The 72,089-nt window shown below is 36.3% G+C and overlaps 2 protein-coding genes across 2 annotated transcripts; both read left to right on the top strand.

Moving 5' to 3' along the window:
* Positions 1-39,242: 39,242 nt before the first annotated feature.
* Positions 39,243-43,287, top strand: LOC111877530 (uncharacterized). The gene is made up of 7 exons (XM_023874050.1): positions 39,243-39,717; positions 39,928-40,104; positions 40,890-41,396; positions 41,507-41,617; positions 41,720-41,791; positions 42,146-42,576; positions 42,676-43,287. The coding sequence occupies exons 1-7, from the start codon at positions 39,243-39,245 to the stop codon at positions 43,285-43,287; spliced, it is 2,385 nt and encodes a 794-aa protein (XP_023729818.1).
* Positions 43,288-55,829: 12,542 nt separating this feature from the next.
* LOC111877524 (uncharacterized) lies at positions 55,830-59,153 on the top strand. Its single transcript, XM_023874043.3, has 7 exons — positions 55,830-56,102; positions 56,179-56,311; positions 56,469-56,572; positions 56,669-56,840; positions 56,931-57,071; positions 57,141-57,327; positions 57,426-59,153. The coding sequence occupies exons 1-7, from the start codon at positions 56,071-56,073 to the stop codon at positions 58,973-58,975; spliced, it is 2,319 nt and encodes a 772-aa protein (XP_023729811.1). The 5' UTR covers positions 55,830-56,070; the 3' UTR covers positions 58,976-59,153.
* The last annotated feature ends 12,936 nt before the right edge of the window (positions 59,154-72,089 follow it).

Here is a 72,089-nt window from a genome sequence, read left to right on the forward strand (position 1 = left end):
CCTTAACAACACTTATTCAAGGGGATATGAGAGTTTACGGCCATAGACCCCATGCCTAGGCCGTAAACTCCTTTAAGTGTTGCAATTGGTGAATTTAATCCATCCCAAGCCTTAGGTAAAATTAATCCAAGCATTTCCAATTGGTATTGACCTTATGTTACCCATTAAACACCATAAACCACACCCACCATGAGTTTACGGCCGTAAACTCATGGGGAATGGGTGTTTAGGCCATAAACTCAATTAGGAAGTTTACTCTTGGGGAGTAAACTCAAATCCCAAGTCCCTCGCTTCAATTCCCGTCCGTAGATGTCACCCGGGTCACTCCAAACACCCGTTTTGAGGTGTTTTCGTTCGTTGGAGTGTAACTTCATATCTAATTAGAGTTTGTAATCTAATTAGATATATTTGTATGCCATTTCATTTTACATAGGAACCTCGCATATTATCAGGCCTCGGTTCGACGTTTAGCATCCGAAATCGACACACTTCCGCGTCCGGTGAGTTCATACCCCTATCCTTTTTCAATGGTTTTTCAATGTTTTCAGGGGGGGGGGGGGGGAATACAAGCAAAAGTACAAGAATAGCTTGTACTTAAATTTATGATTTCAATCAAATGGTTTCGTAATTGTACATTTTATGAATTGAAAACCTTTTAACAAACTGTTTTAACTTGCAGGGTTGTTTGTTTTAATCCGATTGTCAATTCTTAATATATATTGATAAGTTGTATTCTTTAGATTGATTGTTCTCGTTTAAATCGATAAAGCACATAAACCATCGTAATGTCTATAATAAAACACTAAGGTTCGAGTGTAAAAGTCAGACACCATTATAAAACATAAAACATCTGTATATCCTTAACAATACACCTAGGTTCGAGTGTGAGAGATAAATACCATCACAGCACACAAATCAATTGTAACGTCCTTAATAATACACCTAGGATCGAGTGTAAAGGACAGTCATCATTAAATAACACCTAGGCTTGAGTGTAATGTCTTTAATAAAACACTTAGGATCAAGTGTAAAGGACAGGTACGTTAGAACCTAGTTAGTCATAGATACCACTTCCCTAGGCGAGAAGTGATGAGTAATCTTAAAGATTGGAGACACGTCCTTGGTAACACGTCCCTTGGCACGAGATAGTGGAGGACTAACCCTGTAACCAGAATCTCCGTTCGCAGGAGAGCATGGCTTGAGTGTATAGATCTATACGGGACTGACAATCCCGCACCTGGCTGCTAGCTACAGCCGAACCGAAAGGTTCAAGGGTGACGAAAGTCATAAAAAGGATACTGGCCCCGACGCGAGTCATATCTAGTCTAAGTATGGTTAAGGACTCACAATCTAGATTATTAACACTTTAGACTCTTTTACTAGCTTTATGTACATAGTAGATATCAGGTACACACACATTCAGGAAAACATGGGGTTTTCCTATGGATAATAATGAACATAACCAGAATCGGTAAAGGTACACACACACACACACAGTCAGGAAAACATGGGGTTTTCCTGGGTAGAATACCGAACAAAACCAGAACCAGTAAAGACACACACACATAGTCAGGGAAACATGGGGTTTTCCTGGGAAGGACACCGAACATAATCAGAACTGGTAACAGTTCACACACACACAGTCAGGAGAACATGGGGTTCTTTCTGAGTAATAGTAGTACTTAATTAGAAAAGTGTAATAAATTAAACAATTGAACTACATTTCTCAAGAACAATCATGTTTTTATTTTACATTGTTTACATTACTTTCGGATTTGGAAACTAATTTTACATAAGAAAATATGGGATTTTCTTGGATAACCACTTTTTCAGGAAAACAAAGGAACTCGTACATTTTCAGAAAAACTAACCGCTTATGAACTCACCAGCTTTATGCTGATTTTCAAACCGCTTGTATTCTCAGGTCCGTGTTAGACAGGTACCCGAAGATCCTTTTGTGCGAAGATGGAGTTTTCAGAAGACTCGTTTCGTGTTGTTCATATATACTATGTATCACTTGTATAACTTATGCTTTTGAAACAAATGTAAAACTTTTCTATATGTAATGTAATGGTTGTTTACTTTACTTACTATGCACATTGGATTTGATACTCAACGTGGAGTCAACCCCGAAAATGTTTCCGCCTTCGGTTTTCGGGGTGTGACACCTAGAGGTGTCTAGATCTGAAAACCACATCCTTTGGACAAGCTCAAATCTGAGAATGACTCCTTTTTCACCAAAACTGACCATATATTTTCATAAGAGAAGATCTATGCAATAAGAGGTCAAGGTAAATAATTTTTACCTCCAAATGGATGCCAAAACCAAGTAGATGTCGTATCTACTGCTTCTCCCTTTAATCCAACCTTCTTCAACTTCAAAACCCTTCCAAAAAGCATACAAAATGACTTTCTAAGCTCACACACACAAGGAAGTAGTAAAGCATGGCTAGGGTTTCCTTCTTTGGACAATGAGGTGATAGAGGAGGCCAAAGAATGTAGGTTATGTCCTTTAAATATGATGCAAACCCTAAAAATTAGAGTTTTCCCATTCAGCTCCAACTTGTCGAGTAGGTTCCACAATCCATGCGACATACTTAGCTTCTACACGATGAGTTGCGGCCTCCAACTCGTTGAGTAGGTCTTGTGAAATATACAAAATCCTTAAAATTTCATACTTGAGAATCGGGATGTTACAATATATATATATATATATATATATATATATATATATATATATATATGACGTTCCCTCGACATGAGTTAGGAGTCACACTCAGACGCGCCAGAGAACTCCCCAAGGCAGATCACGCCTAACAGAGCAAGCCCAACAAAACCTCGCGCCCGCGGACGCCCCTAAGCGCAGGGGGCCCGCGGAGAAGACCCGACCCCGCCAGGGGCGCCTTCTACTCTGCGACAAAGTATAACGACTCCAGACGACAAGGAGGATGCTCAACACATTATCAACCGAATGAGTCATTAACTTTGACAGAATAGGGAGCATGATTACCCAATCAGCGCGCCCGATCCTGTCAGGTATGACACCCTTGTCCCATACAAACTAGCAAAAGGCCTCAGTATAAATGGCCTCCTCCAGTACCTAGGAAAGTTATCCGCTCTCTCCCAGTTCACTCAAAAAGATATCCAAGTCTATCGACTGACTTGACCATCAGAGCGTTTTCTCGAGAGCCTCCTCCCAGAGAACGGTTGACGATTCCACCATGTTGTGACTTTGTAGGTTCATCGGAACAGCCATAAGAAGCAGACATCAATTCCCGGTGACCAGGTCGCATCATTTGGTGCCATCCGTAGTGTGACGAAAAAAACCAAAAGCATACCTCTCAACACCTGAAGATGGCATCTGGCAACACCGGTGAAGCTGGTGGGACACCGACGAGCCCCATCAGGCATAAGATGTCGTTGGAACCAATTACTGCTCCCATCTTCACACCAGTTACTGGTGAAACACAACAAGAAGACAGCTCATCAATAACCACTGCTCCAATGAGCGAATTATGGAGACCAATCGTTGGAGGACCAACGTCCTCCCCCGCCGTGTTCACACAAAACGCCTTCGTGCAAACCCAACAACCAAAGACAATGTCAAGTAGTATGACACCACCAACGGTGGACAACGTCAGCGGCGTGCCGATTGTCTCGCTAGCACCACCACTAAACCATATGACGAGAGAACAAACGATGTTCTTCCAAACATCCCCGTTTACAACAAACATACCCTTCAACACAACAATCCCACAACATCCGTCGTTCATGCCAAACAACTCGTTCACACCTATGCCACCCCTCCGAACAACCCAACCACTGACCTTCCAATTTCAACAACAACGCTTTTACAGCCCAACTCCAGGGCACCTTTCAGCGTACAACAACATGCTAGTGCAACCATACCTCACCGCTCAGCAGTTCAACCCCCAGGTGCTTTATCTATCCCAAACCAAGATTGTCTATTGTGAAGCGTGACATCTCCGTTCGCTAAGGAACTCCTAGACTACAAAATCTCAAATACAGCAAAACTAGCACACCTTAAGACCTACAATGGAACCACAAACCCAGATAGTCACATCGATACTTATGAATGGACAATGACCTCGTTAAAATTGGATGAGCGATTTTGGTGTACGTATTTTCCGACAACCTTAAAAGGTAATGCAAGAACGTGGTTCAAGACGTTACATCCTGGGAGAATTTACAGTTTTGGCCAGTTAAAGTACCTTTTCCTGACGAATTTCATGCAACTGCATAAATACAAAGGAAATTCACACTCAATCATTGGTTGCAAGCAGAAGGAAGTGGAGATGGTGTGAGAGTACTTTACCAGGTTCACTAATGCCACATTAGACGTTCTAGGGCACGATGAAGGATTAATAGCGGGCGCCTTAAATTGGGGCCTTCTCTCGGGACCGTTGTCCCAGAAGCTCATAGGGATGAAACCCCAGACACAGGCTGAGATAAAGTAAAAGGTGGAGCGTTACCTCAAACAAGAAGAAGGGGGGGGGGGAATCAAGCAAGCGTACTTGAACGCCATGACCGCCTCAGCCACAAAGCATCATATGCCACCGTCGCACTACCCAGAAACCCTCGGCGGAAGCAAGAAATTCGGACGCAGGAAACACCCGCAAGGACATTTTAGGCCGTTCCAAAGGGATGATACGAGAGAAAAACGACCAAATGTTTATGTAGTCTCCAACAGCCAACCGGTGAAGAGCGCAAAAGGACGATATTGCGAGTACCACAAAGGTAATACACACGACACTATCAACTGTTCAGTATTAAAAAGGGAATTAGAGGAGAAACAGCTAAAGGGGAACCTAGTCTCTGTGTCAAGTTCGATGCTGAAAATGCTAAGGACACGACAAAAGAGCGTGACCAACCCCATGAGATCCTGATGACCAGATCCAAAATAGGAAGGCAGGAAGAGTATAGTGGGGTAGACAGCCTCACAAAATCCATGCAAGGCTTAACGTTCTCAGCAAAAGACCCCCGACCTACAGGATGCCGAGGAGATGACCTGTTCATAATCTAGGTGTCTATCAAAGACATCACCACCCATCGGGTATACATCGATACCAGACGTTCAACAGATATTATCTACAAACATTGTTTCCGTCTCCTCCCAGACTAGTGTAAGGAGAGCCTCAAACCTGCAACGGGGCGACTGACAGGCTTTACAGGACACAGCCTGTGGCTCTTAGGCACTATCCACATGCCATTCACGCTGACCAGTCACGCCAAGGCAAAAAGAAAGACAACCCTCATAGATATTGTTGTAATCCGGCACCCAGTGTAGCATAACATCATCCTCGGGCGAACGACCCTACTCAAATTCAAATAAATTCCATCAACAATGTATCGAATAGTAAAATTCAGTACAACAAAAGGACCGAGGTTGGTCCTGGCAACGCCACCAAAAGAACTATGATTCTACGAGGTCATACAATTGAGAGAGATCACACAAGAAAGTAAAAGATCATAGGCGAAGCCAATAAGTGGAAGTGAGATCATCAACAGAGAACACCCGGATCAACCGGTCAGCATAGGAGGCAACCTTCCCCAGGCGACAAGACAAGCGTTGATCAATCTCTTCGAGAAATATATATATATATATATATATATATATATATATATATATATATACACACACACACACACACACATATATATATATATATATATATATATATATATATATATATATATATATATATATATGGCTAGGTTCAAAGGTAACTCACATCTTCTGTGTAACTGTGTAACTCAATCTTGACCATTGGATCAATGAAAAATACAATCATTCTTAGAAACATACTATTATATTTATTATTATTATTATTTTTAAGAATTCAAAATGCAAAAAATAAAAATCTTAAGGGTAATATAGAAATTTTGTGTATCCTTATTTTAGGCAACAAAATAATCAAATTTTAACGTCTCAAAAGAAATAAGACCAAATATTTCAATTTTTAAAATAATAAAACCATCATTCAGAACAAGTTCATAGTACCATGATAAAATCAGAGTATGATAAAAACATCAAAATACACTAGAGTCAAATAACATGCAAAGAGATATGATGTGTGTGATGCGATCACCCCGAGCTCTTTCCCTTGGATCCAAAGTACCTAAAACATAAACTGAAAACCATAAGCATGAAGCTTAGTGAGTTCCTCAAGACACCACATACCATACATATCAAACATATAATGGGCCCCACCCAGCATTGAGCCCCGCTCGGAACAGACCCGTAAGTAATATGAGATGGGCCCTAAGACATTACATTCGTCAGGCCCTGCTCGGTATACATATAGACACATAAACACATGCAAGAATCACAATGAGAAATAGCATACAATATAGTCATTAGGTCCCGCCTGGCATCGGGCCCTGCTTGGTATACATATCAGATATCATACATGCAAGAGTCATGAAGACAACTAGCATCCTAATCATAATAAACCATGGCCGACATTGGTGCCTTTGACCCGACAAGCACAGTGAAGAAACTCACCTCAAGTTGTTGAATATCTCAGATAAGACTCGGACCGCCGATCCGAAAAATCCCCTCGCTAGCATCATCAAATATTACCCATTTAAAAATTGGTCCACATCCCATAGCTGGAATTCTAGTTCGATTGTCCAACATTCAGGGTGAAAGTCCATTTACCCTTTCCTCACTTGGCTCAAAATCCTAGGCCTAATCCAATAGAACCAACAAGGCGAATATGGCCTAACTTCCTAAAAGGGCCAAAAATCCATCATAAGCCTAAATCCAAGAAGGCCTAAAACCTAGCAATGGCCCAAACTTAGAATACTAATGGCCCAATAAGGCCCAAAATCTGAGAAAGTCAACTGAGGTCAAGGTTGTTTAGTACACCCGATGTACTCAGGCTTACACTTTGTGTTCTACCTTTGTGGTCAGTACGTGCAGAATACGAGTCGGGTTTGCCCCGCGTATGACACAGCTAATCACCTTCACCATTAAATGCTTAAACAATTAAGCCATCACGTCCAAGTCTTAGATCTGGTCGCTAATGATGTCCTAACTCGTATAGTTGGTAACTTTACTCCTATACATGAGTTAATGTGACCCAATTAAAACTCAAAGAGAGCCATAATAAGGATTCTAACACATGCATGAACCAATATAACTCATATAGATTTCATTTTTATGGACAAGAGACCTCAAAGGTACTAAGATCTGCCATCAATGGCTTCTGGAGTAGACCATACTCTCAAATATGGCTTAAAGGACCCAAAAATACACAACTAAAGCCCTAAATTGGATCTAACATAAAGAACCATCAAGTTGAGAGCTTTATACCTACAATAGCTTGCAAAGTTGATGATGAATCTGGATCTACAAGCTCAATCCACGCCAAATCAACCTCTAAGAGTTCTTATTCCTTCAAATTACCAAAACACCACCAAAACTCACTTCCAAGCTAAAATCTCACAAATGACAATTAGGGTTTCGTTCTTAGGGTTTAGAGAGGTGGAGGATGGTCATAAGGAAGTCCAAAGGTGTCATAAGTTGCTTAAATAGGGCACAAAGCCTAACAATTAGGGTTTGTCCCTGCATAACTTATGTCCTGCGTACTCCCACATACACCCAACGTACGTGGGTGCTTCCGCGTTCCAACTCTCAAGCCAATACGCTCAACGTACTCATAGAGTACGCCCTACGTACTCAGCTATGAACTAAAATGAAAAGATTTCACAATAAGGGTTAAAAGGACATACCACTAAATCTCGAATGTTACACAAATCTAGATTTTTTGGAAATAAAATTTCTTTTGCAAAAAACACTTATTCTAGGAAATTTTCATTCTTAACAGAATTAAACATCAAATTGAAATAAAAACCCAAGAATGAAGAATTAAACATTCAATAGTCAAGAATAAAATATTAAAACCCACGAAGTAAGAATCCCAAATTGATTCCAAAACATAATTCTCATAGTATTTACATCAAAAATAATAAAAAAAATCTAATGAACTCTTAAAAGAATACATTTTCATTCTTCAATATTTTATTAAAGAAATGCTAACATTTTTGTAATAAATGTAACGGGACGTATTATCTAGATAAAAAACAATAAAAAACCTATTAAATTTTAACCATTCTTATAAAATATACTTCATTTTTCAAAAGAATGCACTCCATTCTTGAAAAATAGGTTGTCGTTCGTGATTTTTTGCATTGGAAGTAATCCTTGAGACGCATCACAAATCATCTTCATTATTAACTACATAGAGAGTACTCGCTTTGGAAAAGATAAGCATCTATGGAACTCAAATTTTTTCTTTTTTGTTGATCGTGCTTCAATTCCGAACAAACAGACTTTGAAAAAACTGCCACCAAATTGGTTTAATCAGAAAATAATCTCCAAAGTAAATTTGGGAAAGAATATAATATATGAACCCTAAATAATCAAATAAAAAGATCTAATAATGTAACTTGCATTAATTTTTTGTTTATTCTAATGAGGAAATGCACAATTGTGGTAAACGAAGATAGTCAAGAAACAAATCAATTAAAACCAATTGTCAAATAAATTCATTCTTACATAGTATATTTTTGTAGCAGAATAAACAATTGTCAAATATATTCTTAAAAGAATAAAGGAAATAAGATTCAATTCCATTCGGTTGGATACATGAAGTATATAGAAAAGTAATTTACATTTCAATGTTTAATTCGAGTTTCATATATAAAAAATCTACGGTGTAATTACTAAAACATTCATACTCTCTGTAGCTCCATCATGACAAAAATTCAATTCCAAAAACAAGTTAAAAAAACTTGGGCTTTTGATGTTAAAAGATGCATCTTATATCCAAATCTTGATAATTACTTAGCCAATTATAACATATGCAGAGGAGAACGGAGATAACCTGACACTTTGATTTTTTATCAAGTTTACTGTAACAACGGAAATTTTAAAACAAAATTTTCATTTTTAAAAATGTATTTTCATCCAAAACAAGGCATAAATATCCAACGTATAATGTCATAATACAAATCCCAAAATCATAAATCATCCATCAGTGTGTACAGATCACGCCGGCGCCTTCCCACGGTCCTCGCTAGTACCTGAAACACATACACAACAACTGTAAGCATAAATGCTTAGTGAGTTCTCCAAAATACAACTTACGCACATACGCCTTTCCAGGCCCTGACCTTCCGGTCCATGTGTCTCAGGGGACTTTCGTCCCTGCTGGGTAAACCTTCCGGTCCTACCCACGCCAACCTTACGGTCCACCTTACAACGCCTTCCGGCCCATAACATATTCGCCTTCCGGCCCATAACATAATGCCTTCCGGCCCATATCAAGCATATCATTCATAGCACATATAAGAATTAACTTATCACATATAGCACATATGTCTCATATCATATCCGACCTTCCGGTCACACAGTCAAAACCCTTCCGGGTACAGTATAGTGAGAAGACTCACCTCGCGTATCTCGGTATCTCACGAATCCTGGAAATCCCTCGTGCTCGATCCTCCGAGCTCTAATCCTCCTATAACACCATATGTCTCTAATTAACACTTTTATCTCTAAGGTTGACTATCCCTAAGAAGTCAACACAGGTCAACTCTGGTCAACGGTCAACGGTCAACGGTCAACTTTGACTGGAGTCGGCGAGTGCACTAGGGCGACTCGGCGAGTCTAGACGTTTTCACCAACTCTCTAGGATTCCCTTTTGACGCATCGAGTACTCCCTGACTCGACGAGTTCCACCTGGAAGAATCGCGGGGCCACCCCGACTCAACTCGCTGAGTCTCAAGAACAACTCGGCGAGTCCCAGTTCGACTCAGACCACCTGTCAACCCTCTCTAACTCGCCCTGACTCACTGAGTCAACCTATGACTCGACTGGACCACTCACTGGGCGATCTAAGGGCAATCTTCAAGCTACTCGCCGAGTCTGTTCGTCGGACTCTGCGAGTCCATGCCATGCAATCACTCAAACTTGCTTCTAAGGTCAGATCTGCTCCAACAATTCATAGATCTGGCCTTGCTAGACTGATTCATCACGTAAAGTCCTTATCTTGGTGTTCATAACACACCCCATGGCTCATAAATGGCATTTTGACCTAAGGCATAAGGATTCCATTCCAAAACCTCCATTGATTCACAAAAAGCTTGGGCAAAGGGACACTCTGGACCTCCAAGGGTCCAGATCTATGGTCTAAATCGCTTAAGGGACCAAGGGAGCACTAGATCTAGCCACAAAAGGGTTCAATAAACCCTAAATCAATGTAAACATCAACATAGTAGAGGATAGCTCGAAGATATTACCACAATAGTGATGTTCTGGACTCCAAACTCTCAGAAAGTGACTCCTCTTGCTTTCCCTTAGCTGATCCTCCCTTTCCCTTGCAAGATGACACCTCCAAGAACAATAATGGCCTCCTTCTTTGCTCCAAATGCTCCCACTCGATTAGGGTTTCACTCAAGGGACTGGTGAGTACAAATGACGGCCATAAGGCCCTTTAAATAGGCCCCAAACCCGAGAAATTAGGGTTTCATTAAACAGCGCGGACTCGCCGAGTCCATACTTTGGACTCGCCGAGTCCAGGCGCGAACCCGCGTCCAGAATCGCGATCCTACTCGGCAAGTCTAAGCTCCAACTCGCCGAGTCCACTCACAAAACATCAAAATTGGAAACATAAAAGTTACCTGGAAATCCAGGTTGTTACATTTACAACTTTCATATACCAATTGTTAAACCACTTTTACATTCAAAATTTACCACCAATAAGATTTCATTACCTTTGTATATCAATTGATTACCTTACCTGCACAAACAAGAGACCACAACCAGTTTGCAATCCTCATTCTCTCTTTAATCTCTCGAAACATACTCTGCTATCAAATGTAATTGCACAAGATTCAAAAAAAAGGGTCAACGAGAGTATATTTCCAACAGAATTTAGCCGACCCCATGATCAATTATATCTTTACCAACGTTGTATTCACCGATTTCATTAAAAAATTCGTCCAATAAGAGCTTATCTAACTAGTGAAGTAATAAAACTAAATTTCGTCAAAAACTATTCCATCCTTCCAAGACAACTTGCAATTGAATTAAATGTGTATGAGTCATCGAAATTTTGTTGGTGATTTTAGTGTCACCATATCATTTTATGTAATTAGAAGTAACATGTGAGCTAATGGCTTCGTAATTTGGACTTTAATATATGTACGGGTTTGTGCGGAGTGCACGCATGTATAAGATCGAATTAGAAGTTGGTTCGACGACAAATTGGGGGTCCGGAGGCAGCGCCCCTTTGGTGAGGTCTAGGGGCAGTGCCCCTAGCGGGATCCAAGGGGCAGATCCCCTGGCTAGGTCCCGCTGACCTGGGACAGCGCCCCCATGGGGTTTAGGGCAGCGACCCAAAAGGTCTCAGAATTTCATAATGGGAAATTCAAATTCTTGAGAGTAATGATGGTAAAACTAACAAAATTAATTAGTTTTGGAAACCTTAAATCCTCATTAAATTTCTAATTTCCTGGCTTGCTTCCAAAGCAACTCATGACGGCCAACCCAAAGAGAAACCCTAATATCATTTATTATATAAATGGCTATTCTCTTTGAGAAGAGAGACACAAAAATTATTATCTATTGTTTTCTTCAAACAATCACATAATCCTTCTAGCAATTTGGCTTATGATTTATGTGCCTAGAATCGTAAGTGTCCTCTTGGATTATCCTAGGCTGAATTTCTTGCAACCCAGACATATGGTAGAAATATTAATTCGGAAAGTGTTCACACGATCCAAGGGGTATCCAGATCTCCATCTTAAACCCTATTTCCTCCAACAAATTCTTTAATTTTCCCCTCATTTCATTTTTTTCATTCACTCTTACGATCAATTCACTACGAATTGCAAAAAATTAAACCTAATTTTGGATTATAATTGTATATAGCACGTTCACAGTTAATGAACTCTATAGAAGACTAGTCACTGGTTGTTTCTTACAATGCTTAACAAGAGATTAAAGATCGCTAAAGGGTAAGATTATTATTTTAGTTACGAAAATTTGTGTATGTTTGTAACTGGGTGAGCGTCGATTTTGAGTTGACTGCTTGGTGCAACACGACATCGTTTACAACTAGCGACATTGCATATTATGTTGATGAAGTATATGAAGATAATTCGGAACAACCATATGAAGATGGAATTAACTCCACTAAATCGACCCTTGACTAGACTGCTAGAATTTGAGTATGTATTCGGATCATCTGACTTTATGAGAAGTATAATACCGATTCTTATTATTGATTTGTACAAAGCATTACAAGCTATAAATACACAAACAAATGATTTACAAAACGATGCAAATCAACATAAATAAATAAAAGATAATCTATCCTTTATCGTTAACACCCCCCCTCAAGCGAACCGGTGGAGATGACACATGCAACATGCCTCGAAAATCTTCAAAGAGTGGTCTGGGCAATGGTTTAGGGAAGATGTCAACCACCTGGAGATTGGTAGGAACAAATTTCGTATGAAGTTTCTTTGAAGAAACTAATTCTCGAACAAAATGATAATCAATATCAATATGTTTCGCACGCTTGTGGGAAACATGATTTTGACTTAGAAAAATACCACTAAGATTATCACACAATAATGTAGGGCGTACCAGAGGTAAAGCATGTAGGTTGCGAAGAAGACGAGTAATCCAAATGAGTTCAGCAGCAGTATTGGCCATGATATGATATTCTGATTCACAATTGGATCTTGAAACTGTTGGTTGTTTCTTAGCACCCTAAGAGACAAGGTTACCACCCAAGAAAATAGAATATCCATATATGGCGCGTCTGGTCTCAATACAACGCGACCAATCCGCATCGGAGTAGCCAGTTAAAGAGGTCGTAGATTTGTTGGAAAATTTAAGACCATACGCCAGTGTACCCTTTACATAACACAAAATGCGTTTAACCATTTGAAAGTGATCAACAGTTGGAGCATGTGAAAACTGGCTTGTCGTATTGACAGCATAAGAAAGATCAGGACGAGTAATAGTTAAGTATTGTAGCTTACCTACTAATGAACGATACTGAGTTGGATCGGAATACGAAGTGCCAGTGGAAACAAAGGTATCGTTCGTGCTTAAGGGAGTAGCCACAGGTTTAGAATCTAATAAAGAAGCAAATGTCATGATATCATGAACATACTTGGACTGATTCAAAAGTAATCCATCAGGGGTATAGGAAACCTCAAGGCACATGAAATAAGTAAGGGTACCCATGTACTTAATAGAGAACTCAGTATGCAAGCGTGTGATAAAGTTTTCCACGTAAACAAGCAAATATAAAATGCATGAGTTATTGTGAAAAACAAAAAGTGATGAATCTGATTGACTGCATCTAAATCTTTGTTGTAAAAGAAACGTGCTTAACCGTTGAAACCATGCGTGATGAGCTTGTTTTAATCCATACATCGCCTTTTTAAGACGACAGACATGGTCCGGAAATTATTGGTTAGAAAAACCAGGGGGTTGCTCCATAAAGATAGTCTCATTGAGAAAGCCATTTAAAAATGCATTTTTAACATCAAGTTGATGAAGATGCCATTTGCGTGTAACAACAAGAGATAAAACGATGTGAACAGTAAAGGCCTTAATCACCGGACTAATAGTATCACACCCCCAAACCGGAACGGCGGAAACGTTCGGGGGGCGGAGGACATCATGTACAACATCACAAGAATTGTATAATAGGAATCGAAGCAAACACAACCATTACATTGATAAGGTAAAGTATTTACATCGGTTCAATATATAGTTTGTATGACATCAAAATGTATAGAAAAAATATTAAAAGACGTGACTCTAGAAGTTCCGTCTTCTCAAAATCTTGCGGGTGTACCTGTCTTAACGATTCCTTGAGAATACAAGTGATTTTGAAAGTGTGTCAACATTTAAGTTGGTGAGTTCATAAGTGTGTTTGTAATTGAAAACCATCAATTTGTTCCTTGAAAATGTAAGTGTGTTTTCACAGATATTCCTATATTTTTTTGTTGTAATTTGTTGAACTCGAAACGTGTAAATGTTTTAGTACTCTATTATAGTAAAAAAAATAGTTTTAATTCACATAAAACTATGAATATATGCTTTCTCTGTACTGGAATAATCTTCTGTATTCGTACTTATGTTAAAAACCCTCTGGATTCACTAGTGATACTTGTAAAATAATGTTTTATAGCCTTATCATTTAAATAAAACTATGTGAAGTAGTTACTTATTCATACACTAATCGTGTTGTTCAATACCAAATTGTGAGTTCTCATAACCATATATACTAATACGATGGATGGCCTGACACGACGTTCTTCAGGCGTCAGATTCGTTCATGACATTTGTCATCCCAGGCCTGCCGGCCTGACTGTAGCTAACAATCGAGGTGCGGGATTGTCAGTCCCATATAGATACACAAACTCACGCTTTCCCTCCAGGAGACTCTGGTTATTAAGGTCAGGACTTTTGTTGGCACTTAAATAAGTACTTGAAGACGTTATCTCACGAAGCTTTATCGACGGTTAAATGTAGAATAATTGAAAATCCTTTGAAATGAATAACTGTTTATATGTTCAATAAATTATACCTAATACAGTTTATATGTTCGTTACAGTGATAAAAATTGTATTCAGTAAGATAGTACTTATGTTCCATAAACTATAACAATTATAGTTTATATATTCATTTGTTTTGTATCTCGGTATCTTGTAAGCATGATATCGGTGTTCAATAAACTATACCTATTATAGTTTATATGTCCGTTTCATTGGAATTATGATTATCCTGAAAATTTATCTTTGCTCAGCATGTTACAAAGGATTAAAGATCTGTACTCGTATATATATATATATATATATATATATATATATATATATATATATATATATATATATATATATATATATATGATTAGGTTCTATGGAAAACAAATAACTAGGGCAACATCTACCGGAACCAATAATCAAATGACACGTGTCCATTTCTTTCTTCACAAGTAATGTATTGTGGAAATTATTGTGAAAGTGATGTGTTGTCATGTTTTCATTGGTTCAAATATGTGTTGCCCTAATCATTCATTTTCCATATAACTCTTCCCTATATATATATATATATATATATATATATATATATATATATATATATATATATATATATATATATATATATATATATATATATATATATATATATATATATAATGCATACATATTGTGGGGCCCTTTCAAGTTTAAGACATTTATCTTAAACTCAAGGAGAAGAGTTTTGGGCCATTAGATAGAAATGAATGGTTTAGATTGTGATCTAGATAAATAAAAATGGAGCAATAAAAAGAAATGGCAGGATATAACACACAAAACAAACACAAAATCAACTACACTTAAATTCACAAATGCACTATATAAACAAATCACACAATAGATACCTTTATTTGAAATCCTTTTTCCCCCACTCTCTCTAAAACCATTCTCCCTAAAAATATGAAGACTAAACTCACTTCAGAACCATTGCTTCCTCCTTACAACAACTAGCTTTTTCTTCTGTTCCTCTTGTGTACGTTTGTATTCTTCCGTTGTTATGACCGCCACTAGCACAACCTCCACCACCATTATCGTTCTCCCTTAAGGTATCCAAAAGCCACCAACAACTACCAAGCCATCAACCGATGCTCTTGTAAGCCATTCGAAACGGCCTTAAACCACCTTCTGCTGCTCTTAAAAAGATTAGATATGAAAACCATAAGATCTATAACAGCCGGTGCAAGATTTCCTTATTTCGCTTGTATTTGTATGTTTATAGAATTCAGTTTGTATTTTCTTTTATACGCTTCGGTTGTTGTATCTGTATATTTCGTTTTTGTATCTATATATTTAGCGAGAAGAAAGGTTAAGATTGATTGTCTGTGACTGTATATGTTTGAGTATAAGGGCATTTAATTTTTTATTTGTAAACATTTTTAATGGTAGGTTTCTGATTCAGTTTTTAGTTATTTATTAAAAGAACTTTTGGTTTGCTACATTTGACTTCTATTTTATCATGAACTAAGTACCAAGAAACTCTTTTCAAATACACCAAATAATTTATTTACTATATTTATATATAAATTATTGTATTATTAATATCTATTAAATGATATATTAATCAAAATGTACATTATATATCAAATAAAGATTTTTTATTTGTATCGATAAATAAGAAAAACATGATAACAAATTGAAAACAAATTAATTAAAATGTATTATCATATATAGAAACAAAAGGTTTAAATATAGAGATTTGGACTGCTGACCAATTGTAGGTTATCCAAAGCAAAAAAGTTGTTCAAATAGGCTTTAGGTTTTGTAGTTTGGTGAATAATTAAAGTTTTTAGTTGTAGAATAAGATGTAGAATAACCTTTTTCTACATATCCAAACATATTTGTATGAATTTATCTAACTTTTATTACGGCATTTCTTAGTTTTGAAATAATATATTTGTATGAATTGTAACTTCTTATATACACTATTCGTATGATACGTTATATTGTCAATTATATTTTGTTTTTACTTTTAGAGTTAATATTATTGAAAATAATAAATATTTCGTTCTTTCTTAATTGGCTTGCTATGTTGAAAATAAAAATGGTCATATATATATATATATATATATATATATATATATATATATATATATATATATATATATATATATATATATATATATATATATATATATATAGTATTTTATTACTATTTTTTATGTTTATACATCTTTTGGTTACGATTATATTTCACATTGATTATATATTCTTGATTTTGAATTGTTTTGAAGATTTTATTTTTTGAATTTAACCTGGTATATGTTATTATTCAAGTTTCCTTATTTTTTATATACAAAATAGTTATATCACAATGTATAGATGGACTATTATATTCTTAGTTATTTATAATAATATATAGTTAGCGGTTCCATGTAAGAAGAAATAGTTTGCCTTTCAATATTTGATTAAATTAGTTTGCCTTTCAATATTTGTTTAAATTTAATTAATTTTATTGACGGGATACGTGAAAAACTAAATGTTATCTTAACTTTTTACTGATATCATGCATTATACTTGTAATAGAGAAAAGATGATAGCTATGCTTGTTGGATTAGTTAAAACCCATCAATGCTATCATCATAACTTTTTATTGGTAATATAAAAAGTATATTTGTTTTCTTTTTAATTAATATGTAGATGTATTTAACTTATTTTTTAATTTATACGTTTAAATTTCAATAATTTAAAAAATTGATGTTTTCAATAACTTATAACTAAATAGTTATCAATGAGATATGATAGTTAAATAAAAATAAACTAATTTGAATTGTCAATTTTACAAAATATAATATTTATTATTTTTGAAAATTGTTTTATGCCGTTGGATGAAATAGTTTGGAGATAATCATATTTTCATTAAATTGTTTAAATATGATGTTTTTCATAGAAAAATCAAATAGACCAGAATCAAAACTCAAATTAGAAAATGATGTATCAAATCCGATTTAGTTCAATTATAATTTAGGTTGTTGATTTTGTTTGTACTCAAAATTTAGTTTTTTATTTAATTTGATTTTTTCTACACTTATTAATTCTCATATATAAATGTACTAATAAAAATATATGTTAATATTTTAATGGACAATAAACATAATTTACACAAACAATTTTTTTTTTATAAATACTTTCCAACAATATTTCAAATACATTTTGAAAACTGTATACAAAACTTAAAACTTCAATGAATTATATTGGCAACTGTAAATCACCATAATTTTTAACATTTATGTGTGTTAAGGTTCTATCTTTCAAATTTATACTTTTTGACAAATATATCTTCTGATTTTCTTTGAGCAATTAATCACTAAAAAGGAACTATCACAAATTCAAGCAAACGACGAGAAACGGTATTTGGCTACCTTCGAGCTTTCGAAAGGGGACTAACTAACACTTGGAAACTAATCGCCACCCGCAACATCACGCGGGTAGCCTTCTAATATATATATATATATATATATATATATATATATATATATATATATATATATATATATATATGTGTGTGTGTGTGTATATATATATATATATATATATATATATATATATATAGAGAGAGAGAGAGAGAGAGAGAGAGAAAGAGAGAGAGAGCTAGGTTCAAATGTTTTTAGCAAGTATTGTGTGCCTAAATGCACCAATGAGAATTCAAGAAATAATTAAATCACTAATAAATAATAAAAGGGTATAAGAGTAATCTACACTATAATTAATTATGGTAAAAGAAAATAAAATCAATCAATATCCCATTAATTTAGGTTATCAGTTTCATATAACACCACCACCGATTCCCCCTACTTCTCTAAAAATCACCGTTCTAAACACAACTCCAAACCCCATGATTTCCGGTCAAGCATCCACACGCAAACATGATCTGAAACACGCTTCTATTCGTGAAATACAAGCCTGTCAGAATACAAGCCTTGAACTCGTCACCGTGCTCCGGTGATAACGGAAACACCACGAGCTCATCAACCTCCAAGGGAGCAGGCAGCGGATGCTGGTTTCTTGCTACGGAGTGGAAACAGGAGAAGAAGGAAAACCGGAACAACGTCGGCAGAGCCTCAAGAGGCCGTCGGTGGCCTTGCCGGTTGAAACACAAGTGTGAAGGGGGTGGCGGTTCACATCTTCAACAACATCTTTGCAACACCGGTGGTGGAGGCAAAAGGTTGGCAGCGGCGGAGGAATTAAGAGAGGTAAAGATGGCGGCTGGGTAAACTCCGAATGGATGGTGGCAGCTAGAGAGAATACGAGTTAGGGTTAGGGTATGGGAGTTGTTACCTTAAAACGGGAAGGAAGATCATCGGGTTCAAGTCCCGTGCTCCATATCAAACTTTCATCCTTTTTAACAAGTTTAGTCCCTCCCCCACCATGCCTTTCCAACTGAATCCAATATTTACCCTATCTACCCTGGCTTTGGAATTCTTCTTCAAATTAAATCCGGTAATTACCATTCTCTATTATATCGTTTCCGATAGAATATGTTACAAATTCTTTAAGAATATTCAAAACCATTCTGCAAGAATAGTTTATTCTGTAAGAATATTTATTGCTGTATTCTATTATAATTGAATTGTTTAATTTTTGAAAATTGATTATCTTTTTTTTTTTTTTTTTTTTTTGTGGATTTAGGTTTTGAAGAGACTAACATTGATGTGGAGAAGGAAGAAAACATATAGAACGGGAGTGTATTATACCAGAATGTGTTATAAAGTGTTGCTTAAAAATAATATTCTTTCAGAATAGATTAGTGTATTTGTTAGATTTTGATGTTTTTTTTTCTTTCAGAATGTTGTTGTTATTATTCAATGAATCACAATCATACAATGTAATTATTGTTATATTATTAGTTCAAAAATTGATTTGTGTATTTTTTCAGAATGTATTTACTAGTTTATGGTTGACATTCCGCCATTCTGACAGAATAAAATCGATAAATATATTTACTAGTTTATGGTTCGCATTCTATCATTCTGACAGAATAAAATCGGATTTTTAAATTTGAATTAATTTAAGATATTCAGATTTTTAAAAAATAAAGGAATTAATCATCCCTAAAAATCCGAAATTTTCCTTTTTTAATATAGGTTAATTGACTAAAATGCCCTTATGTTGAAATTTGTGTGATTATACGGTACTATCGTAGACCCTCAGATCATGACATTTGATTATATTCCATCCGATGGTTCAGATCTGTGCATTTTGGCACACAATAGTTAGTAAAAACAAAATAACCTAACTATATATATATATATATATATGTGTGTGTGTGTGTATATATATATATATATATATATATATATATATATATTATGTTATCGTAAAAATAATGGTTGCAACTGATTGAAACAGTTTAAGGTCATTTGAAATTGTTTGTAACCGTTTGAAATTGTTTGACCGTTTACACAAATTTAATTGTGTTGTACTTGTATCCCCCCTTAAAAACATGGAAAAATATTGAAAACGTAGAGGTATGAACTCACCTCGAATGTGCGTTAACTTGAATTAGTGAGTTGTAGAGACGATCCCCGGGTAGGCGTGCGCGAATAATGTTATCTTAAAATAATTATTTTTGACGTTGTATTTAAATTAATAATATATTAATTTAAATAATAGGTTAAATAATAATTTAATTATATAAGAAGGACTTACAATTAAACTGGAATTAACTGGAAATGTTGAAAATGAGTTTTCGGTTGGAAATGGGGTTTATGGTTGGAGGTTATGGTGTTCACGGTTGGATCTTGGTGTTCTTGATGAGTTTATGAAGACTTGAAGAGCATATGAAGATTTGAAGATGAATTGAATGTTCTTGATGTAATATGGGTAAAAGTTATGAAAATTTGAAGGTTCATGGATGATAGTTGAGAGGATTTTGGGAGTGTTTTCGGATGAAAAGTGTGAGAATTGAAAATGTTTTCGCCGTAACACTTATATATAGGGGTGGTTTACGATTTTTTAGTCAACGGAAAGATAGGTTTTTGGATTTGGGCCAAAGTGAAAAGTGTTTTCGGATTAAAAGCAAGCGAAAACACCAAATTGGAACAATTTCAAACCTTAAACCCTCCATGCATTTATTACATTGGGCGTAAGCTCCATTTCCTTTAATTACTTATGATGAAAACTCATTTAATGGTTATATTTATGTTTTAAACCCTTATTCTTTCAGCCTATGTTCATTTATACTACTCTAGATTAGCTTAGGTTTCAATCCATACTTCAACATGATTTTCCACATAAACTTGTATATAAGTAAAATGAATCATGCACTCAAGGCATTTAAAGTTCTTATAACCACAAATTAGGTTGTGAATTTACTTGTATAAGGTTGTAGTTTAGACTTTTACTGACTTGAAATAATGGTTTGTCACAAATAGTATGAGAAAAATCAGAAGCAAGTATTTGATTGAAGCCTTGGGCAACGAGACGAGCGTTTAAACGATCAACAATGACGCCATCTTTATATGTGGTACGAAACCCATTTCGAACCAACAATGTTTAAAGATGATGGATGTGGAACTAAATCCCAAGGTTCTTGATCATGGAGGGCCCGAAGTTCATCGTGCATGGCTTGAGACCATGATGGATCTTTGGATGTAGTTCTAAATCCTCGAGGTTCTTTAGCAGAGAAAAGAACATGATGTAACTGATAAGTAGTAGTAATGAAATGATCAACACGATGTTTAGGACGAAAAATGTCAGATTTGCAACGAGTGTGCATTAGATGAGTGGACTGGACTGGACCTCGGGTGAAGGTTGGGCTACTGGTAGAGGTTGTGGTTTGCCATGTATTTGGGCTGCCGGTGTTGGGACTTCATTGTGAGTAGGAGAATCGACACAAACAACACACAAAGTAGTAGATGGAGCAGTTGAAGATAACGGAGCATCATGGGACGGAGAGTGCACGGGTGGTATAGCTTCAGTATATGTAGTGGTGGGAAGCTGTTTTATAGTTGTAGAAGATGTAACGGATGTATATGGAAAATAATGTTCATCAAATGTGGCATTACGGTTAATAAAAACACGTGAGGTAATGATATCCATACACCGATACCCTTTGTAACTGTAACATTCAAAAAATTCTGGAAAAATTTAAACTTTTAAAATAAACCACAAACCATCATTGTTTACAAAATGTTTTCAATATCGGTTCACATCAGAGAAATCCCAAAATCATAAAAATAAAATATTAGGAGGTGCATGATCACGCCTTCGCCTTCCCGCGATCCTCTGAGGTACCTGAAACATAATCCAAAACTATATGCCCAAAGCTTAGTGAGTTCCCGCAAAATACCAATACATAACAAATAACATAAAATAAAATAACAACACGCAATGGGTCCACAACTTAACAGACTGGATTACCCCTAAGCCCACAACATAAATCTGGCTTGCCTCGGCCCACAACTTATGTCTGGCTTGCTCCCTGGCCTGGTCAGTCCTTGGACTGAATACCACTAAGACCTCAGTACATGTTTGGCATGCCCTTCCTGGCCCTCAGCTCGTATCTGGAATGCATATGAGTCCTCAGTATGAGTATGGCATTACCTCCCTGGCCCTCAACTCATATCTGGCATACTCCAGGGTTTGTTGGCTACAGCACGGAGTAGTACAACTACAACCCAACCCACACAATATGTCGACATATAACATATAATATCATAAATAGATAAACAGATAGTATCACTGGTAGTCCTATAGATCTACCAGACTAGCATATCAAGACTGGCATCCATATCTATATCATACTCAATATATGAACAATAACAGGTTATCAAACCAATGGGTCGGCCTTGGTGCCTTCGAACCAAAAGTATAGTGAGGAAAACTCACCTCACAAGTAGCTGAACTGATAAAATCTAACTCTGAATCTCGGCTCCCGACTCAAATGCCTACAACCATCATGTGACCAATTCCATCAAAATCTCGAAATACCCAAAATGTCCTCAAAAGTCTAACTTGGTCAACCATGGTCAAAGTCAAAGTCAACGGTCAAGGTCAACAGTACATGTTGACCCAATTTGTCGAGTGCACCTCTTAGACTTGTAGAGTTCTACAGAACTCAGAAAGTCAGGGAAAACCCTAGCCAACTCGCCGAGTTGTCTGGACAACTCGCTGAGTTTTTCGCAACTGAACACATACAGCTGATTCATTCGATTTCAGGGACTTTAAGGCTCAGATCTAAACTCCAAATGTGTCTAAAAGGATAAAGTTTCCAACTTTATCCTTTGGGACTACTCCAAATGCTAAAAAAAACCTTCCATAAGGCTTGAACTCTCAAAGGCTTAACCATTAAGCACAAAATCCTTGTGATCTAGAACCCAACTTAATCCAGGAGAGATTCCAACCTCAAAAACATCCCAAAAGTGGGTGCTTTATAGACATGGATGTCCAATGCATGTCTTGAACAAAAAATGAGCCAAAAAGGGGAAATATGACCTAAACTCCATGTATGGCATCAAACATTGGAAAAGGACCAGATCTAACCCACTCCAAGGTCACCTTGACCTAGAGATTCATAAAGTTACAAACTTTATGAAGCCCATCCATTGCAACACCCAAAAATAAGGAGGAAAAGGGACCAAACTCAAGATCTAGCTACATAAATAGATAAGAAAAATCGGATCTTGAATACTTACAATGGTCCAAAGAGTGCCAAACTGTTGATGTGAGCTTAGCTTGCTAGATCCTTGCCTCCTTCCTTAAATCTTCTCCCTCTTTACTCCAAAAAACCACACACTAACTCACACAATAAGGTGGAAATGAAGATTAGGGTTACAAGGCCGATATTAGGGTTTGGAGGCTGATAAAAGATCAACCTTAAGGACTTAAAGAGGTTATATAGGGTGCAAACCCTAAAATTTAGGGTTTCTCATACAACCACCAACTCATCGAGTTTTCTTCTCCAACTCGTCGAGTTAGTAAAAAAAGATGCACGACCCAAAGTCATTCAACACGTCGAGTTGAGGCCATCAACTCGATGAGTTCCAAGGGAAACTTGGCTTTTAAATACTAAATCTCATACCTTGGAATCGGGATGTTACAGTAACAAGTATCGTATCCAAGAAATACACATGGAATGCTCCGTGGTTAAAGTTTATGTTCCAAATAATCGTGTAAATATGGATATACACGACAACCGAAAGCCTGAAGATTGTCATAATTTGGTGTAACGCCATAAATAAGCTCAAAGGGAGATTTATTATTGAGAATACGTGATGGTAACCGACTTATAACGTATGTGGCGGAGGCAAAAGCTTCAACCCAAAAGGAAGCAGGAATATTAGCACCAAATAACGTCGTAAGACCGGTCTCAGTGACATGTTGATGTTTTCGTTCTGCTCTACTGTTTTTTTGGAGGGGTATAAGCACATGTGACTTGATGATGAGTACCATTTTCATTAAAAAAAAGGATTGAACTTGATGGTTGATAAATTCACCACCACCGTCACTTTGAAAGATTTTTAACTTGGTGGAGAATTGGGTTTAACCAAAAGTCAAGAAAGATCTAATGACCTGTGAAAAATGGCTCTTGGTTTTTAAACCAAGTGAAGCGTGAAAAATCATCAATAAAAATGGCATAATAACGGTAACCATTATTAGATTCAACCAGTGCGGGTCCCTATAAGTCACAATGAACCATATCTAAAACATGTGAAGCTCGTTTCATGTTCAAATCAAAAGGTAACCGATGTTGTTTAGAAATTTGACAAGAAGAACAAATATTTGACTTTCGTAAAATAGAAGTAACCGATAAATATCCAATTTTATCTAAAACATAAATAGTATCAAAATTTGCCGCCTTAATCGAATATGCCATAATTCAAAAGAAGCCTTGAGCTTGGAAGTGGAGGTCAATAGTGCTTGAGATGTCGAACTCAGGATATAGAGACCTTGATCATGCCTGCCTTGACCTAGAATCCTTGGAGATTGAAAAAATTTCGAGAAAACAAGACATCAATGGGATAATCATCTGTTAGTTGGCTAACAGAAAGAAGTTTCTTGGATAATTTTGGAACCAAAAGAATATTTTTAATGGAATATGAGGAGAGATATGATTGGTTCCAATATGAGAGACAGGGAGAATAGTACCATTGCCAAAGATGACTTTGTCATGACTGGTATAGGACTGAGCTTGATAGAAATAAGATGTAGAAGGAGTCATGTGTGCAGTCTAGGGTTTGATCGGATACATTGCAGGTGGATTGAAAAGCTCCTGTTATATTGGCATCGATATCACATGAGGCTTGTTGTTGGAAAGTGGCAAGTTTTGGACAAGAGGATGCATAATGACCTTCAGCTCGACACAATTGATAGTGTGGAGGACATTTCCCACGTCCTCAGGCACCAGAGAAATCAGAAACACGACCTCGACCACCCCGAGAGCCAAAACCAGAACCACGACCTTGAGAAGGCTGATGTTGAGCATGAAAGGCGGCAACAGATGGGGCAGATCCTTGAAGAGAAACCAAGAAAAGCTCGTGCCCTTCAACCCGAGAGACAAGATCAACAAAGGAGGGCGGTGGTTGGATAGCCCGTTAAGCAGTAGAAAACATCTCAAAAGAAGGACCAAAGCCGCATAAAAATCAATAAGTTTTGTCCATAGAATCGACCGGATGTCCAACAGCTGTCAATTGATCACAGAGAGAATTAATTTTTTTTAGCAAAAACGGAGACATATGATGTACCTTTCTTCAATTGGCGCAGAGAATTGCGCAATTTTTGTGTATGTTCAAATGAGTGATGGCCGTAAGCCCTTTCGAGAGTAGTTCACAGGTCTCGAGAAGTTGTGACACCAATAACTTCAGCCATGGCTTCCTCGGTTAGAGAAGATTGAAGAAGAAGCATGATTGTTTGATCTTTTTCGAGTCAGGATATGTAGACCAGATTAGGGGATTCCTTCCCATCGGCTATGACTGTTTGAGAGGGGGAAGAAGAAGTGTCGTCCACATGAGGGAAGAGTTTTTGATAAGAGAGGATTGGATAAACTTGATTCTTCCATAGAAGATAATTGGTGGAGGTAAGTTTAATTGTGAGCATGTGAAGAAGAGTGCTCATTGATAATTCGGCAGCCATGGATCTCGATTGACGAAGCGAGAAGAAGAAGAAGAGAGGCGTGGGTAGGGTTGAGAAAAAGAAGGATGTGTTAGGCTTAGGCTGATACCATATGAGAAGTATAATACCGATTCTTATTATTGATTTGTACAAAGTATAAATACACAAATAAATGATTTACAAAAGGAAACAAATCAACTTAAATAAATAAGAGATAATCTATCCTTTATCGTTAACAACTTTTACTTTGTATTCTTGATTTTTCGTGACACATCCTGGTTCACAATTTACACACTTACAAGTGCGTGAACATTCCCAGAAGAATTGGTACGTTGATTTAATTTGTTGCAGTGATCAAATTAACTAGCATAAGTATTATAAAAGAGTAAGACGACTTACTCTTTGTCATTATTTTTCTTGTTATCTTTACCTAAATTGATTGATATTGATCATATGGATTACAAGTAAAAAAATATATATGATTTGTCATTTAACATCCTCCAAATGTAATATTATAAGTGGGGATTAGGTGGTGGGATGCATCTTGGATGTTGCCTCATGAATTAGCAGATATCGCTTTTGTACAAGTCAACTCCATCATTGTAGCTTGAATATTTAATGGAGGTGACGCCCTCCTTTACCAAAAAAAATATATGTAAGAAGATAGTATTAGCGAGAACTATTTCAACCATAATTTCAGCATAATTATGTTGTATATTTTGTATTTACTGTACAGTATATGTTCCTAAATTAGCTATTTAGGTGATTAGACTTTCCTCAATTATCCCCCTGTAATCTTGTATATATTCTAGCTCATATCAATGAAAGGGGCATCAAATCTCAAACATTTACATGGTATCAGAGCTAAGGGCTCAATACCAAAACTGATTTCTTTCACAGCCACGGCTGTGCAGCCTTCTTCCTTTCTAATTTTTTTCCAGGAGCCCCCTGTCTTATCATGTCTGGTGAAAATCAGACAAACCCTACAAAGGCAATCCATCCCGTTTACACTGTTACCAACATACAGACCAAAGTAAGAGTACTTGATGGCACCAAAGTCACGTATTCCTCCTGGGTTCGTTTGTTCAAACTACACGCAAAAGGCTACAAAGTTTTATCTCATATTGACGGAACAGCATCCCCTGCAAAAACAGATCCAACATATGACACTTGGTCAGAAATTGATGCTATTGTCCTTCAATGGATCTATGGGACCATATCCGATGATCTTCTTGGTCAGGTCCTTGATCCAGCCTCTACTGCATACGAAGCCTGGTCCAAACTTCAGAACATCTTCCTAAATAACATAGGTTCTCGAGCAGCAGCCCTAGAACATGAGTTCAATAACTTGACCCTTCGAGCCATGACATCCCTTGAAGCGTATTGTCAACGACTGAAGGATCTCTCCGGGCAACTGAACGATGTAGAGTGCCCTGTCAACGAGAAACACCTCATCCTGCAACTAGTCCGTGGATTGCCCTCTGAGTTTGACGCAGTGGCCGCCTACATCAATCAGACCTATCCCACATGGGATACTGCCTGTTCGATGTTACAACTCGAGAATCAAAGACAACGAGCCCAAGATACTCACTCACCTGTGGAAGTCGCTGCTACTGTTGATCATGAATCAGGACCTAACCCACCACCAAGACGTGGGGATTTCACCAACAAAACTCGTCCTTCCCAGCAACGTAACTCCAATCGCCGGTTCCCACCATCTCGCTCTCAAAACAGGGAAAATCCAGCGCCTCCTAGTCGCCAACAATCTGTGCACCAGAACAATCGGCGCAATCTTCCTCCTGGCCAGAATAGCCCCTCATGGTCCACTTATCCGCCTCCTTATTGGGCCGCTCCTTGGTGGGCTTCACCGCCACCATGCCCATATCCTACTCAGCCTGGTTGGGCCTCACCTTGGCCTGCACCTCCCACACAGCAACGACAAGGTCGACCACCACAAGCCCATATTACAGAAGTAAATCCACTGGAACCATCTGTTGGATTAATGTCTAAGTCCATAACTATATTTGGTAAGACTTGACCCGACCCGGCATGGTCCATTTGGGTTGCATGGCATCATGCACTTGGATAGACTATAATGAGAGAAATAAGACACTTATGGTTATTAATATATTATAAGTTCTAGTATATTAATAATAAGAATAATAATATTATTTAATTAGTATTGATCAAGAATTAATCTAGGATTAATTAAGTGATCAAAAGAAGACTAATTAAATATATGGGTTGATTGTGTAAATCATCCATACTTGTATAGTGGGCTAATGCTCCATGGATTATCTAGTTGGGCCAAAACCCATATGATGCTCCATGGATGCTCCATGGTGTATTTGTACCCATGGATCCAAGGAAATGGAAAGCCATGACAATTAAGAGTTTACCCTAATTGTAACACTATATAAGCATCATATTATTCACCAAAATCGGCACTAGTGGGTGTACTAGAAGGGCTAGCCGATTTCATGAAGTGTGGGTTTCTCTCAAGTCATTCCATGTGTATTTGGTGTTGTGTGAACCATTTGAGGTGTCACACTTGGGGCACTAGGCACTCAAGCTTCATGAAGACTTTCTACATCAAAGAGGTATGTATTCTATCTTGCTATAGTTATTGTTTTGTATGCTAGATTAGGATAATACCTTGGATGTTCTTATTTGCATGTATAATAGAGAAAACATAGATCCAAGGTATTTAGGGTTGCATGTACACTTAGGAAGTGTTAGAATGCTCAAAACCCAACAGTGGTATCAGAGCCTAGGCTTGTTTTCTTGTTATACCTGCAATAAAAGCTGAAAAAACGAATCTGGTGCTGTCTGGCCATCAGACTCGGCGAGTCCATCAGGAGACTCGACGAGTCCATGCCTAAAAAGTGATGAATTCGATCCAACTCGCCGAGTTTGTTCATGCACTCGACGAGTTGGACCCCCAGACAGCATATTTTCGAGTTTTTTTGGCTAGAAATGGACTAGGAACATTACCCTAAGTTGTTTTGAACTTATAAACTTGTTTTTGATGTGGTAATGTTCATGCTAATCCATTTTCAAAGATAATTGTCAATAGATTCATGTTTTGTATTAGTTTAAGGTTTAGACTAATTACATGAAAAAGTTTGATTTGAATTATCTTGTTCTTATGAGTTGCTTAGATTAATAGAAATGTTGAGTGAAATAGTTGTTTTCAATCCATTTTAATCTAAGAGTTGAGTATAAAATGTGTTTGTGTAACTTGTCCTCAAGTTACATGAAGAGTCACATTAAAGACTCATAAAATTCATAAGAGTTGGCAATGGTTACAAAATGAAGAGTCTTGTGTCATTGAATAATTTTTTATGACTCCATAACTTGTCCTCAAGTTATGGAAGTTCAAGAGTCACTTCATTAAAGAAAAATATGTAACCATAATTAAATCCATAAGTTATAAAATAAAGGAAAAAGTTAGTTCTTTTATTAGTTTAAAGTCTTCCATAACTTGTCCTCAAGTTATGGAACTTGAAGAGTTTTTGGATTAAAACTACTTTAAACACATAGGTTATGGAATTAATTAGTTTTGAATAGTTTCAAAACTTGCCCTCAAGTTTTGGAATTTGAAAAATTTTCAAGTATGAATACTTTAATTCCAAGTTAGCCCTTAGAATTTTAAAAGTTAAAATTCAACCCTTATACTTTATAATATTATAAGTTAATAATATATATATGTATAAGAGTAAAGTCAGTCTTACCGCTAGTACGCCTCATTCACGAAGCCGGTCTATAAGGTGGGTATAAGGTTGTTGCCTATAAAATGGCAACTTAATGGGTGTCCACTCTCACCCACCGCTTGCTTGACTGGTGGAGGGTCGTTAGCCGAACGGGTTTGACAGGACTAGAATTCTCCCTTCATTAAAAGTATTAATGAAAAATACTAAGTAACTAAACTCTTAATAATACCCAATCTTAGTTACTTAGGAAAAATGTGAATAAGGTGCTAACCCATGAAATTACACTTTACACTTTGTCTAAGTCGTTAGTGGAGCGTGTGTGGTTAACCGGCACACTAACTTGGACTTAACAAGGTAGGTAAAGGGTGACTTAATATTTATCATAGTATCGATGGAGCGTGTGTGGTTAACCGGCACATCGATTGAGGGGTAATTTATTAAGGGTACCAAGTGATTTGCATGGTTACTTCACACCTTGTTTTGTGATCCTCGGCATCCCAGTCACAAAACCTGAAGGGCACACTCGAGATTGAAACATGCCATTGAACAGTTCAATGAATCTCAAAGATCTAGGAGTTTCAAAACCAATTAAAACCTAATAATACATTTCGTTTATCTTGGTGGAAATTGGTGAATCGTCATTCACCTACCTTCAAATATTTTATCGCTTGGATTACGGCATACCTCTTCTAAGTTATAAAATAGTTTGTTGGGTCCTAGCCTTAATATTTCATATTGGGTGTCATATTAAGGACTTTAAATCAACTATCTTGAATATCTCCCAAAAGATGTCTGGTTTAGACACTTATGATCTTCCCAAATCTCTTGAAACAAGGTTTCCTAATGAAGATGATGTCCCATGGATATCATACTTCTTCACCTCTTCAAATTATTCTCCCTAACCCACAAGTTCTTGAAAAGTTTAAGGTCACTCAGGCCCTATTAGGCAAGGCAAGGTCTAGGTGTGGTCACATCTTGGAGATGTAGTCACATATTGACAAGCCGGGAGAGTTAGGTGTCAAAGTCTTGAGAAAGTTGGTGGTTCAACTACTTTCTAAGTCACATAGTGAGTTCTTTTGGAACACCTATGAAAAAGACTATGACAAGACCCTTAATGATCTTATCTATTTGTTAAGATCAACTTCCTAAAACTTGATGGACATTGACAATAGTGACACAGGAAATCCAGAAAAACATTCTCTTCCCAATGGAAAGGGATCGGCCATAGTCAACTCGGTTGACCAAATGGTAAAGAGAAAAAGCTAAGTCTGTGATAGTCCTGTGTGTCTTTATCAAAGGGTCCATATGTTTATATTGCCAAAGAAAGGGGCATTGGTTACGAAGCTGCCAAAATTTACCTAAGGATGTTAAAGTCAATAAGTTTGACTCTACTTCAGGTAAATTCCACTATCTAACTCTGTTAAGTTTCTATTCTGAGATTCTTGATACATGATGTGACTGGGTCACATGGTGATGTTTTAAGAATCAAAGAAAAAGTGAAGAAACTTAAAGAAAGAATATGCTGAATCTGATCGCGTAGATGGATTTCTATCGCATAGTTTGAAAAATCAGATTCTTGAGCTACTTCTTAGGAGTTATGAGATATTGCTTAGGAATAGATGACAACAAGTTTTCATATGGATTGTAAGGATAGTTTTTCCGCAAAGTTTTAAAATAAAAGGAAATTTTTGATTTTATTTATTTTAAAATATCCTTACAATGGCATTTGAGGAAAAAAAATTGTTGCTTATATGATTCCATTAATAGCAAGAGTGGAAATATGAAATTGATTACTTCATTTGTGGTAATGTCTAAATTTACCAAATAAGGAAAGATTCTCATCACCCAAGTTTCAAGTGGACCGGAACTTGGAATCATGCAAGTTGTATAGCATGATGAATGAGAACTTTCAAGTTTTGGAAAATTAAGACTAATTACTCGGCCACATGGATGTGTGAGTCAAGTAAAGGACTAAGGGATCAGTACACATTCTTGTGCACTGATTAAGTCCACCACAAAAGTTTGATAAGACTATTCGCCATAGTTTACTAAAGCTCAGTAAATATGATTATACTTACAAGCTTAAGTGTAACTCTGAGACATTGGAAAAGGTTCCAATGTATGGCAGAGCGAATAAGAAGAATCAAATTAGGCAGAAGGATAAAAGTTTCTCAAATCTGAAAAGATGGGAGAGTACTTTAGTATCATTTTTGTGATCATCTTAATGATTAAGAAACCATAGCACAATTAGTTCTCTAAGGAAGTCTTAGTGCATTCTTATGACTAAGAAGAGAGATCTTGAATTGTTGAAATGGTTAAATCAAGAAGATGAGTCATACTTCGTTCCAATACAAGTCTTAGAGTCATACTCCAAGATTGTCATTTGAGTGACATGTCTTAAAGAAGGTTTAAAACACTTGTCAAATGTAAGAGTAAAAGTTTTCTACTCTTGTACATTTGAAATTGGTAAGTTGTGATGTTTTGGATAAAACAAAGACCAACTTAGGCCAATTGGGTAAAGTGTTTTTCTTGATTAGAATCCGCACTATCTCTTGATATTTGACAAGGGAGTCTTATATGTCAAGAGGACAGTGGGAGTCTTAAAGGTCTTGAAAGTCTCAAGAACTAATCAAGAATAAAACCTAAAGTTCTTCTCTAGCACACAATTTGAGGTTTATAATCTATTGTGTTGACATATACTGTGCCCATTCCAGTTGAAGTTGACTTTGCATATGAGTTCTTAGAGTTCTCAATGTGTTGCATAACAACTTGGAAGCAATGGCAGGCCCTTGAGCTGCCAGGTGGCAAGAAGTTAAGATTGAGTTCAATCCATATGGTTTGGGTTTGTCATTATCCTTGTCTTGTGACTATGATTTTGACAATTCACATGGATAAGAACACATACACCATATAAATCTAAGTGTCATAAGGTTTCTCTCCGATTCATGAAAATGATGGTGAGGAAACACTTTCACTAAGTAGATTTTATCTAGATAGCAATTGTGATATTTGCATTCTCAAAGTCGTTAGTGGAGCGCGTGTGGTTAACCGGCACACTAACCTGGACTTGTGAGAAGTGGCAAAAAGGTCTAACCATTATGATTACGGCATACCTCTTCATAATTGTTTAGACTCACAAGTGTGCTATCTAAGGGAAGGTGTATGATTTTGATACAAATTTATCAAAACAATCTAGCATCAGAAATCTGAACTTTGGTAAGAAAGTCAATGAAGTATTGATTTCTAGAAGTCCAGCTGATTTCTGAGTACATGTCAAAGCTAGTGGGAGCATAAGTGTTATGCTAATAATCATCATGTTAGTGGGAGCATGATAATTATGTTAAGTATTGCAAGCTAGCAATGTTAATTATAGAAAACAAAAGTTTCAATTGGGAAAGAGTTGTTTTGCTATAATTAAGGGAGAGGAAATTATACTTCATCTCAAATCTATAAGCTTAGTTCATGAGGTTTTAATCATTTAGTCAAGGATATATATGAATTTCATGTTGGAATGGCTCAACATAAGGAAATTCTGTATACGGGTCCATTATTTGCGTTCTAAAATTCGATTATGATTACGGCATCCCTTTTCATAATCTGAATTATGAGAACTTGGCAAATTGAAATGGAAATGTTATAGCAAAAGACTGGTTTAGTCTTTATGTGAGACATCATGAATCGTTTCCCATATGCTTCGGATATAGGATCGATTACATGTGCTATATTCATCCATTCTAAAATTTTCCAGATGCCTGGGGCATTAAGAAGGGAAAAGGTTTAGAAGTGGATATGACTAAAAGGATTAAACAATTGTCGAGGACAATCTAAGGTTTACCAAAGATTGGTTGCTCAAGGACAATTGGAAGTATAGTGATAATTCTGGAAGGACCATATTGACATAGTCTGTAAGGAGGCAACTCTTGTTCAGAAGTGATAGTCAAAATGGAATCTGGAAATGTTTCAAAGTTAGAATTTTCACTCTGTGTAAGATTAAGGAAACTTAATGCAAGAAGGATGGTTCCAAGGAGTTGATCTCCTTTGGAATGATCTGTAATGTTTGTTGTCAAGTCTTTATGACTTTGTGCATAATCATTACAAGAGGATCAATGCATATAAGTTTAGAATCTGACAGATTCCAGTAAATGGCATGAATTTGGAATTCTTGCATTTGCAGTAAGGATTTGGGAGTGTGAAAAGAGAATCATTGAAGTTATGTTCAATTGATCTAGTTCACAAAGTAAGGATCATAGACAAACATAGTATGCATACTTGGTGTGTGGCATGACTAGTGTTTAAGAAAACATAGTGTACATGCTTGGAGCATGGGACAACTATTGTTTTAAATTCAAGAATAAAGTTGATAGCTGAAACAGTATACAATGAATAATGTGTAATCATATGGTGATAAATAAAAGGTGTTTTATTTATATTCATAAGTTCTGAGACCATATTGGATTCAATTATTATTGTGTTTCACTTTGCATGTTTTGACTTCCCGAATAAACTAGGTTGTTCTTCCGGAATGACTAAGTTATTCAAACCATCCACAGTCGGTCATATGTTGGAAGTAGATATGAATTAAGACTGTCATGATGGGTTGTAGAGGTCTAAGGTGTTGGACAAGGCTACAACAATCATGAGTGCTCATAAGTTCTGAGTATTGGATTCAACCCGCGCTCATTGGAATCACTTCATGGATTTTATCACGAGTGATCATGAGACGATAATATCTTATGTTCTTTAAACCTAGAGATATGAGTTGTTACTATGAGTTGATAGTACATTGATTGCACGAAACCGCATTTGGTAACTCGGTGCTATAAAACGTGCTTTTGTGTATGATTCAACAAGTAGTAGAACAAGCCATATGAGTCGAAGTTTATCCATTCCTTTTACCTTCGGGATAAAAGCGATATCTGTGGGCCCCTCGATGATTTGATGATGACAAATGGAAGTGCTCGGCCGGGCCAGGACTGATTTGATTTGTTCAATTAGTCAGTCGTCATAAATCGGAAATCGGGAAACAACAAATGGACAGAGAGAATGATTATAATCCATGTCTCAGTCCATATGATATCTAGAATGGAGGAATATATGATCCCTTATCTAATGGACAAGTCACTGACAAAGGTCAGAGTTCATCTACAAGGTCAGAGTTCGACAGAAGCTTTTTGAGAGCTACGATTGCCGGTCGGTTCTTGAAGTCATTCGCAATAATAGTTTTAGACTTATCCAAGTGGGAGACTGTTGGATTAATGTCTAAGTCCATAACTATATTTGGTAAGACTTGACCCGACCCGGCATGGTCCATTTGGGTTGCATGGCATCATGCACTTGGATAGACTATAATGAGAGAAATAAGACACTTATGGTTATTAATATATTATAAGTTCTAGTATATTAATAATAAGAATAATAAGATTATTTAATTAGTATTGATCAAGAATTAATCTAGGATTAATTAAGTGATCAAAAGAAGACTAATTAAATATATGGGTTGATTGTGTAAATCATCCATACTTGTATAGTGGGCTAATGCTCCATGGATTATCTAGTTGGGCCAAAACCCATATGATGCTCCATGGATGCTCCATGGTGTATTTGTACCCATGGATCCAAGGAAATGGAAAGCCATGACAATTAAGAGTTTACCCTAATTGTAACACTATATAAGCATCATATTATTCACCAAAATCGGCACTAGTGGGTGTACTAGAAGGGCTAGCCGATTTCATGAAGTGTGGGTTTCTCTCAAGTCATTCCATGTGTATTTGGTGTTGTGTGAACCATTTGAGGTGTCACACTTGGGGCACTAGGCACTCAAGCTTCATGAAGACTTTCTACATCAAAGAGGTATGTATTCTATCTTGCTATAGTTATTGTTTTGTATGCTAGATTAGGATAATACCTTGGATGTTCTTATTTGCATGTATAATAGAGAAAACATAGATCCAAGGTATTTAGGGTTGCATGTACACTTAGGAAGTGTTAGAATGCTCAAAACCCAACACCATCAGAACTTGGAGCAGCTTTCTCGGCAATGACTTTGGACCCAAACGATGAACAGTGGTACATGGATTCAGGAGCAACAACTCATCTTACTGGGGATGCAGGTAAAATCTCAATTCCAAGTATGTCATCTATAAAATCGGTACTTGTTGGAAATGGTAATCAAGTGCCAGTCATTGGATCAGGTCACTCCCTTTTACCAAACCCACATAAACCATTTCATCTCAAAAACATTCTTCACACACCCAACGTCATCAAAAATTTAATATCTGTACGTCAATTTTGTCGAACTAATAACTTATCTGTTGAATTTGACTCCTATGGTTTTTCTATAAAGGACTTCAACACTGGGATGCTCCTAAAGAGGCACAATAGCGATGGTGACCTCTACCCCTTCACAAAGCCAGAAACAGCTCTAGCTTTCTCTTTTTTTATTTCATCTAGTTCATCCTTTTGGCATTCTAGACTAGGTCATCCAGGACATTCTGTAATGGATTTTCTTAGTTCAAATAAACATATCTCTTGCAATAAAATTGATCGTTCTTTTGTTTGTCAATCTTGTCAAATTACTAAGCACAAACGCTTACCTTTTCCTACCTCCACATCCACCACAATAAAACCCTTTGACCTTGTCCATGCCGACTTGTGGACATCACCACTCCGAAGCAACAGTGGTTTTAAGTATTATCTCATTCTAATTGATGATTTCACCCATTTTATATGGGTGTTTCCACTCAAATACAAATCTGAAACCCATGAAAAGATAACACACTTTCACAAACACATACAAACTCAATTCAACACTACATTCAAAACTCTACAATGTGACAAAGGGGGAGAATTTGACAATCACCAGCTTCATCATTTTGCATCTACTGTCGGTCTTCATATTCGTTTTTCTTGCCCCCACACCTCCCAACAAAACGGAACAGCCGAACGCATGATTCGTCGTCTCAACGAACTCATGTTATCTCTTTTAACCCACGCCTCTCTACCACCTTCCTTTTGGGTCGATGCCCTCCACACTGCCACCTATCTTCACAATATCCTACCCACCAAAATACTTCACAACCGTACCCCAACCTCCGTTCTCTATCTCAAAAATCCCACATGTGACCACCTACGAATTTTTGGTTGCGCTTGTTACCCTAATCTTAACGCCACACGCCAACACAAACTCTCCCCACGATCTATTCCTTGTGTTTTCCTTGGTTACCCAGCCCAATACCGAGGCTATCGCTGCCTTGACATCTCTATGGGTAAAATTATCCTCTCCCGTCATGTCACATTTGATGAAAATACCTTTCCCTACGCCAATACCACACCTACACAGCCACATAACTACCCTTTCCTTGACACTGACCCATCCCCACTTCTTTACCAACCACACATCACAAATAACCAACCTACTATCCCAGCCGACCCAACACCGCCAACCTCACCACCACCAAACACCTCAAACACTCATACCACCTCTCCACACCAGCCTACTCCGATTGAAACCTCCTCAACCACTCCCAATCATTACCCGTTGACCTACACTCGCCGAAACCCACGACAACAATCCACCCACCCACAACCAATTTTTCAACACCCAATGACAACCCGCTCTCGATCTGGTATCACAAAACCAACCCAACCATTCAACCTTCATACCACCACAATCCATAAAGTCATATCCCCACTTCCAAAATCCTACAAATATGCCTTATCTGATCCAAATTGGCACTCCGCTATGACTAATGAATACCAGGCTTTAATAGATAACAACACATGGGAATTAGTACCAAGACCCAACAATGCTAATGTTATACGGTGCATGTGGATTTACCGTCATAAATTTCACGCTAATGGGAATCTTAAGAGATACAAAGCACGCTTGGTCATCAATGGAAAATCTCAACAAATCGGAATAGATTGCCACGAAACATTCAGTCCTGTCGTGAAACCTACCACTATTCGGACCGTTCTTAGTCTTGCTGTATCACGATCATGGCCTATTCATCAACTTGATGTAAAGAACGCTTTCTTACATGGGGACCTCAAAGAAATTGTGTATATGTTTCAGCCTCCCGAATTTGTAGACAAGCAAAACCCAACCCATGTATGTCGATTACAAAAATCACTGTATGGGCTCAAGCAAGCCCCACGGGCATGGTATCATCGGTTTGCCACATACATTCAAACATGTGGTTTCAAAAGCACTAACAGTGACACTTCTCTATTTGTTTTCCAACACGGTTCAACAATGGCGTATCTCCTTCTTTATGTCGATGACATCATCTTGACTGCATCTGACACCACTACTCTTCGGTACTTCATTGATCTTTTATCCAAAGAGTTCGCAATGTCCGATCTTGGCCCTCTCCACCATTTCCTCGGCATTCAAGTTCAACACAAAAATGGAGGATTATTTCTTTCACAGGAACAATATGTTAATGACATTCTTCACAGGGCCAACATGCAAAACTGCAAACCCTGCGCTACACCCGCCGACACCAACTCAAAACTTAGTGCCACCATCGGCGACCCAATGCAAGATGTATCTCTATACCGTAGCCTCGCCGGAGCTCTCCAATATTTAACTTTTACCCACCTCGACATTGCATACGCCGTTCACCAAGTCTGTCTCTTTATGCATGCACCAAGAGAACCGCACTACAATTTCTTAAAACACATTCTGAGATATCTAAAAGGCACTACCAATCATGGCCTCCACATCAATCCCTCCAAGTCTACTAAACTTACCGCTTACTCTGACGCTGACTGGGGGGGTTGTCCGGACTCACGTTGGTCCACGTCCGGCTACTGCGTATTCCTTGGCGACAACCTTGTCTCATGGTCATCCAAACGTCAACCTACTATCTCCCGATCAAGTGTCGAAGCTGAATACAAAGGCGTCGCAAATACAGCCGCTGAAACAACATGGCTTCGCAACCTGCTTCTTGAACTCCATCTCCCGTTGCGCCAGGCCACAATCATATACTGTGATAACATTTCAGCGGTCTACCTTACACAAAACCCAGTTCAACATCAACGCACAAAACATGTTGAAATCGATATCCACTTCGTTCGAGAAAAAGTACGTATGGGTTCCGTATGTGTCCTTCACATCCCAGCAGATTACCAATATGCAGATATTTTCACAAACGGATTGCCACGTCGCTCTTCACCCGTTTCCGCTCCAGTCTCTCTATTCGACCACCTACCGATTCGAATGCGGGGGAGTATTAGCGAGAACTATTTCAGCCATAATTTCAGCATAATTATGTTGTATATTTTGTATTTACTGTACAGTATATGTTCCTAAATTAGCTCTTTAGGTGATTAGACTTTCCTCAATTATCCCCCCTGTAATCTTGTATATATTCTAGCTCATATCAATGAAAGGGGCATCAAATCTCAAACAATTACAGATAGAAGGTGGATTTACAGAAAGAAAAAAAAAAAAAGAAGAAGATAATATTATTTTAGCATATGGGTACCCATCAGGTTCACATGTTTGTGTCCATAACTAGTATTAACAATCTCCAGCTTCCAGCTAAGAACATCTACTTAACAGGACACGGTTGAACATATGTTGAAAACCATTATATGAAAACAAAAACTGAATTAAGATAATATTATTTAACATCTACTAAATGTAATTTGATAAGTGGGGCTGAATTTGGTGGGGAGGATGCAATCTCCGTGTCATCTCCATCATGCTTCATGTAGCAAGCAATCATAACGTGGCTTTTGCCAGCACAACAAGTCAACGTCATCTTTGTAGCTTAAATATGTAAGAAGATAACTAAAAGGAGGATTCAAGAAACCAAAAAAGAATATACAAAGATGGCAAGCTCAAGCTCTAATCAGTATGCCACAGTAGAAATTAAAGAAGAGGAATACCCATACCCATCGAATCTTTCAGCAGCAAGCTTTATTAGTGTGAAACTGAGTGGTAGGGACAAGTACGCTATCTGGAAAACTCAGATGGTGTGTCTCTTAAAGAGTCATGATATGTTTGGTTTCATCGATGGAACACTCAAAAGCCCTCAAACTGATGTTTCTGGAAAGGAGAAAGTGGATGATCATCACACTCACAGGCTGTGGACAAGATCAGATGCCCTGGTTAAAGGATGGATTCTTGGTTCACTCACGGAAGAAACACTCATGTATGTTTTGAATCGTCTCACAAACAAATTAATGCAACACACAAATGTGAATTTCACTGCAAAAGATGTTTGGGATGAATTGCAGATTATATATGGTCCTCCACCATTGCAGACTACCTTTGGTCCTGTTGGTCTTCCACAACGATTTGAAGGTACAATCTCTTCTTTGCTAATCCATGTTTTATTTAGATAATGGGACAGCTAGAAGATATACTTCTATTTAATTATGATTATTATTTGGAGCTTATATTTCCTCAAAGCATATAACTACTACTAATATAATAGAATATGTTCTATTGCACAATATAGCTTCTACTGTATAATCACTAAAAATATTTCTTCCGATCTCTTTTTCGGTTCAGCCCCTTCTGATGTTGCTATTGCTTCCCTCCGACCACACCTTTTCCGTCTGGCAGCCTCTGATTTGTTGTCGTTTCTTTCTCTATCATCATTGCACTTGCCGATCTCGCTGAAATTGGCTCCGTCCGCCACAGCTCGAGCTCTTTCTCGCTACCTTTCTCCGGACTCCCCTTCTGCTGGTTGCATGATTATCTTCTCCGCCAAAATAATAAAACATCCGGCTGACACCAAACCAAAACCCTTTCATCGACTTTTCTACTGCCTCTTCTACTTTTGCCTTCTCACCTTCCGCCTCCTCCTCTCGGCCGGCCACTTCTTCAGATCTCTTTTCCGATTCAGCCCCTTCTGATGTTGCGGCTGCCTCTCTCCGATGGCATGTTCTCGACTGAGTAGTCTCTGATCTACAACTATCTCTTTCTCTATCAATATTGTAGCCACCGATCTCGTTTGAATTTGCTCCGTCCACTGCAGCTCGAACCCTCTTTCTTTTTCACCGCGTTTCTGTAGACTCCTCTGCCGCCAGTTGCATGATCGTCATTGTTGTCGTTCCTCTCTTCTTATACGAAGGAACTCCTGCTAACCGTCGCTTCTTCTCTCTCCTTCTCCGACGAGCTGTTGCTGTTAGCCGTCATCGTTAGAGCTCTTCCACCGCCAATGCCGCTATCTTCATCTATCTTTTATGTTTTCTTCTTCTATTTATTTCTCCAGATCAATCGTCTCCACCCAATCAAACTTCGGGGGATGTTAGTGATTAGGGTTTAGGCCCAAACCATTTAGGATTTAGCCATTAGGCTTTTGGTATTCTCTATATATTCTTATGTAATTGTCATTTGAGAAGCAACATAACTCCATTATCTAACACTTTAATGTCCCTATTGATTATATTTGATTATATTTAGAAGAACACATATTTTAATCTATCTTGTAGTTTACCTTAATTCATAACCAATTTATGCAATTATAGATAAACAAGAAGAAAAAAGAAGAGCAGGGATTCACCAACTATTCTACCAAGCACTTGTAGGAGTACGTGCGTATGTCATTGATCTCATTTTGAGTAACGGAGAAGTTACAGTGATAGACAAAATCACGAATAATGGAAACACAGCACTCCATGTAGCAGTGGGTGCTACCAAGAAAGCGGACCTATTACAGAAACTGCTGGAAAAGACACCGGAGAACACACAACTGTTGGATCTAAGAAATTCAGATGGAAGCACACTTCTTCATGTTGCTGCCATTGTTGGCAACACCCAAGCTGCTGACATCTTGGTGGGAAGAAACCCAGATTTATTGTTCGCCAAGGACAACGAGGGTCACACACCATTAGCCATAGCTCTATCTAATATGCATACAGAGACAGCTCAGCATCTGTTGCAACACATCGGTAATGACCTAGAGATGGGTACTCTGTTTTCTGGTTCAGGTGGCGATGAGCTTCTAGTTACTGCTATTTCGTCTAAAGATTTCCGTAAGTGTCTATTGGTTTCAGATTCCAGTAGTAAAAAAAAAAAAAAAAAAAAAAAAAAAAAAAAAAAAAAAACCACTTAAATGAAACAACAAACTTTGAAAAATGTGTAGGTTTGGCGTGTGATTTGCTAGGCCGTTACAAAACATTGCATGGTGATGCTGTTTTGATGGCTATTTTTCTAAATTTCCCACGCGAACTCAATATGTTGGAAGAATTTTCAAGTTTGTTGATTTTATCTTGATTATGCATGTTTCTTATCTTCTCAATCTATATTACAAGGTCTCTCTATTGAACTTGATGTACAACAATTTTCTGTGTTCAAGGGACTGGTATTTTACACTCAAAAATAGAAAGCGCTGTGGTTATCGCATCTGATTATACGGTTGAGAAATGTGGTACCAGGGTTGGAAAATTTATCAGCCTATTCTATGTTGGTAGGTCATGAATTGATATTTTTTATAGACAACTTTTTTGTGTTGCACTCCCCAATCGCCATTTATCTAATTTGGTGAACACACAACAATACTTATTATAGTTAATTATGTTTTAGTAAATTTTTACTTCCATAACCCCATACTAACAAACTTTCTATCGCCTAATGCAGGGATTTATTGGATCCTCAAGCTTTTACCTCTAATCCTTAAGATGTTACGTAAGAAGAACCGATAATTACCATTATTCTATAAGAAAATTAGAAGAAAAAAGGTCCTTTTTTTTGTTTCAGATGCTCATTTACGTCTATGTTGCAGGGTGGCCATATATTAAAGAGAGAGTTCGAACACATCTTGATGCTATTCTACTATTAGCTTCGGTATGTGACTTGATAAGATTCAGGAATGACCCCATGTGTTACCATCAATATTACATGAATCCACTTTATGAAGCCATAAGACAAAATTCATACGATGTTGTAGAATATATTTTGTCTTATTTTCCAGATGCACTTACGAGTGCCAATGAAGAAGGTCACAACATAATTCAATATGCTGTGATAAATCGCTCTGAAAACATTTACAACATGCTATATCAAATGGGGGAACACAAGAATATATACAGAACAGTCAAAGACCCTTCTCGAAATAATCTCCTGCATTTGGCTGCAAGATTGGCACCTTCCAACAAACTTAACCTTATATCCGGAGCAGCTTTACAGATTCAACGTGAACTACAATGGTTTAAGGTAGAAACCTTTGATGATTCAAAATTTGAATTCATTCGGCATACATGATATTTTAAGACCACATTATTTATCAATCATGGTTAACATATAATCTTGTAGGAAGTTGAAAGATTTGTATGTCCTTTGAACATCATACAAAGGAACTCTTTCGATGAAACACCTCAAATGGTGTTTACAAGAGAACATAAGGACTTGGTGGTTGAGGGAGAAAAATGGATGAAGGCCACTGCAGAGTCATACACCATCACAGCTGCATTAATTGTCACTGTTGTGTTTGCAGCAGCAATTAGAGTGCCAGGAGGAAACAATCAGGACACAGGACTACCCGTTTTTACCAACAATACAGCCTTCACCATATTTGCGATATCAGATGCCATATCATTATTTGCAGCCGTAACTTCATTGTTAACATTTTTGTCGGTTCTCACAGCACGTTTTGCTGAACAAGACTTTCTCTTCAAGTTGCCTACAAAGTTGATAATTGGTTTGGCTACCTTGTTCATCTCAACCACATCCATGATAGTAGCTTTTGGTGCAACATTGTACATTGTATTCGGCCAAAGGAATTCAAGGATTCTTATTCCAATAGTTGTGTTGACATGCCTACCGATTATTTCTTTTGTGACCCTGCAATTCCGTCTCATCATAGACTTGATGAGGGCCACATATGGTCGTAGTATTTTTGGTAAGAAAAGAGACGACACTTTCTAATAAAACTTTGCGCTTGATTATAGATGGTGGACAAAATAGAGTTGTACTATGGTCATATTGGACTTCGTATGTTGGTCCTTACTTTTAATATGACAGTTACTTGAGTTATATGGATTGAGAAAAATGTGGTTAGGTGGAAACATGGAAAATCATTGATCAGAATATGTGATTGTTATTTGTTAAATTTGTAAACTATAACATAAATGTTCCTACTGTAGTTGGCTATCGTATTGCATAATTTTCTTAATCCTCAAAGATATATGCTTCCATACAGACACACGATTAGAGTACGAAATTAATGCTGCGATCTTTCCTTCGATTAATCATTTGTATGTGTTAGTTTAAATATTTTCACATGAACTCATCCATCCATTAATCATAAATATATATACATCATACAAAAGGCCGTATTGAGGTAAACACTAATAAAGCCCAAAGTGAACCGAAGATCAAGAAATAGTGATTCAAAAAAACCCTTTAGTGAAGATGTATGGATAGCATGCACTAGATGGAACATGAAGGACTCGAGCTCCTCAAAAAGCTACTTGATCACGGACGAAGTGAAGGTCAATCTTGATGTGCATGGTACATTGATGTTGCAATGAGTTTGAGAACATGTATATCACCTTGACATCATCACAATAAATGATAATGGCTTTAGGATTCGAGGATTGGAGCTCATAAAGGAGATTATGTAACCAATATGTTTCACCAAATACTTTTGTTACTACTGAGAGATGACAATCTTTCGCTTCGATAACCATGAAAGAATGCTACTTTTACGAAAATCACTATTGCCTGAGGTGGATCATCTTTTAGCGGGGCACCCACCTTAATAGACCTTGGGGTACTATAGTGATCCCTATGATGGTCATGCATAAAAAAGAAAATAAGCTGAAATCCATAAGTGAGACTGCATCGAGCAAATGTAAGGTATTGTAAAGCACTTACAAGACCACAATAGAGTGGGGTCAACAATTCCTGCCCATAGCATCAAGTTTGACTATTTCCCCATGAACCGATCAATCCAATATTTAGAAATATACATACATCATACAAAGGGCGGTATTAGGCTAAATAGTAATAAACCCAAAAGTGGGTCTAAATATGCAATATTAATACACTAACATGACTTGTAGGTTCATCGGGATGACTGCACCAAACGTTCAAACTGAACCGGAGATCAAGAAATAATGATGGTGAAAGCCCTTTAGTGAAGATGTATGCATACTATGCATTGGATTAAACATGAAGGAGTTGAACTCTACTAACAACTACTTGATCATAGTTGAAGTGACGATCGAGTGTTGACGAGTTAATATTGCGTAGGGTTAGAAGACATGTATAAACATTGACATTGTCACAATAAACGATGGTGACTATGGGAGGCAAGGAGTGGAGCTAACGAAGGAGACTACATAACCAATATGTTTCTAAAATTGCATTTGCGACCCCATGATACTCGACCTTGAGAACCAAGCGATGGAGGTTTGTCGCTTAGATGACCATGAGACAAAAACACAATTATCTAAGATCGGTTGTCTTATAACACCTATATTTTATAAATATATTAATAAAAGTGGAAATATTTAAATAAACATTCGATGTTAAATATAAGGTGAAATCATAAATAATCTTTAAAAATTTTGTTTGGAAGCTAAATAAAATGAAGAGTCTTAAAATCAATGAGCAAAAGTCTTTAAAATTTTAATATTCTAAAATTCATGACACGAAAACTCGTAGCAGTCAAACTAAACTCTTTTTCTTATGAACCCTTGAAAAAATATTAAATTTCAGTGGATAAGCGAATCACTTAGTGAGCACACTTATCTACACATTTTATCATAAACACATAACTTTCCTTTTTTTATCTAAAGTGAACAAGATCACCATGTTACTTTCCACTTTGTCTCTAACGAGAACAAGGCTATGCAATTTCTTTGCTATAATGAGAACAACGTTATGTCCTCACAAGGAGGCTATGTCAAACATAGAATCATATCATACGAGTTCATACAATGTAAAAACATAATATCATGTATAAAATCATGAAACTCACCTGAATAATGTTTAAAGTGTCGACTATAACCAAATACCAAAATAACACAACAAACACGAGTTAAACATACAAAACTACAACCAATTACAAACTATTGAATCATATAAACTATTCTTTACTTTATTCCATCATACATTACATTTTTCTTTATTATGATCCTATACACAATAACCATTGTCCTATTACCTTGACCCCATTAAGTTCGGATTTACACTTTGAATTCAAAAGATTAAATGAAGTATTCCCTCTTACAAGTGTTGTAGTGGTCTGCATATATCAGCTGCATATCAGGGACAACCGATGGTAATATATATCATATCGGATCCATACCGGATATAAAAGTCCATTCTATGAACTACTAACATATATATGATGGATTTAACTCTTTGAAAGGAAAAGCTTCGGTGTGAAATTATATTTATATTGGCTTTGACTATGTATCTAATCGGTTCTCCAACATTTGAGTTCATTCAGTGTCAATGTCAAACTATCCTTCATTTAATCAAGGCAAGTTCAAGCAGCTGACTCTTTCTCGTCTTCAAAAAAGTATCAAAATACAATCATATAAGCTATTACTTTTGCAATTCAAGATCAAGTCATCGAAGGGAAAACTGAGAGAATCAAAATGTAGTTATATGAGCACTGACACGATAATTTTCCTAATGAGAAAACTAGGAAAAGATGTAGTAGACATACAAACTCAGTCTCTCGGGGCAATAAAAGAAGGCAAGATTTCTTAGGAGGTAGGGAAACTATTTGTTAGTAGTGAGGACGAAATTCATACAATCTAATTCCAAAGTTCATACATTTTGAATGCTTTTGGACGACTAACTATCAATTTATGTAGGGGCTCACTAACCGTGCATTTTTACTACGAATTTATACGAATTTTACAAGGCAGTACCTACAAAATGTCAAATTTAGTTTTTATTTTGACAACTTTAGAAAAAATGCACCGTTTGCCCTTATTAGGATTGGAATATGATTATCGTATTTAAACATGAACAAAATTAGACAGTTATATGTCCTCATAGAAGTTTTATACAAGTTCTTATGAGTTTTACAAAACAATGATATATTGCTTAAACAAAACAATAACAATTTTGAAAATACTTACACATCTATGGTTAGGATTTGGGTTTAGAACCCCTCCCACCAAACCTCTCACCATCACACACACATACAACCTATTTTGAAGGTTTGATGTTTGGCTCCACCCTAAGAACACATGAGGATGATGAAGCTTACATAAACTTAATGGGAAAGATACCTTCCACAACCATGATCCACCTAGTGTCACTCCTTTTTCCCTAGCAACCCTTGACCAATAAAATGACAGAGGAAGAAGGTTAAAAAAAAAGACTTAAATAAAGAAGGACATTAGGGTAAGGTTTTCTTGGGTTGTCACTTTAAACCCTAGATTTTGATATTTGACCCTTCTAGCCTTTCTGTTACTATAATTAACCTTTTCAATCATAAAAAATTTAAATCCTGTAATTCCATGTATGAATACCATATAAATAATTAAATAAAATTATTAGTATTTAGAAAATAAAAGCAAGGTGTTATAGTAGTCTTGTGGTGGGACCCCAACCCTAGTCAACTAATGGTGCCTATATGCTTAATTAATAACGCCAAAGTAGGCCTTAATAGGGCCATGCATGAAAATGAAAATATGCTAAAGTGCATAGGTGTTATTAGGTTGGCTAAAGGTAAGGTACTTTATGCAAGACTACATTGTAAAGTAGGGTTAACAAGAGGAGACCTCGTATCGTCAAGTTTGGCCTTGGTATTAGCTGATGTACAATTGGGTATACTAGCTTACACCAAAATTTTATGTGTATATTTTCTATTGAACGATTAAAAGGAGGCATTTGTATGATTTGCAAACACCCTAATGAAGTAGTTGATCTCGGGGACGTTGGTCATAGAAAAAAAATTTAATAACAGTTTCAATAATATATAGAAATCAATATATGTTTGATATATATTAAAAATAATCTATTTTTCCTTTCGGAATCTCTTTCCCTAGCAATTACAGTTCTTAGTCTTTCAGAAAGAGTCTTTCAGGTTTACCTCTCATCTCAAACATTCTTACTGCAAGAAAAGTACAGTTTCAATAACCATTGCTGCAACAAAACATATTTCAACAACTTTTTATATTTGAATCAAAAACACCTTCCAACACATGCATTTTCTAAGAAAATACAATTGATATTGTTACGACTCTATAAATGAAAGGATACTACAAGTCAATAATAATTGCCATTATTTTAAAAAATTAAGGTGTTCATTATTATAATATAAAATAAATAAAGATATAAAGATGGAAAAAGAGACATTATAGTTATGAGATATAAACATAGAGCTAGGTTTAGGTATTTAAAGTAATTATTGTACTATTGTATGCATAAATGTGGGCCAATCGAAATTTAAAATAAAAATAAATAATTAAATAAATAAATAAGGATAAATAGGTAATTTGATAATTAGTTTCCACAAATAATATCCTATAATTATGGTAACCATTTACCTCAGCTACCTAGGGTTTCTCTATCCATCAGCTTTTTTAAAACCACCATCTACCTAGGTCCGCCAAGTGCTAAAGCAAGAGGCGGGAAGGTGTATCAATTGCCTGTCACCGGCGGATCTTGTCGACACCAAAATCACATCCCTTCTCTTCCAACCGTCATTGACTCATTCCCTCCATAATCAATAGCAAGCAGTGACCATCAAGGCAACAACCACCGTTTGGCCCGTCGCATATTCGCAGGTTCTGGTCAAAATCGACGAGAATAGGCACGCCTTCCTTCACCTCTTGCAAAATTGATCGACATGAGCCAAGGAAATAAGAAAAAAAATTGTAGCTCTCTTTGTGTACCTTCTTCGGTTCTTGTTTCAACAATCACGTCCCTAAAAATAGATATGGCTCTTGTTCTGTCTCCACCTTTTATCGACGCCACACACACAAGAATAAATTGCAGGTATCAATATTAAACTCGAAATTGGATCTCTTCTCTTCTTTAATTGATCACACCCTTCTTTCTCTTCTTGCTTTCTTGAAGCCGATCACAGGTTCCTGTTGATCTAGAGCGAAATAACAAGCCACTAGTTGACTCTTCACCCTTCAAATGCACTGTTGAAAACTGATTTTCTTATTTTTTGATTTCTTATTGATCCATCCCAAAGGAAATCCCCAATAAAAATGTACGAAATTAGGAATCTTCTGTTGGATGATTCAAAATACAGTCTTGAATGATGACATTGAACGAAACCTGTGCAAAATTGCTTACATTTACAAGCTCCAAGGCATAGATTAACGATAATCTGATAGAAACGAATGTAAGGTACAATGGTTTTCTGATAGACTCGATGTGTTTAGGTTTATTGGGAATTTGTTCTGATTGTCTAATTTTTACACGAAATTGTAAGTTGTTTTGATGCACACCAAGCACTCGCTAAAATGCTTCAACCGAATGGTATTTATTTGTCTATAGTATTCTATCAGAAAAGAATATTTTTTATGATAATCATGAACATATTCTGCTAGAATGCCCCGAATTAATATAATTATTGGTAAATGAATTCCAATTCTATCAGAATGGAATCACGGATTCAAATTATGCTGGAATGGAATATGGATATTTTCTCACTAATTTATTCATTGGATTTGTTTCCACAGAAGCTGATGCTTGAAGAACGGACCACGAAATTTGAACGATGCCTCTTAACAACATTATTCTTTTAGAATAAATTAGTGTATTTGTTAGATTTTGATGTTTTTTCCCGAATTGAAAGTTTTTTAGTTTTATTCTTTAACAATAAATGTAATTTTTAGCAATTGTTACATGTATTCTATAAGAATTAATATAATTTTTGTTTTAATTCTTCAATTGCTGGTTCGAGAATTTGTTATTCTACAAGAAATATGTTCAAGAATATTTTTATTACTTTATGGTTCTAGAATATTTTTATTTTTGAACATACTCAATCATATTCTGTCAGAATGTACGAATTAACAATCTTATAATTTGTAAAATCGGATTTTTAAAATTAATAAAATCAATGATCCCTTAAAATATGCAAATTTTCTTTATTAAATCTATATTAATTGACTAAAATACCATTTTAGTTAAATTAGACGGTATTTTTCGATTATTTTTAATTCAAAAATATATATTAATCACCTTCTTAAAATAAGTAAAATGATTGACCCATATTTATACATACAATAACAGAATAATTACTTTGAATATAATAACCTAAGTCTATAAACATAAACTATTATCTCTACATAATAAAAAATTTAAACATAAAAATGGTTTTGATAAAATAACTAGTATTTTATCTTATCAGTTGGTGTATACTTTTTTTACATAATAAATAGTTCTAATTTAATTTAAAAATTGTTTGAGTTGTAATACTTTTAATTTAATAAAATAGATTGAACTAAACAATATATAATATATAATTAAACATTCAATTAAAAAAATATAAGTTAAAGAGTTGAGAGTTTTAAATAAATATGGTTTAATATAAGTTAAATAAGTTGTGTTGACCATCTATCATGAACCATATTAATTATGAGAACATCTATTATAATATATATAAAAAGAAAAATAAACATATAAATATAAGTATATGAATATACATATATAGATTTAACAATATTTCAAAAGGGATTTCATAATTTCTTGACATATTATTAACGGTCGGAGCCCCGTAATAATAGCCTAGTGGTCGGCGCACAAAATTCTCCACGTGTGGTCAATGGTTCAAACTCTGACACTTAAAAAAAATCTTATTAATGTTGTGTGATTTACCTTCCATATAACCCTCATAGTGAGTTGACGTGATTGTTCAGATTATACAACTTATCATTTCCTTTTATTATCTATATGACATCATTAAGTTAAAACTATTTAAAATATGAAACAAATATATATATATATATATATATATATATATATATATATATATATATATATATATATATATATATATATATATATATATATATATATATATATATATATATGAAGTAAAAATTTAAAATATGAAACAATAGGTAAAAGTTGGCCTTGGTTCTTGATAAAAATGGAATTTGAGTAATCTAACCTATATAAATGAACAATTTGATATCAATAACCAATTTTTTATAAGTTTTCTAAAGTTACCGGTTACTCCAGAATATGATATTTCGGAGTTTGTGGGTCCGTTCCGGAGTGGGTGGTGGTTGGTAAGTATCGGTTCCGGAATCTGACACCCGTACGTTCCGGACTAAAAAAAGTGGTATTCCGAAAAAGTTATGTTCATTCTCGATTTAGTGGTGGTCGGTAGGTATTGGGTCTGGAATTTGACTTCATACACTCTGGACTAACAAAGTATAATACCATACATAATCAGGAGTATGGTAGTTAATACCATACATATAACTGAATTATTATTTAGTTGTAAACAAGGTTCTAAATGACGTGAGGCGTAACGTGGCAGCAAGGTTAAGCCTCAAGCATAACGAGCCATGACGTTTTTCAAGGCGTGATGTAAGGCGGCGATTTTGTATTAATTCAAAATTATATTACCACATAAATATAAATTTATATTAAATATAACTACTTTTTAGAAGTGTTAGATCAATAACTAGTAACAAAAATTTAACAAAAACCACAATACTTGTATCTCTGATTAGAAAAGACATAACAAAGAGCAAAAAACCGTGTCTCAAACGAAAAAACACGCGCCATAACACTCCATGGCGTGCCATATCACGCCTTGCCACGCGCCACGCCTAACAGCAACGTTATGAGGCTTTTCGTAACGGCGGAGCCACGCCTCACGCCATGACGCGCCTTTTAGAACACTGGTTGTAAAAATACCATAAATAATAGTGTTTTTTTTTTCAGGAGGTTGACTAATGTACTTACCCCATATGTAGAGATAGTGCTTCATAGGAGGATGCAAAAGTTTGTTCGGTAGCAGGAAAGCAACATCCCATCTCTGTTCCCGTTTGACATTTTTCAAAATTTTGATTTAAAACAAATTGTGTCATAGATGTGAACCATCCTACAAGTTCATATGAGAAATGGCATGGTCTTGGTATAGCATGTAGTCATGCTATTGCAGTATCAAGTTATTTAAACATCATAGAACTACATACCAAACGCAAAATGTGTATGTTGTTCCCCCTCCATCAGAATGGGAAATACCAAACCCATTGATGGTCATTTTAATCCCCATGTACCCGAATATTTATTTTTATCGCAATTAATTATGTATGTTATCGATTTTTGAGTGACTAATGAAAATTATTATTGGCCTATTATTTTTTACATATTATAAACAAAAAAAACTTAATTTAGAAATACCATATAATCATTTACAAATGCCATAAAATTATTTAACCTACAAATAACAAAATACATAATTTAAAAATACAGGACATCTTTTAATAGATTCCAAGCATGTTCGTTCGTATGGAAAATCAACCCCATTATTTGCTAGCTACAAAAATTACTTGTTCATCTTCATCCACAAATATCGCTGTCGATCTTGTGATAAGATAAATTTTGATAAACATCTTCACCTTTGATCTTATGTCTATAATGTCGGGAAGTTTAGGGTTTGTGGTGAAGATCTGAATACCAACTTGGATCGTGAGAACACTTTCCGAACTGATATTTCTACCATATGCCTGTGTTACAAGAAATCCAGCCAAGGATAATCCAAGTGGACACTTACGGTTCTAGGCACAGAAATCGTAAGCCAATATGCTAGAAAGAATCTGTGAAAATTTGAAGAAAACGAGAGCTAAATTTCATGGTTTTTTCTTCTCAAGAGGAAGAGCCGTTTATTAATAAACAAGATTAGGGTTGGGCCGAAATTAGTTACTTTGGAAGCAAGTCAGGGTAATTCAGATTTTAATGTGGATTTAGGGTTACCAAAACTTGGATTGCGGGACCCCAGCCACGAGCTCTGCCCCTTGGACCCCGCCAAAGGGACGCTGCCCCCCGACCCTTGACTAGTCGTCGAACTGACTTCTAATTAGATCTTATACATGCATGCACTCCGCACCACCCCGTACACAAAATTAGAGTACAGATTATGAAGCCCCTTAACTCACATGCTAATTCCAGTTACATAAAAAATTAGAGTACAGATTATGAAGCCCCTTAACTCACATGCTAATTCCAGTTACATAAAATGACATGGTGACACTAAAATCACCAACATATAAACTTAATCTTCATTTCTTCTTCTGTTCAATCCTCTCTACAATATAACTCATTGTGAAACATACTTTTCAAGCAGACCCAACGTGATGTGTAGATCAGATGTAGGAGACGGATGACAACCATATTATCGTAAATGATTATCCAAGACTAAAGGATCATGCAATTGCAGAGTTGCGTATGTTCTTAACTTTTAGTCTCTTATTTATACTAAGTCATTCTTGATTTACTGTCAGTTCAGACTGACATTCCAAAGATCAAATCAATCATTCATGTGAAACATATTTTTTAGGAAAACCCATCATGATTTGTACATCAGATGCGGGAGACCAATGATAGTCATATCATCCTCAATAAATTATCCAAGACTGAAAGAGTGTGATCTCTTTTAGAGTAGTCCATGGTTGGGGTTGATTTACTTCATTCCGAAAGTCAAATCAATCATCCATGTCATAGATTCCTAACATTTTGGACTCACGGACACATAGTCACCTGCACATATTCCGGATACACTCTAATTTCCTGAAACATCACACTATTATATGTAACTACCATCCATCGTAGACGAAGTACATTAGTAAAGTAAAGACATGAGAATGAGTTTATCTGAATTTTATATTTGGCATTGTGAAGAAGAAGATTGCTATGTTTGTTAAGATAATAACCCGTTTTTACAAGGCCCAAATTTCCCACTCCTAGATATAATGCATGATGAAATTATTGAAGCTATGACGACCACTGAAGAAGCCAATGAAAGGGACTAAAATCATTCATACACTCAAACAACATACAAATGATCAAGTAGAATAAGTAAATGAAAAAGAAAATGGGTTGCTAAAACTATTGAAAAAGACAAAGAAGTTGAGAAGTGGATTCGAGATGCAAATGCAATGATTGATAAGGTTTAGGCAGAACACGACCATCTTATAGATGTTGTTAGAATTAGAGGGGATTTTATCGACCCTAAACAAAATATGTATCCCTTACAATTACCTGATTAGTTGAATCCAATGTAATGATCATTTAACTAATGTTAATGAAAAACATTGCCAATTTAGGAAACCATACTATTTCTTTTACATATTTTAGTGGTTTTATTTTAATTAATTTTTTTTTTGGAACGAAAAACTAATGTACTCCTAATTACCACTTATGTCTCCAACGAAACTTAAACTCATGGTCTCTCAATTACGAGAGTCACACTTATCACTAGGTCAAAGGCCCTTTGGTACATATTTTAGTTTAATATTAAAATGACATTACAATATTTAGAATTAGAGTATATTTCCATGATAGTGTCTACATGATTTTCAAACAACTCCATACAATTCTTAATTAGGAAAAAACCCATTATTAATCATTTTCACTTGTTCTTCTATTGTTGCACTTTTCCTACGTGCTTCTTCAAGGATGTCCATCGTGTTCAAAAACTATCGTATATCTTCAGACATCATAATAAGGAATATTTGCATATTATACAATGCTAGTTTTTTTATGTTCGTCGATCATAGAAGACAATAATGCGATCTCCAGTATTACCATTAGTACTTTTGCACAGTATTACCGTTAGTACTTTTGCACATTGATAATCACAAATCATTTCTACTACAGTCGTATCAACAAGACGTTACATGTCTTCAAGATGTGATATCTCATATTCAATTAGCAATGCATCCTCATCACTTGAGGCATTGGATGTCAAAGACTGAAACTAAAAATATTAACGTACGTATTAAAAAAAGGAATGTTCCAAAATTAAAACCAAATTGCAAAAATGTATTCATAACCAAAATTATAAATTGACAACTAGTCTAAAATAACAGGTTCTTCTAAGCTTGCTCTGGTCTCATCTTTTCGGAGTTCTATTTGGTTTCAATTTAAGCTTTAACACGTTTTTTGATTTCGTTCTTAATTTTATAAGTGTCCTTGGTGGTTTATTATTATTCTTTTTTCTAATTCAACATCTTGATTTTTTATCTGCAAAAAAAAAAAAAAAAAAAAACATTTAAATATAGTACCATAAAAATAAAATATTTATAACATTTTTTAATTTGCTTTTACATTTATCGAACTCAATTATGAAAGCTCCTATAAATAGAATAAAAAAAAATAAATAAGTTTTATTCTAGAGTGTAAGTATAATTTCAGACCATCATTCCAAAATTATTCTTCGTATTCTGACTATTATGTTCTATGTATCCGGAATGATACCACTATTTTAGAATCACTTATAATGGTTAATAAACACTTATTTCCTCTTAAAAAAGTGGCACTAACACATTTTCAAGTAGTTATATCGTTCTTATATAGCTAAAACTAAAAAACATACAAAATTTAGATATTCGGTTCCTCGTATTCCGAACTTAATCTACACATTCCAAAATACATAAAAATGTTTCAAAAGTAAAATGCAAGTACATTAACAAGTAGAACTCGACTCTTTTGTTGAATCCATGGTAGATAAGCTTAAAAATCTATGTCCAAAATGCTGGTAGCTAGAGCTTCCGAATTTGACTTTCCGAAATGCTTATTCCAGTTTTTGAGTGGCCCCATATATATAGCATTAGGCTTGGGTTATTTTTTTTTCTCAAGAAAATGGTGGGTATTATCTATCTCTTTTAATAAATGAAACCTAAAAATAACACGTATCAGTTTTTTAGAACGTATCTTTGACACGTAACATTTTTTTATGATTTTTATTATTTCCTTTTCTTTTTTGTAACAAATCAAATTCAATTCAAATTTTGAAAATACAAAATCATATCCTAATAACATTATAATGTTTATTTTGTTTAACAAATTAATTCATAATTATTTACAATCGACAATATCTTAGTTTTTTTATATTTATTATTTTTTTATCTATATAAAATTTTTAAATATACCGACCGTGATTTTCACGGATTATAACCTAGTTTTTAAAAATAAACTAAAATGTGATTAGTTTACTCAATTTCCTACAAGAATAAAATAAAATGTCATGATCCACATAAATTTATAATATTGTAATAAAATTTGAATACTATACATATTAGTGAAAAAAGTATATTGCTCTTTACTATAATTTACCATCTTTTAATTAAAATTTTGATTTATATTTAACTTGCAAGTCAAGTATATTTTTATACACGTCTCTACATTTAAGTCAATATTTGCCGTTTTGGTGGGATTATTTAATAATATTCTTGATGTGCATTGGCGTCACACCTAACACGTTATTCCGCCGAAGGCGTTGAGGTTTTAGTATTTTGACTTTCTTTTCTTGTTTTTTTGTTTGCAAATTGCTTCACCAAAATTCGGTCAACTTGTATTCGATCCTTCAAATCACCAACTTCCAATTGAAGTCAACATCTACGATTCTTCAAAATTCCCGAATTTTTCCCTCAATTGAATTTTGCATTGATTGATACGTTCAACTACCTACGAATTGCAAAAATTAAACCTTAGGTAGGTTTGAACTATAATCAATTCAACTGTGAAAGGTTGCTTCTTACAATGCTTAACAAGAGATTCAAGATAGCTAAATGGTAAGCTTACAGTTTCAGTTTATGAAAATTTCTCGATGTATTGTAATTGTCTGAGGGTTGACTTTGGTTGATGCAGCAAGACGTCGTTAAAATTAGCGACTTCGCGAATTAAGCTGTTGAAGAACAAGAAATTAATACAGATTAATCAAATGAAGAGGGAGTTAGCTCAATTACTGGAGTCAGGACAGGATCGGACTGCTAGAATTCGAGTAAGTATTCTGATTTATGACGAATGGAATTCAAAAGCTCTGTTTTATACAAAATCGTATTCCAGATTCGATTTTGATTGACGTGATTATCATATAATGTCTGAATATGCGATTCATTTGTTTTTATATAAATACTGATGTTTAGGAATTGTATTAGGTTGAACATGTAATCAGGGAAGAGAAGATGATTGCAGCATATGAATTGATCGAGATATATTGTGAACTCATTGTAGCACGTTTGCCTATCATTGAATCACAAAAGTAAGCTACCTTACAAACTTGCAAATCATGTTATTTTTCACTTGAAATGTAGTAGAAATTGCAAATTAAACAATCTTTTGGTGAAATTTGTCATAGAACTTGCCCTATTGATCTGAAGGAAGCAATCACAAGTGTGATATTTGCAGCTCCTAGATGTTCGGACATTCCAGAACTTGTAGATGCTCGAAAAAACTTTACAGCAAAATATGGAAAAGAGTTTGCTTCTGCAGCTCTTGAGTTGCGTCCTGATAGTGGTGTAAACCGCATGGTATGTTATTTTTAAAAAATAATAGTTCCAAATTTCTCAATAAAAGAACAAAATGTTCGTTTTCTTATAGTACTATTTCCAATTTTTCAGATGGTTGAGAAGTTATCAGCTGTTGCTCCAGATATCCAGACAAAACTGAAAGTATTAAGTGCTGTAGCAAAAGAACACAATGTTGATTGGGATTCAACTTTATTTGAAGAGACAGAATCTAAACCTAAGGATGACTTATTGGTGAGTTGAAATTTTGCTTTTTGAATTATCTTTTACAACTCTTTGATGAAACTTGAATCTTTTCTGTAGAATGGATCTGTGAACTTTGAGAATGCGAGCATGATGAATGTTGATTCTCCCAAAATCCAAACTTCAAATATCCAAAATGTGCAGAGTCATATGCAAAAGCTGAATGTAACTGATGATTTCACTCAGCAAAATAGAAGATACACATTAGGTTCTCAGAATATTACCTCAAATGATACAAACCCTTCAGGTATACATATTCATTACAACAATAATTTTTTTCCATAACATGATAATATTATTGGGTTCATGGATTAAATGCTCTAATATTTCACTTTTTTTAATTAGGAATGGCATCTGAGATGATGAACAAGAGGCATTCGTTCCATACCAACACCAACAATGCTTCATCAGGTAGGGAGAACAACTGGAACATGGAATTCAAAGATGCCACGTCAGCAGCACAGGCAGCAGCTGAGTCAGCAGAACGTGCCAGCATGGCGGCTAGAGCAGCTGCAGAACTCTCGAGCAAGGGCAAGATTGGAAGCCCAAAAGTTTCAACTGCTTCAGAAGCTCCTAATCAACATCAATTCAAAGATTCATATAATAACTCATTCGATAACAGAAACTCAAAGATACAGAAGAATCCACAAACAGATCAAAGTGAACATGATACTTCACCAAAATCTAGAATCAGAAAGCAAACGAGTCATCAACATGATGTGTTTGTTTCTCATCAACAAAAAGTTAGTCAAAGAACTGTTGTTGACCAAGGAAACCGTTCTAGAGATGATGAAACAGATTCCGATGATGATGAAAACCCTAAATTCGATACAGGATTTGAGTATAATGAAGGAGATGCCAAGTCTTTTTTCCCATCTCCAGATAGGGAAGAATCTAGTCCTCCACTACAAAATACACACATTTCGAGCCCTAAACAAAAAACTCAAAAAGTTAATTCTTGGAAAACACGAATTGAGTTGAATGATTTGGTCGAAAAGGATTCTAGGGTTTCACTTAGAAACGAGAAAAAGAAAAAAGATATAGAAATAGAACCACAAATTGTTGAAAAAAATAGGGAGTTTTTAAACCAAGGTGATGATTTGGGTACTGGGAAAGAGTTAAAGTTTGGGACATTGACAGGTGGACTTCGGAACAGTGGTGGTCTTAAGTACACACCCTATACGAAGGGTGGAATCACTGATTCCTCTCCTTTGTCAAAACTGAATTCTTTCAATTCAAAAGAAAGTGGATACAAAAACAAAAAAAAGAGTGTTTCCATGTCAAGTTTGGAATCGGAATTGGAATCAGATGATCAGAGTGACAAATACGTTAAAAGTAGCACAGTAAACGATTCCTCCTCATCTTCATTCAAAAAGTTGGTTGGCCAGACATCTAAACCGAGTTCTTTCAATTCAATAGCAAGTGGAATGGAAAAGAAAGAACCGAGTGTTTCTATGTCAAGTTCGGAATCGGAATCAGATGATCAAAGTGACAAAAAAGTTAAAAATAGATCGCGATTTGCACCTCCGGATGTGTTCTTTAACGATGGCGGAATCACTGATTCCGATGAAGAAGTTGTACTGGTTACAAAACTGACTTCCACAGGGTTGTCTCGTAGGACAAAGGGTTATGTTGAGGCCGAGGGTAAGACAGTAATTTCCAAGGCCAGTATGCATCCTTCTACGAATGAATCTGCAACTAAAAGGATTTCTGAACATCCTCATAAGAAGATTACGGAATCAGGAAAATCGGAATCACCAAAAGCATCGAATCTGAGCTCCCAAACTTCACTTGAAGGAAATGATGTAAAGAAACCAAGTCACGTTCATCCAAATCTTCCTGATTATGACTCTCTAGCTGCTCGTATTCAGTCTCTACAAGCAAATCATCGATGAGTATACTTATAGTTTCATACACACATGATTGGGTGATTATTTTATTTTAATTTTTTTTAATATATATTTTGAGGTATGCAACTGCATGTATAAACGCTTTGTTATTTATTTTAAGATACACACATGATCTATTCAATTTGTTGGTTTATTTTTCGAATAGGAGATGATTATTTTTTAAGATGCATAGTAAGTTTGAAATAAGAAAGATCGTGATAAAACTTCATTTGATGTTCCTATGAACACAAGAACATGTAGATGTTTGATTCACTTCTTTATTTTTTTTTAATGTATAGTAAATCGTTAATTGATTCTTCGTATGCATGATATTAAACTATGATGTTCTTGTATCAATGGTGTTTTGTAAATTTTAATTCAGAACTAAACTAATTGTGTGTTTTTGGTTTATAGATTTGACCAAAATGGTAGCGATTAGTTTGTGAATTTGAATTTGACAACTCAAGCTTGTTAGTGTTAAAGTTATTTTTCATGAATGTCACCGGCTCCTAAAAGCCTTACACTACAAGAAACGCGAAAATTGGTAGCAATGTCGCCGCTAATAATATATGCGGCTTATCCAATCCAAAATACTAATCCAAACATCCGGTCCAAAATACACATCCAAGCATAGTGCAATATATCTAAAATACTAACCCAAACAAAACATTTCATAAATCCTATAAAGGTAGTTACTTGTCCTCATCACCCCCCTCATTTCCTTGGTTTTCATTTCGTTGCGGCAACGATCGAAACCAGAGTGTCGCACTACAGGCCGAGTCTTTTAGCATTGTTTGTAGCATTTCTAACTACAAAGAAAACAAAATATATTACCAACATATCATAATATTATTGTACTTTTAAAATATTACCAAACTACAAATACCAACATATCAAACTATAACCAAACTGCATCCTACACAATATTGCATATACATTATAGCATTGTACCTTTTTTTTTTTTTTTTTTTTTTAATTTCCATTATATCATTGTACTATACTAAACTAAAAATTACAAACATATCATTATAGCATTCTACTTTCCAAATACACTTTAACATACATCATACATAATATTGCGTATACATTATAACATTTTACTTTTTTTTTTTTTTTTTTTTTTTCATTTTTCCATTATAGCAGTGTATTTTCCAAAAATTACCAAACTACAAAATATCAACATATCAAACTATAACCAAACTACATCATACACAATATTGCATGTACATTATAACATTGTACTTTTTTTTTTTTTTTTTCATTTTTCCACTATGGCATTGTACTATACTAAACGAACAATTACCAAGCTACAAAATACTTATATATTAAATTATAACCAAACTACATCCTACACAATTTTGCTTATACATTATAACATTGTTTTTTTTTTTTTTTTTTTTTTCATTCTTCCATTATACAGTTGTACTATACTAAACTAACAATTACCAACATATAAACATAGCATTCTACTTTACAAATTAAAGTCATGATGATTATGGCATCCTACTTTTTTTTTTGTTTTTCCATTATAGCATTGTACTTTTCAAATGCACTTAAACTAACAATTACCTGTGATTGTGGTGGTGGTTGTGTTGGTGGTTGTTCCTGATCGTACATAGACACAACCGTGGAAGGTTTATGCCTGATGCCTCTTATATGGCCACGTCGAGAACCCAATATTCTCTTGCAACAATTTTTTATATCCTCTAGTGTTAGATCGCTTGCTTCAGAAGTAGCTTGAGTTTGTTGATTGATCTCTTGGAGTAAAACATTCTGTACATATCAATCTCGCCTTATTTTTGACTTAGTTTTTTTAGTTTTTTCATATACCTTTCAAATGAATATATACATACCGGGCCTTAGGAAATCGCTTCATCAGGTAAATGCAAAACTAAATGAATCATAATGTCAAAAGAGGCTGGAGGATAAATCAACTCTAACTTGCACAAGATTGTAATAATGTCTTCTTTTGCTTTCCTCATATCCTCCTCCTTTAGTGTTATGGAGAAAATTTGCTTGAAAAATGTACAAGGATCTACAATTGGTGTAGAAGTTTCTTTGTCCAATAATGCTCTAACACCAATCGGTATCAAACGTTGCATAAGAATGTGATAGTCATGTGATTTCAACCCAATAATGTGAGTATCATTATCTACCACTTTCTTACTAATTTAGATCCAAACCCATCTACCAGTTTAACATCTCTTATAAATTGACAAAAGATTTTGCAGTCAGGTTTTTTGAAAGAGTATCTTGCAGGTGGTCTAGCGAACTTGTTACCACCTTCTTTGCAACCGTTGATTACGCTAGATATTTATATTTCTCAAGTCATCTTGTGCATTTGATGTATCTTTACTCTTATCATTCATCAGAGAATTACCCAAAACACTCTCAACCATATTTTTCTCGACATGCATCACATCTATGTTGTGCTTCAGCTGTAGAGAAGGCTAATACTCAATTTCGAAAATTATGCTACATTTCAACCTGTTCAAATCAAATCCTTGTCAACCTATCGTTTCCTTGAAAATCTTAGGATGTTTACCCGGTTTACAAAGTAGTAGATGACCTAGTTGCTCTTGTATGGCTTCATTAGTACAATGTCTCGTAGCGGGTCTTAATTCGTGTTGCCCGATGAATTCCAAACTCATCCTTAATGGATTATTAGCATCTAAGAACTAAAGATGACCAACATAAAAGACTTTATTTGTTACACGGTACGAGGGAGTGTCTTCATTGCAAGTCGGGCATGCTCTATACCATTTACCTCTCCAACCTAATAAACTACTATGAGCTAGAAAGTTGTTTATGCTCCATAACAATATAGCTTTCATCGTGACGAATGTATTTGTCGTTGCATCTTTAATATGTACGCCTGAGCACAAAAACTGAAGTTATTACACTAACGGCCTAAGGAAAACATCCATGTCCTTTCCAAGTGCTTAAGGCCGGAAATCAACAAGGCAAACATGAAAGATGACTCTTTCATACAAAGCCATGGTGGCAGATAGTATGTGGTGAGTACGATCGAACATGTGCTACGTAGATTACACATGTTACCAAATGGATTAAAGATGTCAGTTGCAAGCCCTAGGCATACGTTTCAAGGTTCACTCGAGAAGTCAGGGTAACCTACATCAAATTTTTTCCATGATTATCCATCAAAAAGATTACGCATCACGCCATCTTCTAATCTCCCATTACTATGCCAAATCATATTTTTGGAAGTGTACCTTGAACAATACAAACATCGTAGTCTAGGGATCACTAGAAAGTAAGGTAACACCTTATGAGCTTACCCTTGATGTTCTTATCAATCCACAAACTCTCTTTAAAAATGGGACAAATACGCAATGACTTGTGTTCCTTCCAGAAGAGAAAATAGTCGTTTTTGCATACATGTGTTAACTCATACCCCAAACTTATCTTCTTCAGTTTTATTGGCTAGATAATATAAACGGGGAACCTTGTTGTCTTGTACAAATGTTGAATGCAACAAATCATGGAGTTAATCAAATGAACTATTAGTCCATTTGTTGTTCACCTTGATATGTATCAACTTTGCTAAAAAATCAAAGGAAGAAAATGTACAAGCAATATATAACTTGGTTTCAACTTCCTCTAACTGTACAAAATCATCATCAACGTCGCTACCCTGTATTCGAGGTTCCTTTATCAAGGTTGGTATCATTTTATCTCGACTCCCATATAAAATCGTTGATAACATCAACCATTTCGTTACTTGGCGCTACGATATCTATAGTCGGAGGAATTAAAGGTTCAACATGATATGTCCATGTTTTGTATGACTAAATGAAACCATGTATACGTACATGATGTCTCATTGTTCTCGGATCCATGACGTAACAACTATCACATTTCTCACATGGACATCTGGTTTCACCATTACTATTTAGGGGTGGCATGGGTCTCTCGACAAAAGAGTCAAGTCATAGCTGGAACTCGGGAGATTAATGATGTGGATTAGTTTTCCATCATTTATCAATAGACATGATGCTACTGAAACATAGTTTAGTGTTTAGGGTTTACTCTACGTGAAACAAAAATCAGATAGAGTATTCATAACGTCGATGATTTAAAAAGTTTCGCTGACACGGGAACAAATAATTGGAACTGATAGAGTGTTCACAAAGGTAGACTTCTAAACCCACTTTTTGAATACCTTATCTAATATGTGAAAGTATATTACATGATTTTATGTTTAAGTAAAACTCGGTAACATTTCCCTTAGCAGCCAAGTGTGTGTATATATATATATATATATATATATATATATATATATATATATATATATATATATATATATTGCCGAGGAGCAAAGAGAAAACGATAACCAAATCTTTCTTAAACAAACAATCATGTAGTACACGTTCACATCCTAAATGAGATAAAGTTTTCAGAAAAGCAGTCCCAAAACAAGGACAACTCGAAATTAATTTCTAAATAAATTTCAGGTGGATATTTCTAGGCTCATGATGATTACAAAGAAGACTTGCAAACAAATAGCATTTGGAAGATTTTTATTTAATTTATAGCATCTTAATTTTATATATTTTTGTTATTTATGGCATTTGATTGTGTATTAAGTTTTCTATAATAACATTGTACTTTAAATATTATATTGTTTTTTCTATTTGAGCATTGTACTCTTGAATATATTCTTTTATTTATAATATCATATTTTATCCTATGACAACATTGTACTTTACAATATTTTTGTTATTTATGGCATTTTTTGTTTTAAGTTTTCTATAATAATAATGTACTTTAAATTATATATATATATATATATATATATATATATATATATATATATATATATATATATTTCTATTTAAGCTTTATACTTTTGCATATATATTTTTTTTGTTTATAGTATCATATTTTATTGTAACACCTGGATCTTGAGGTACTTTATTTGTAATTAAAATTTACATTTTGAGGTTGCCATGACGTGGTAGAGGCACCACCACGATGTGGCGAAGCGAGAAGGATTCACGTGTTTCATTTAAGCCACCACGGCGTGGCAGTGTCGACCACGACGTGGTGGACGACTGAGGTGAAAACCCTATTTTTTCGGGTTTGCTCCATATAGAAAGGAATGAGGAGGCTAGGGTTTGCTTATCCTTACCCCCCATCAGAACCCTCAAGCCCTAAAGAAAACCCTAATCACTTTCCTCCATTATTGAGCTAGTTTGGGTGTTCCTTAAATCTAAAAAAGAAAGAAAGAGGAAGAATGAAGCAAAGATCAAGCAAGCAAGTATTCATTCTTCACCTTAACACTCTTCTAGACATTTGTAAGTCTGCAAGACTCGATTTTTATCATACTAGTTTGCTAGATCTTGAATTTTTCTCTATAAAATTCTTGTTCTTGTTAGTTGGGGTGGTGAGATCTCTTAGAGTTTGCAACTTTATGAATATCTGGAGCATTTGATCTAGTTTGTGCCTTGGATCTGGAGTTTGGTTGGGTTTTCAATCCATATAACGACAAGAGACCAACTCACAACTAAACCCTAGGGGTTATGACTTCCTTGATACGCGTATGGGTCCTGTGCTTTTAGTAGTACAGGCCCATACTACCTTCCACACCTACCCATATTTGTCTCAAGTATCACCACAACACCCTAACAATATACATAAACATGGCGAGCTATTAATCCTCACTCCTAGAGGAATGCTAAATATCTCATAACTGGCCTCACAGCCTCACACAACCTACCCATCCATGAAATTTCCACCAGCCCTGTAGCACTAATGTATGCTAGCCATACATAACACTGGACCCTATAGACTTTCGAATATCCAATCCCACCCTAAGCCCTAATCAATAAGAACAGAACATAAGGCCAAATCAAACATTCTCAGGCTATAAGATCTTAATTATATACAACCGTGATGCATACATAAGCAACTACAGTAATGATGTCAATCTCATATAAGGAAAACCCAAGGCTAGCAGGCATCATGTAATCAGGCAATTCTATCATAGAATTCCTGAAGATCCCTATCCTAGTACTAGCATGCTGTTCTAACATATCATATAATCAAATAATGGTATTTTGGGGTTTACTTACTGGCTCCGGCTGATCGTACACTTGGAATCCTCCTTTACTTATTTTGAAAACCATTTACAAATCATTTTGAAAATCTTTCCTTGATTTGAGACTGGATTCACATGAGTGTTCCTCCAATTCACTCAAACCAAGGCTCTGATACCAACTTGTAACACCCATAAAATTCAAGCCAAATTTAAACTTTTCAATACATTTTAAAACCATTAAGTTATTACAGTTTGTTTTCAAAAGAGTTCAGACATTAGAGTATCCCCAGAATCAATCGTGAAAATATGAGGAGGTGCACGATCACGCATTCGCCTTCCCGCAATCATCAGAAGTGCCTGAAACAAAATCGACAACTGTACGCTCGAAGCTTAGTGAGTTTCCCCAAAATATCAACGCCATACAAACATAACCATATCATATAACCAATACATGACAACACACATAATGAGTCATCAGCCTGACTGGACCGCCTCACAGGCCTTCAGTCAATCTGGACTGCTCTTCGAGCCTTCGACACGTCTGGACTGCCTCGCAGGGCCTACAACCTATCCGAACCACTCGTCGGGCCTTCGGTCTGACTGAATCCCTTTTCAGGGCCTTCGGGTTATCCGAATCACCCTGTGTATGTTGTCTTCCAACATAAAGCAAGAGCGCCTCAACCCAACCCCAAATCAAACAAGCATGTGTACATAAATATCATACACTTGCATATATATATATATATATATATATATATATATATATATATATATATATATATATATATATATATATATATAAGTCATACCAATCTAACAGATCACCAATCATAGTAACATCCTATAACCAGGATACCGACCTAACCAGGTCACTAACATACCATCATCCTATATACCAGGATTCCGATATAACAATCATAATAGCATAACAACATCCTATCTACCAGGATACTGATCTAACAGATCATAATAACATGTCAACACCCTAACTAACAGGTCATTAAACATATCACTTAACCCATTAAGTGAGATTAGGGTTTCACATAAAATGACAATTAGGGTTAAGTGTTTCTCACTTAACCCATTAAGGACTTAATCCATTAAGTCCCTCACTTTACTAAATAAGCCATATGATGTGATTGGGCTTAATACCTAATTCGCTTCCAGTGGCCCAAAAGTGGGTCCCGATAAGTCCAAGCCCATAATCCCAAAATTAGGGTTTTATGCCATTAGGGTTTTCCAAACCCTAATTAAGGTTTTCCAACCCAATACTAGCCCATTAGTCCATTGGTTGGGCTTTTAGGTCACATTGGCCTCATTGGCCCATTAGGGTTCCATTGGGCCCACTAGGGCTTCTTTGGGCCCATTAGGGTTTCCTTGATTCCACATTGTTCAAACATCCCCCAACGAGGTTTAAACGCAATCAAAGTACACCGCCACCTGACACGACAGTCGGTGGCGGCAGGAGGCGGAAACCACCACTCTAAGGTGGTGGTTAGGTTCTTCTTTACATTATTCCACTTTGGTTACAAATTACAATATTACCCTCTTAACACACACAACCACTAAAACACATACTAATTACACACACAGTCGCACCTTGGCGGCCGGTGGTGGTACAGGGTGGCAGCCCAAGCTTTTCAGCCTCACAAAACACACACACCCACATCTGGTATCAAAATATACTCCAGCCACCCACCTGGCAGCAACAACAACAATGATAGCTTACTAGAGGCGGCAGCCACCATGGTTGGCGGCCATGGTGGTTTATCTTCGGGTCTTTCTATCCTTCAAGCATCCATATGGAAATTAGCAACCCTCAAAGCACCGCGAAACCTCATACACGATTGAAATATATACACAAACACTCTTAGCAGCAGTGGTGAGCGGCGGTACGACAGACAAGGGAGACAAACAGTTCGTTTTCGGGAATAACAGCAACGACATCCTCATGCTTTCCTCCTCCGATCGTTTTCAACCACAACACCCGTCAACGGCCTTGTCTTCAACGGCAACGCACGCATCTTGTTCGGAAAATAAACCAAACACCGTGGGTTGTGACGATGGCAGCAAGGAAACAGCAGTGGCTATTGGCGGAGGAACTCCCTCTCGTCAAAGCTTATTTGAACGACAACAACAACAACAACCGGGGAGCGGACCTACTGGTGGTCCTCGTAGGCATCTCCGGCTTCATCATCTGGGCAGCAGCTTCGTCGGCGTCTATGGAGGGAGGTGGCGGCAGTTGAAGATGAGATGGAGGTATAAGGGTGGCGACTACAGTACCCGATTAGGGTTAGGGTCACAGAGAGATCAAGAGACTTTATACCCCGTTCCTACAAACTACAGCCCATAATGGTAGAAACAACCCCTCATTCGCCTTTTCTTTTCAATTTAAATCCAAATATTACCAAATGGCCCCTCCATGACAATTTCTTTTCATCCCAAGTCCAAAATTTACCATTTAGCCCCTGCCCCCATAAATCCTTACACATTAAGCCCAACTAATAGCAAACACCCCTTGACTTATAAAAATCTTTATCAATTAAGTCCCAAAATTACACTGTAACCCCTGGAGATTCAAATCTTGCCATTTGACTTCCCGAAACCAACACTTTATTATTTATTATTCGATTTTGGGCAATATTAATATAAACAACTAATAAAATTTACTTCTCGGGCTCTAGGTTCATTATTTAATCTTCTTATTTTAAACGGGATGTTACAACTCTCCTCCACTTAAATTTTATTTCGTCCTCAAAAGCGTTTCTTATCATTCCTTACACGCCAAATCACTTTGAACTATGTGACATCCCCAAAATCATGGCCAGAAACGACCGGTTTGTTTATGCTTTGTTTAAAAATCAGAGTTACATTTTAAATGAAAGTGTTGCGGAATTTGTCCCAAAACAAAATATGATAAAGATTTATCAAAAGCATTTCCATAGAAATGTATTTCATTAAAAGACTTGGGATGTCATGTTCGTACAGATCAAAATCATAAACAATACAATATAAGCCTTACTACATTATTTCATATCTACAGGCCTATATCCGTAATCCCTCGTCCAAAACATCACATATATGCTCATGCGCCACTACCTGTAATACATAAAACTGAGTGGGTCAGGCTTGGGAGCCTGGTGAGCACATAGGGTTTTCAACCCACAATAAATAAGTTTATTAATTTCATCGATCAACTATAACCCGATTACCCGTTCCCGTTATCCTCACTTTACGTCCCTAAACACCTATCATAAGTGACCTAGCCTAAGGATCATCATCGGGACGGACACTATTGCTAAGGGGATTCCTCAGCAATAAATGTCCTAAAGGCAACCATGTGGGGGATGGAGTACACCGGTGAACACATCGTTCACAAACACCTACAGGTTGCGAGCCTGCTAGTGTTCCACTGGACTGTCTAGAAGAGTCTGTGGTCGTCATCCATACTCCGCTAGATGACAGAAACAACAACATCAACATCGAGGCCTCTCATCATTTTATCACACATCACCTATTACATCTACCCATGTTTTACCCCAACATTTTCATAGATATAAAATACATATACAATTTAAATCATTGAAAACATGTATATCAACGTTCATCTAGCATAGATAGCAAGTATTCAGATAATATGCACACATAGCACGTAATTTATATAAAATACTTCATATCTATGTGTAAGTTGAAAGTAACTATGCACTCACTTGATTAGGTGGTGACTCAGCACTTGGACAGCGCTTCGGTACTCTCAAAACGATATTCCTTCGATAAAACCTAGTATCGATACCACTAGGGTTTAGTTTAATGATAACCGCAACAAATTAATTTGTCCGAGTATTATTACGTGTTAATAATACTCGATATAACTCATAATAATAGCCCAAATAATTATTTTAAGGACCTAATAACATTCCTATAATTATTTGAAAGCTATATAAAAAATTGCGTAAGCGTAGCACACTTACAACGAATTTTATCGAGAACCGGGACTTAATTGGAGCAGCGTTTCGAAACCGAAAAACTCCTTTTTCTTGGGACTCCGGGAGCCTCGGGGCTTCCCTAGGGTGCTAAGGGGCTTAACTAGGGTTTAGGGGTGATTTGGGGTTGTAGAGAGAGAAAGAAGTTAGAGAGAGAAGTGAAAAAGGTGTGAAAAATGATGAAGCCTCGACCTCCTTTTATAGCCTTGCGAGGCCTCGGTACGCTGGGCGTACCTCGGACCTACGCGGGGCGTAGTCATCGGATAAGGTTGCCAGCTCGCACCAGCTGGCTCGCACTCGTCGGATGGATCAGACCGAGGTTACGCGGGGCGTAGCTTCTTCGTACACGGGGCGTAATAGCGTGGCTTCGTGGCATGATCCGAAGCGAGATCTGAGACCTTCATCGGACGGCCCACAATGCGCCACGTCACTAGTCTCGCACCAGTTTTCGCATTTTCATACTTCAACTTTAAAAATTCGTAACTTTGGCGTACGACCTCCTTTTTCGACGTTCTTTATATCCACGCGAAGGTGGGAACGTACTCTACAACTTTCGTTTAGACTTCGTCGGCTAATTTTGGCTCGATTTTAAATTTTATATTATTAACGGGCCGGGACACGATTGGTCCGTTAAATCCTCATAACTTCTTCATCCGACATCCGTTTTCGCCCATCTTTTTCTCGTTACGCTACTCTCAACGAGATCTTCGATTCTCGTTTAGGTCATGTCGGCTAAAAACCGCTCGATCTAATATTCGAATTTCGGGCTGTACACTGCTATCCCGAAACTTCGAAAAATCATAACTTCTTCATACGAAGTCAGATTTGGGCGTTCTTGTTATCGATGTTCTTAATTTAACATATTCTACGACTTTCGTTTAGATTGCTAAGGCTAAATCTCACTCTATCATAAATTCACTATTCACGCTTCCTGGTATTGTGCTGATTCTGTCGCGAAACTTTGACGGGTCATAACTTCTTCGTTATAACTCGGATTTTGGCGTTCCTTATATGCACGGAAACCTTGAGACATATTCTACAACTTTATGTAGAGATATCAGGATTATCTCACACTTAAATTTTGACGCTTATTTTTATTCTTTATTAATTATCCATTTATAATTAAATAATAAACACATAAACACACATAATTCACATAATACTCAAATATTTCATCTTTATTACTTCAAAAAGAGTTACAAGAGTTGACCTAGACTATTATATTGACAAAAATGCTTAGCCCTGAAACCCGGGCGTTACAAACTACTTGGCTACAATCCCAAGCGTAACCCTAGCCTTTCCAAGGCAACCACAAACAACCCTCGCATGGTTCTAAAACCTAAAAATAAACGAATCCCTTGCAATATGATCACATGTACTCATTCCGAAATCTGAAGTCTTGAGATGGGATTCATTGCACTTAACTCCCAATTGGCTACTCAACTGCTAATAACCTGGGGTTCCCACTCGGTAACAGAATCACAAATCCCATTCTGCTACCTACAATTCTCTTCTTAACAAGAGATTAGGTACTCCTTCAATAGAAATTCATCTTGATAACCACTTCCTAGTGATATAATAAACAATGGGATGAAAAATTGGAGATAAACCCTTATAGGTTTGTCAATACAATGTTTCCCTTATCCTTAGGACCAACATACATATGATAATTGGCTCATAAGCACAAACACACATACCTGGTCCAATCAGCCTCGGGCTGGAATACCATGTATGCCTACAATGGGTCCAGTAATCCCTAGGATGGAATACCCTCGTATCACATACATGTTTGATCTAATCAACCCTCGAGTTGGAATACCAAACACGTCAGGTACACTCAATCGTAGGGTCTGGTTATCCTCACGATGGAATGCCACTATATACATACCTCGGGTCTAATCCATAACTTATACTCTAAGGACCTATCTTTGCATCTCATCCAAAAATCCTATGATTCGCCACAACCGAGTAGAACTCATCTGAAATACCGGGTCCCGGCCTGGTCGCGGAGCTAAAGGATTCCCACATAGTTGCCTCACACGACTTCCAAACAAAATGCTTCCCTGGAACTAATTGTCACTAGTTATCATGCCACTGCGACTCTAACAACCTCCTGATCCAACCGATCGGACACATGCGTCAAATTCTGACGTCACCAAATCCAAGGCTAAAACTGATTGTTTCCTGACCAACAATAGACTTATATCTGAAACGACCTTAAGCAATTACTTGCTTCCTTGACCTCTTAACTGTAGTGGCGTTCCTACAGTCTTATCGCTGGCTTAACCAGGTCTAATCCCTCTGGGGAAACCCATAAACCCATACATGGATTTCCATATCCTTACTGCTATGCCTGGACTGGTGGTTACTATTGCCCCTTCCACGTCCTAACAACGCGTTCATGCTATCTACCAACCAAGTGAAGGCTGCGGCTACACCCACAGACTTACATCACTCAAGTACCATCTGCTAACCTTGTGAATGCTATGGATACACTCGCATACTTACAACACCTCTCACACTATCTAATTGCTAGTGAATGCTACGACTACCCCCGCAGTCTTACAACACTTCCCATACCGGTCGAACATGCACTTGACCTAACACACAACTGAACTGAATTCATGGCTAGAATCCCAATCTAATTTCCCCAATTTTTGCTATCAAGCACCGATAAGACGCGATTCACATGTTGGGGAGTTTCACCGAACTCCCAACTTACACAACACTCAAACCAAAAAGCCACTAGGGTTGTCTTCCTTCCTGACAACGATGCGAAACTTACCCCATTTTCAAAACCGATCCTGCTTCTGCATTCCGTGTCGATTCTCCCCTACTTAGATTCAACCAAGTCTTCACAATACATGGAAATTTGAGAATTCCCATTCCTTCATACTTCCAACGATCGATCTAATGAAAACCAGACCTTTCTAGCTAGTACTCCTTTACTAGCCAAGCACGAATGATCACACGCTTCTAATAACTAGATGAACACCTCCTAAATCCTAGGGAAACCAACAGTTCCTAAAGCTCAAATGATCCGACACCCAAATCTTGAAGACCAAAAATAGATGCT

The sequence above is a fragment of the Lactuca sativa genome, chromosome 7, assembly GCF_002870075.4.
Source record: "Lactuca sativa cultivar Salinas chromosome 7, Lsat_Salinas_v11, whole genome shotgun sequence".
In the NCBI taxonomy this organism is placed as follows: domain Eukaryota; kingdom Viridiplantae; phylum Streptophyta; class Magnoliopsida; order Asterales; family Asteraceae; genus Lactuca; species Lactuca sativa.

Bases quoted from the DNA above. Each gene is read 5' to 3' on its own strand.
- LOC111877530 (XM_023874050.1), top strand. From the start codon at position 39,243: ATGGCAAGCTCAAGCTCTAATCAGTATGCCACAGTAGAAATTAAAGAA. The intron at 41,397-41,506 runs GTAAGTGTCTAT...AAAAATGTGTAG, and splicing joins TATTTCGTCTAAAGATTTCC to GTTTGGCGTGTGATTTGCTA. The intron at 41,792-42,145 runs GTACCAGGGTTG...TCTATGTTGCAG, and splicing joins TTATACGGTTGAGAAATGTG to GGTGGCCATATATTAAAGAG.
- LOC111877524 (XM_023874043.3), top strand. From the start codon at position 56,071: ATGCTTAACAAGAGATTCAAGATAGCTAAATG. The intron at 56,312-56,468 runs GTAAGTATTCTG...GAATTGTATTAG, and splicing joins ATCGGACTGCTAGAATTCGA to GTTGAACATGTAATCAGGGA. The intron at 56,573-56,668 runs GTAAGCTACCTT...AATTTGTCATAG, and splicing joins CCTATCATTGAATCACAAAA to AACTTGCCCTATTGATCTGA.